Source organism: Elaeis guineensis, chromosome 1, assembly GCF_000442705.2.
Source record: "Elaeis guineensis isolate ETL-2024a chromosome 1, EG11, whole genome shotgun sequence".
NCBI classification, from domain to species: domain Eukaryota; kingdom Viridiplantae; phylum Streptophyta; class Magnoliopsida; order Arecales; family Arecaceae; genus Elaeis; species Elaeis guineensis.
In genome coordinates, this window is record NC_025993.2 from 175,154,710 (window position 1) to 175,207,988 (window position 53,279).

The 53,279-nt window shown below is 35.6% G+C and overlaps 1 protein-coding gene and 1 pseudogene across 1 annotated transcript in view; both read right to left on the reverse strand.

Annotated features, from left to right (window-relative positions):
* Nucleotides 1–23,089: 23,089 nt before the first annotated feature.
* On the reverse strand, nucleotides 23,090–40,360 carry LOC140854036 (uncharacterized; annotated as a pseudogene).
* A 10,373-nt stretch (nucleotides 40,361–50,733) lies between these two features.
* LOC105037700 (probable mannitol dehydrogenase) overlaps nucleotides 50,734–53,279 on the reverse strand; it is a 5,632-nt gene continuing 3,086 nt past the window's right edge. The window contains 7 exon segments of the mRNA XM_073249371.1: nucleotides 50,734–51,160; nucleotides 51,262–51,415; nucleotides 51,547–51,560; nucleotides 51,563–51,799; nucleotides 51,802–51,983; nucleotides 51,985–52,056; nucleotides 53,029–53,142. Coding sequence (XP_073105472.1) covers nucleotides 50,958–51,160; nucleotides 51,262–51,415; nucleotides 51,547–51,560; nucleotides 51,563–51,799; nucleotides 51,802–51,983; nucleotides 51,985–52,056; nucleotides 53,029–53,142 — 976 coding nt within the window. The 3' untranslated portion in view covers nucleotides 50,734–50,957.

The window sequence follows — 53,279 nt, forward strand, 5'->3', positions numbered from 1 at the left end:
AGGAGTAAGTTATTGGAACAATTTTTTGGACATTATGATCAGATCGAAATGCTAACAGATCATTGAAGTAAATTTATTACTAATTTATCTAAATTTATCTAAAAAATTAAATTTAATTAAGTAACAACCCAGCTGCAATTCTTTTTTGTGAATGAAAATAGAGCGTAGACACATTAATCTTTATGAAAACTAGCAATGATACGAAAATGTAACAAAAGCATGCCAAAAGCTTCTTTCTTGAGTTTTGGGCATCATTGAGCGGCAAGCAGAATATTTTGCGTCAAACTTGACAATTAAAATAGAAAATAGAATGAATTTTTTTGAAAAAAAAGAGAAAGTTTAATAACATACTAATCATAATCAATTTTGTCAACAGGAGACATAATGCTCGTACCAATGGTCCTAATGAATAGGAGCCTGATTTAGGTGAGACCGCGTGAGAAAATACTGAGCGAGATCGGGGTAAGAGAAGATTTAGCGGTGGTAAAAGCAGAAGTTAGGGATTTGGGGCCGGGAATGCTTAAAGAACTCGTTTGATCCGCGAGCAGAAATTTTTTTTAAAAAAATAATTTTTTTAAAAAATAATTTTTTAAAAAATAAAATTTTGATATGCTTGATTGATGATGAAAAGATGATTTATTATAAAATAATTTATATTTAGATAAATATTTATTTTTTAAAAAAAATTATATAAAATATCTATTATATCCTTAATAGATATAAAACCATACATTTTTACTTATAAATTTTATATAAAAATAAATATTATATTTATATCAATATAAATATAATATTAATATATTATAATATAACATTAGATCAAAATAATTTATTATATTAATATATTACTAATATATTAATATTATATTAATATAATATTCATATTTTAATATAATAAATTTATTAATATAAATATTATATTATATTAAAATAAATATTAAAATAATATTAAAATATAATAAATATTAATATTATATTTATATTTATATTAATATTATATTATATTACTATTCAATATTTTATTTCAACCGTCTATTAATATTTTACTAAATTTTAACTATAGATTTTAAAATAATATTTTTAAAAAAAATACCATCGCACCTTACAGAAAGTGTCAAAATTTACGTCTCCAAATATTTTTATTTTTCATAAAATATAAAAAATATTTTTTTATAAAAAATATTTTTTTCATTCTTTCTCTTTTTAAAATTTCAACTGAACAAAAAACTTTCTTCGCTTCTAGAAATTGTCTCTTCCCCTCTATTTCCTATCAATCAAACGAATCCTAAAAGTCACGATCATAATATGACGTTGATCGAGCAGCCGTGTCGAGAAGCACGTGGACCACGGCCAACTGACAGACCAATAAAAACTACGAGCAATATAAATAATTAAGTCTGTCTAACAATTGACAGTGTGGTGGCTATTTTATCCAAAAAGAGCATAATGGAAATGGAGATGAGCGCGAGACACAACTTGTCATAACTAGTAGGGAAGCCGCGCTTCGCAGCAAGTTTTAATTTAAATAAAAATAAAAATTTAAAATATTTTATTATTACATAAATTTTTTATATAATATTAAATTTAACACTTTTGTTAACCGGTAAACTCACATACGTACTAATCTTCAACTTCCATAACCTCTTCATTTAAACTAAAAATATAAATATCAAAAAATTTTATTAAAATATTTTTGAATTAAATTTGATAACAAAATATGAATCAAAATAATTAAAAAAATAAATCATAATTTTAAATATTTAATATTTAAATATTACATATTAAATTTTAAAATTAATCAATAAATAAAATCTATAATTATAAATTTATTTTTTTAATTATCAATTTTGTAAATCAATTATATATATATATATTATAATTTCATACAACCAAAATTATCAACTTTATTTATTTATGTTGACCTTTGAATATTTTTTGAACCATATATAATAAATTTAAATATAAAATTCTAAAATTAATCTTAAAAACTCAAACAAAATATTTTTTTGAATTAATATTATCTAATTAATATAATCAACTTTTTTTAATCTTCTAATTTTTTTCATCATTATATGATAAATCTAAACATTTTATATGTTTGGACATAAATACTTAAAATTGATATAAAAAAATCTAAAAAAATTATGTTAAAATACAATGCATTGGCCTAAAAATGCAATGAGCCAATCCCGCATCTAATGTTACATTGAGCTTAGGAACAGTAATTGGATAGACTTTTTCAGATATCTAATCCATCTCGAATTCTAATAGAACTTATTTAGCAATACTCAAAGTGAAAAAAGATGACTTAAAAGATAAAATATAGTTAACAGATATTATATTTTGCCTTCATCCATTTTTTTACTTATAGCAAGTGACAGATACCTTTAGGTTGCATTCCAGGGTTACATCGTAACAAAAGTTTTTTTAACTCATCTATTCCATCTTTTTAGTCAAATAATCATTTGTGAAGCTAGATTAGATCACTTATTCTCAAAGACAAAATAAGTTTTTCGAAAATATGATATATAGCAAAGCTGATCATTTGTATTGCATTGATTGTACTAAAAATTATCATCATAAATTTTTATTGTATCTCTATAATTATAATATGCTTTATACCACCAATCATAGGAGATATCAATTGATTTTAAATTTATCTTGCATATAAATTTCATCCCCTAAAAATAATCAAATAATTTAAAATTTTTTGAAAATGCAAGTTATTGAACATAATGAAATATTATTCCGTATTTAAAATATTATCAATCCAATCCTAAACCAACTCCTAGTTGAACAAACAATATACTCAAATTCAACTCAAAAAAAATAAAAAAACTTTATATTTTAATCTAACCTTGGCTATTGATTTTCAAGTCTAATTTGTAGGATAATGCTTAACCAGTTTGGCCCAACATGTCTCGAGCAAAACCAATCCCATAAATAGATAATTTATTATTAAATTTTAAATTTTAAAATCAATCCACAAATATAATCTACAATTCTTAATTATTTTTTTAATTATTAATATCTTAAATCAAATAATATATATATTAATTTTATATAACTAAAACTATCAACTTTATTTATGATGATTTTTGGATGTTTTACGAACCATATATATAATAAATTTAAATATTTCTACATATTTTAATATAAAATCCTAAAATTAATCTTAAAAACTCAAAAAAAATCTTTTTTAATGAATTAGTATCATCCAATAAATACAATCAACTTTGTTTTTTTAATTTTTTAATTTTTCATCCTTAATTAATAAATCTAAATATTTTATATATTCGAACATAATTTTTCAAATTCATTTATTTTTTTTTAAATCATTATAAAATATGATACACACAGGTCCAAAATTACTATGGACCAATCCCCCATCTAATGTTATAACAATAGTTGAGCATCTTTTTTCAGATACTTGATCTATCCCGAACTTTAATAGGATTCGTTAGCAATATCTTATAGAGTTTAGAATGGATTTAAAATTTAAAATTTAAAATTAAAATTCATTCAAATTTTGAATGAATTTGAGATTTATCCTCAGATACCTATCATCCAAACCAAGTATATGTACATGGTCGCAGGGTACGAAGATTTGATGTCTTAATTTTTGGTTGGCCTAACCACCTTACAGGTAGTAATATCCTAAGTAAGCAATTACAGGTGCAATAGTTTATTGCTGCAAGCAACACAATGAAACCTAATTTTCATATCCTCATCTTTTATATGCTGAAAAGCACTCAGAAAAAGCTTCAACTCCATTAAAGGACTCCAAACACAACCTATTTGGATAGGCATCAAATCTACATACATCAAAGCACCATATTCCTCAAATTAATAAAATAGATGTGTGCTGATAAGAAGTTAAACATCCTGGCAAAAAGGCAAACATCCTCCCACGGTCCCACCCGATTGAGACTCCTTAGACCAGGAAAAACGGGGAAGAACCAGGGGAAAACAGAAAAGAAAAATCAACAAAATTAAAGGAAAGACGGTAAAAATGAAAAGGTAAAACCTTTTCCACATAGATTGATCTTTTTTTTTTTTTTTTTTTCTCTTCTTCTTCTTCTTGCATTTCTTTCTCTTTTTCAGAGATTTGTGGGAAAGAGTGCACCTGAGGGCGATGGGAGGGTTTTCTCAGGTTCCGATTGGGGTCTATTCTCAAGCATAGCGAACATAAGAAAAATCAATGAAACGAAAGGAAAGACGAAAAACTCTTACCCCTTCCCACATGCATTATTATTTTTTTTTTTTGGGCTTCTTTTTCTTTTCATTTCTTTCTCTTTTTCCTTCCATCCTTTGTTTTCATTGATTTTTCCTATGTTTTCCACAGTTTTCCCTCCATTTTTTTTCGTCTTCAGGAGTCCCAACCGGGTGGGAGGCTTCGAGTGGCGAATAGGAAGCTTAGACGCTGGCTGGGGTTTTGTGTTTGGGTAAGTTTTTTTTTTTTTTTTTTCTATGAGAAGGAAAGTATTCATTTCTCTCTTTTTCAGAGATCAATGGGAGGAAAGCATGGGAGATCGGAGGGCAATGCTGACGCCGGGAGAAAGGCGACGACGGAGATCGGTGGGAGATGGTGGCGAGGAGAGCAGAGAGAAGGAAAGCACGATTGGAAGGGGAGCCAGAGAAAAGCTCGGGAAGGTTCGAGAGCGCTCGGGAAGGAATCGAAGGACAAAAACGTGCTGCCGAGTGAAAAGCTCCGAGCTCGATACGTGGCGCGCCCGAGCTCCGGCAGATGGCACATTGGGTAACTGATATCTATAAATTACTTATCAAAAAAAAAACTAATATCTGTAAATTATCTAAAACTTTCTACAATCTCAAAAGAAAATTACTTAAAAACTTTCTTTGTTTTAGTTAGATAGATTTAGAGATCATACTTTCATAATATTTTTTTCTAGGTGAAAGGGGTTTTTTTTATTTGTTTCAATAAACATGGGAGGCTAATGACCACCAGGGGTCTTATTGTAATAGAAAGTTTTAATTCAAGAATACTAATTCTTTCAAGTACAATTTTTGTATCGAAGAATACAGTATCATCATAGACAGCTATTATATCATTTATTTTGAAGATAGATCCCTCTCATTTATTCATGATATATGATAAGATATCATTAATGCAATTCATGATATATCATGATGATGGAGAAGAACCATCCATTTTTGAGATGTATGATGGATGGCTATTTATAATGCTATCCAATTCTACAGTCCAAAAGTTTTTTAAACCAAAAAGAAGAGAGAGAAAAGGAGACAATAGAGAGGGAAAAAATATACATGATATATTTGGTAGATATAATCCAAAGACAACAATAAAAAAATAGTCCTACATTAATATTTGTGCTAGTAACTATCAAAAACTGAAACTAGCCATTGCATTACATTATGTGATCAAAATTCAAAAAGGCTTACGAAAGAAAGGCCAAATTCACCTACCAATTATTTCCAAAAGATGATGTTGATAGAACTCAGTGGTGGGATGCGAATAATGAGATGGTGTTGGCAAGTAAGGAAATGATAGCTGGATGATAGTAATAGTAATGGTAGAGATAAAGATAATGATAACAGTGATAAAAGAGACAATAGTGATAGTGATGGCAATAATGATGAAAATGAGGTTAATGATAATGGAAAAAGAAACGATGTCTTTTTTCTAAAATTAATAAATATAAAATTTTTTATCTATAAATAAATAAATAATTTATAAATAAAAAATAAAAATAGAAGTATAGTGTAGCCTCATAAATCAATGGAAGTACAACATAGCTTAGCAATCAGGTTTGATGGGAGCATAACCTTTTACCAAAAACATTACTCTAGCTCTTAGCTAATATGAGTAGCTCAAAACTCATGATATCCAGCTAAGAAACTTTCCTTATTCAATTGCATGATGTTCGTCATTTATAGCCTTGTCATGGTAAGTTTTAATTTTTATTGTAGTTTTTAATTTAACTAATAAAATAAATTCTATTCCTACACTTGTTTTCCTTCATCTGAGGCAATATGGAAGCAGGGTACCCTGCCCCAACTTTTCTAATTCAAAGGAAAATATTACAGAATAGAGAGAAGAGAAATCAACCAAGAGACTAAATTAAAACACTGGTTGAAGATTTGAAATAGACAGCAAAAGGTTAAGAGACTTCTCTAACGCTTAATGACCTTTTCTCGTTTGAGTTAATAAGCTTTCCCACCGTAGGAAAATTTGAAGGACTTAAGCAAAATGGAAGTGAAGGATGGCTTTCATGAAGGAAGACCTCGAGGGTACATTTGATTGGCAATTGCAATCAGAATCCTACTTGAAATAGATTGGACTGGAAAGCAAAAGAACCACATTTGCTTATGCAGTTAGTTCATGATTGAAATCAAAATCAAAATCACAGTGAGATTTAAATACTTGGAAAGAGTCAGGATTAGGTTTTATTATAGAATTTTCACTTATTTCTAAAATCAGAATCGAAATGAGATTCTCTCTAACCAAATAGTTGGTTATCTTACATCTTTCCCTTCTTTTCTTACCATCTTCAACACAAACCGAAGTAACTCTCCTTACTAGAGCCTCCTCAAATTTTCATGGTAAAATTGCTTGGTTTATAATTTTCTGCAACTCCTATAGCTCCTCTAATATATTTATTTTTATTTTATTGTTTCTACTTTTTAAGTACTTTCTTTATTTCCCAGCACTTTGAACCATGCAACATGGAGACCTTACAATTGTTCTATAAAATATTCCTTACAGCCTCGAAGGCATGTGTTTATCATATAATATTTCAAATGCACCTCTCCACTTCATCCAATTAGATCTAAATCTTACATATGTCTTCATCTATATCCCCATTATTTGTATAATAGATTCTAAATAATGAAAATGACCATTTTAAGGTATGTCTTGGTCATCGATCTTAATAGGCATCATGTCTTTATTTCCATTCCTACTAAATTTATATTTCATATACTCTATCCTTGTTCTACTAATCTTTCAGCTATCTCCCCAGTATTTGTATAATAGATTCTAAATAATGAAAAATGCTGCTTTGAGGTATAACTTTGTCTTCAATCTTAACGGGTATCACATCTTTATTTCCATTCCTACTAAATTTACATTTCACGTACTCTATCTTTGTTGTGCTAATCTCTAGACCTTCTAAAGTTTTCCTCCATAAGTCCAATGTAATATTTAATATAGTTCTATTTTCTTCATCAATTCAAGATTTTAAATCTCATGAGAAAAGGCTGTCCCAATTTTTTCATAGAACGGGACACGTCGCCATCCCACCCCATCTCGACTCTTGGGACAAGGGATGTCCCAAGATAATCCGATTGGGACGCTAGGATGTTAGCGGAACACCCTGTCCCGATACATTGGATAGTATCCCGTCCCGGTGTCTCGCGGGATCTGAATCCTTGCATCAATCAACACTATATCATCTGCAAATAACATACACTGTGGTATATCTTCCAAACATTAGCAATAAGTTATCCATAATTAGTACCAAAAAGATATATAGCGCTGATCCTTGATACAAGCCTATGGTAACTAGAAGTAAACTTGTTATAGCGCATCAACTTCTAGCACTCGCTAATGCCCCAACATACATGTCCTTAATTATTTCAACATATCAATTATCTACACCATTCCTTCTTAAAGCCCACCAAATTACTTTTCTTGGTACCCTATCATAAACTTTTTCTAAATCAATGAGAACCATATATAGACTTTTTTCTTTTTCTCTATATTTTGTACCAATTGCGTAAGTAAAAAGATAGCTCCAATTGTTGATCATTCATGTATAAATCCTAATTAGTTTTCTAAAATAGTTGTTATTTTTCCTAATCTTTGTTCAATTACTCTTTTCAGAATTTCATATAGTGGCTAATAAACTTAATTTTCTGAAAATTAGAATAACTTTGTACATCACCTTTATCCTTATAGATAGGTACTACAATACTTCTCCACTCATCTAGCTTTTTTTTTTATTTTTAAAATTTCATTAAATTAGTAAGCCAATTTAGCCCAGCATGTCCCATAACTTTTCAAACCTCAATGGATATTTCATTTGGTTCTAAGTCCTTAGCCTTTTGCAATTTTTTCAAAGCGATCTCCACTTAACTTTTGTGGATTATCCATATAAAATTATGACACCCTATTTTGGTTCTTCATTTCTTTAGTAAAATCCTTAATTACAATTTTTCAAAAGAAAATCTCTTTCATTAATTTTAGATGCTCCATAAATTTCATTCTCACCCTCTTTTGAACTCAATCTATCATATAAATTATCGTATGCTACATATTTAGCCTTACTAGCATTTTTGCATCTTTTTCGCCTCCTATATCTTATAAAATTATTGCCATCATTATTTTAAAACAAGCCCATTTTATTCTAATTTTACCTCTTGTACTTCATTATTCCGGAACTAAATTTCTTTATTTTTATATCTCTTCCCTTTTGATTTTCATCTTTAGCTATCCCTTGATAGAATTGACCATTTGATCCTGCATTTTATTTGGTTTAGTCCTTAAGTATTTATTTTCTCTCCTTTAATAAGTTATTCGAAAAAGACAACATTTCCCCTTTCAAATTCCACCATCTTTGGACAATCATTAATTTATCTTCTTTTCTACTTACATTTAATATATAAATATAAGACTAATAACCTATATGTTGTAGTTAGCTCTCTCCTGATATCACCTTACAATCCTTACATATTGATCTTTCTCTTCTCTTGATGAAAAAGCAATCTATCCATGAATACTCATCTCTTCTTAAAATATTTTTGTAGGTGCTAGATTATAAGCTAATGAAAACTCAAGAATTGAATCTCCTATTAAATTTCTATCCCCAAAACCAAACCCTCCATGTACTCTTATATCCCATATTGTTCTTGCCTATGCCTATGTAATTCACCACCTACAAGTATCCCTTTCTCTTTCAAGAATAACTTATATCAATCCATCCATTTCTTCTCAAAATGGTTGCTTAATCCTCCTCTAAGCCTACTATTAGTGCATAAATACTAACTACATTCATAATCTTCTCATCCAAAACTAATTTAATAGTTATTAATATATCACTCATTCATTTTATATCTACATTTTTATCTTTTATTTCCTTATCCACTACTACTCCTATACCATTTCTATTATTTCTTTTACCTACGTATAATTTATAGCCATTCCAGATATCCTTGGATTTACTACCTTTTCGTTTTCTCATAAGCAAGCAATATTGATTTTCCTAAGCATCATTATATCCTAGAAAAGTATTGGTCTATTGGGGGCCGGTTTGGCATACCGAAACTTAGCATGCCCCCAGTATTGCATTACCAGTTTGGTAACGATACGGTATGGTACTAAGCATCAACAGATACGTTACCATGATTAGAATACTAATCCTAAATATTAAAATTAAATTCACCATTTCAGTACCAAAACCCATACCAGTACATTCTTATTAAAGTATCAGTATGCCTAGAGGTTGATTTGGTATATCGATATACCGACACTCAATATACCCCCGGTACCATGTACTGGTTTGGTAATGGTATAGTATGGTATATTTAGTACAAACTAGTACAAAATGGTATGAAATACCATGATTAGAATCCTAATCATAAATAACTCTTGCTTGCCACAATCGAGTTACGTTGTAGCAGACAAGGTTTTAAATCACGTAAGACAAGGCTATCTCTATTCGCTTATCGAATAGGACCCATTGTTTGGTCCTATTCCAACGCCTAGGATAGGAGATGTCCCAAGATAAGCCGATCGGGATGCTGGGATAACGATAGGACAATCTTGTCCGGACACTCCAGATGGTACCCCCTCTTGGTGTCTCATGAGAAAACCCATTGGGATTTGAGACCATGATAGCAAGACACTTATAAGCAACGACCTAGCCAACCTTGTTTGTCACTCTAATCAGATCACATTGTAGAGGGCCATTTATAGACAAGGACCTAACCAACCTTCAAGGTCACACAATGGCAAGTTGTTCATGAAAACGATCTTAAACAATTTCCCCATTTCTCACCACAATCGGTTAAGGTTGTGGCACATTGCAAAAAAGAGAGGACATCCTAACATTCATGCATATCAAATTAGAATCCATTTCATAATTATTGACATATTTCTACTATCGATTGTCAACCTGAGGTCAACCTTGCACCTTTTAATTCAATTTGGAACTAGCTACGATGGTTTGACTCAAGAAACAAAAGATTCAGTATGAGGCTCTAACTCACTCATCAAATCCACTCAAATGCCCATCAAATTTCAACTTGACTCAAGTAACTCAAACGACATCTCATATTGCATATGAAGAACTATTATCTTATACCTATATTATATTATAATATTTATAATCAAAACCATAAAACATCCACCAATCTAACGTCTTGAACCGTTGAACTAAATCAAACTGGACTAGAGCACAATCACAGGTCCCCAATTCAACCATGGGTTAGAAAAAGATAAGTTCCCCAAACTCGTGTGTCAGACTCACATCCCTATAACCTCCTTATCATCTCTAGTGTGCACTATCCTCCCCATCTCGAATCCATGTGTTGTCCCTCTCTCACCATTGCCATTGAGCAATCAAAGACCCCCATATCCCACACCCTTCATCTGTTGTCTTCAAGGACACCCAATATCCTAGCCACCTTTATCCATTGTCTTCAAGGATATCCAATGCCCACCCTTCTTTTGTTGCCACCCTCGAGGACTACACCCCCCACTCCCCACACCCCCACCCTTGGGAAAAAAAATAGCACCCCTAGCACTTGCTGTTGAGCTCACAACCATAACCCACCTTAGCTGCCTCTGAGGTCTCACTTCGAGGACCTTGTCCCTTCACTTCTGCCTGCAAGATCTCATTGTACCCATCTTTGTCATCTCTAGCGTTAAATCCCCAACTGCCTTCTTTCCATCCGTTGGACGAGGTACCTAACATTGAAGATGATGATGGTGACTCAAAGAGATCAAGGGTGAAGTATCTAGGTTTATTCTACGAACAACACCAGATTTCACTCTTCTCTTCCCCTTCCTTTCTTCCAGCAGTTGACCGGCAAGTCATTAAGTAGTGTGACTTAGATGGTTCAATAGTTTAACTGTTCGAGTCACCGGTTTGAGCAGGATTCAGTCTCTTAAACTTTGGAATGACTGGACCCATAAAGCCTGGCAGATGATGGGTTGATTGGGTTGAGAGGAGCAGATTGACTAGGTCTCCAAACACTGCTCCAAACTAACTAGGTCCTGCTTTATGCAGACTCATTCACCAAGCATTCCTACTTAAATTAATTAAAAAATAAAGTGATGCATATTAGAATGCCCATGCGTTCTATTGAAATTAATGGCAAAGTGATGGAGCATTAGGTCTTATGAATTAATTAAAACTTTATTTCTTGAGTCCTACATTTCATTATCTTGTAAGATCAAATCAAGGTTTTGACTATTGATCAATTTTGGCCCTTACCAATGAAGAAATGGCACTTGGACTTGGAACACCATACATGCCCGGTTCGAGGAAACATGGCTGAACCAAAGGGTATTGCTCAATTCAATTGGCACTCAAGATATACTGACAGCCAGTTACAAGTATTGAGTCAACAAAGGTATTCCAACTTTCTTTCCTTCCTTCCCATTTCACCCATTCCACTTTTTTAACCCGCTTCATTTAGAGTTGAAGCAAGAGTGAGGGAATTTTGCTCCCATCCGGCGAACTCAAAGCAGTTTTTTTGGTTGAACTAAAACAAAGAAACACATCAATCCAAGATAGTCAACGGTGCACACTATCTCTATTTAATTTTATTTCAATGTAACACGGGCTAAGAAATTATCATATATTGAAAAAACTTGCTAGAATACTCTGCTCAGTTTATTCTCAAATATGTTCTAGTTTTAACACCAACCTATTTTCCAAATTTCTTCTTGTTAATATTAATTTGTGCATAAAATAATTAGTCAAAATAAAAGAAAAGTTATTTCTTAAAAATAAAAAATAAAAATAAAGAGTAGCATCCTTGCAGCATGGATGTCCATACGCCTACTAGAGCATGCTCCCATTGCATTAATTTTGGGCACATAAGGGACTACCTGAATCTATGCCCATAATTATGTAATTTTAGAACCACCCAATCAAAACTAACCCTAAACTAACCTCATTCCCAACAGCATTTGTATAAACAAGAAAATATGCCAGCTGGTATGCTGACACCAACTACCGTACCATGTTTGCACCATACCATATTGGCATCAGTATCAAGATTTTAAATGGTGGACCAAGTACAATCTTAGTTGATTCAATTTATTGGTGGAACAAGATAAAGTCAAGTTGTTGGCTTGTTGAGATCAGAAGTTGAGAAGAAAATAAGCAAAATGTTTTCTTTGTATCAACATTGCAATTTGAGAACTAACATTTTTATGGGAGAGACATACATATGCTGATGCATGTCTGTCGATCCAATAAAAGTGTTAGCTTTTCAAATTGCAATGTCAAGAAATACATATTTGACAAATTAATTAAAGAAATAGAACCAACAAAATGATTTCTTACCTATAATTTTATATGCTTTCTAAAATGAATTCTAAAAATTATGCTACAAAATTTCAAATTAAGAACCATAAAACATACAATCCTGTTTAAAAAGTTTTATAAAAATTACATGTACTTGAATACCATAATCATTCAGCCTTTCCCAAATATCTGATGTTAGCTTTATGGATCCTCATTTGCCAAGTATTCTTAGTTAGGGCCACCTTTGAGGGTGCAAATACTCAAATACACAGACTCAAAAGAAATGCACAATGAATCAAATATGGATCTTAAAATAAGACAACATTCTTGGATCATGCTTACCTGAACCCCTAGAGAATATCCTTTGTCTAAGCTGATTAGCCATGCTAAAGTATTTTGAACTCTTGCAGTTCATAAAATCATAATTGAATCTCACTTTCCTTGATCCAACTCTTAATTATCTAGAGGATTAGATTTGCTACTAAATCCACAACTAGGCATATATTTTTGGTACTTTTCTATGGAGCAGAAGACAACATTATGTCAATGAAGTTTTACATTAACAAATCAAACTCGATGAATACATAGTGTGGATTATACTGGAGAGAAAAGCAAGTAGAGATTAAAATGGATCAATATACAAACCAAATATCATTGGATTAGAGATGCCAACTAAAATAAGATCCACAGAGAAGCATTATTCCCATCAAAACAGCCATATAAGGCAATTATAGTTATACTCTTTGTATTTTATGCTGCAGACCACCAACAAGCAACTAGGCCTTCTTATAATCTACATTGCAGAATATTATTTTATGCTTTAGAAAAAATACCTCCTCTTGAATTAGTTGTTCTGAATTTGTCTCCCAGATTAAGAGAAGAAACTAAGAGAAACAAATTAACCAAAAATGGGATGCCATTCACCATTTCAAGGAGCAAAAGCAATGTGGTGACAGAATCAACCCACTAGTTCCCTCAAAAGTTATGCACATTTACATCCAGTTTCTCTGCAATTTTCAGGCCAACTGCCTCATTTGAAATCCATTCAATAATATATTTCCATACTTAAAAAAAATACTTACTAGTTAGACAGTTGTGTCTAGTACGCACAACTTCCTATGTCAGTCATTGTTCACTCACTTTAACATCCCACAATTCAATGAAAATGGCTTATAAAATTTGATCCACTGAGACCTAAAGGCTCAATGTTTTCCAAAGGAGAATAAATATTCCTGTCCAATACTATTATGGCGAAGAATGCAGCTTGTTGATGGGCTTAAAAACTGTATGGAGAAGTTCGAGTAGAATACGAGGCCAGTTCAATTTGGATGTACAGGTTTGAGGACATTGTGAGTGATTCCAAAGATGGTGATGAACCTCTTACTCTTGTTGAGACTACTCAGATTGGATGGTCCCTAACCTTGAACCTGTTCTCATGGTTATGGTGTTTAGTTCTTACTCTTCAAGATCAACTTGGATTAAGTAAAATGGTATCATGGATCTGCTGTGGGATTTTATGTTGGATGTGCTGGGAGCTATGGAATAGGAAACAACGGATTGACAATAACAAAATGAGAGAGAAAGCTAATGGAAAATAAAGTTAGATTATGAGATTTTTTTTTTTTTTTGGTTAAAAAAATAGGCTGAGTGTGGGATAGGGACACAAGGATTGAAAGAAGCAAAACAAGAGAAAAAACTAAGGGAAAATACAGTTCAATTGGACATGTTGGGGTTATGGAACAAGAAGTCAGAGATTGAGACAAGCAAAACAAGAGGGAAGCCTAATGGAATATAAAGTTAAATTATGGGATTACTGACAAATTATGGGATTCAGTTTCTAATCTTTTACCCTATTTAACCTGTTTAATCCGTTTATCATATGGGTTGGATTGAATTAAATACCCATTTAATTGTTTATAATTTAAACCAAAAAGATAAAAATCTGCTCTCGGTCTCTACCCATTTAAAAATCAAAAATTCAAACACTTCAACCCACCCCTATTCCAATGCACATCATATCGCCCACTGACCCATGTGGTCCACTAACGACCCCCATCTACCCATCTACCACCTATGAGCTGTGAGTCTTTGATTTGATTTTTGAATGGATAACTCCCAAATCCAGAAGAGGAGAGAGAAAAAACGAAGGGTTTTGGGTGTTGTGCGCTTCTCCTCTTTGCTCCATCTGGAGGCTCTCGACTCTCGCTTGGGTCCTTTGTTTCAGATCAGTGCGGTGGTTTGAGGCTCCTTGCCAACTGACTCTGACCTCCCCCTCCCTCTATATATAATCCATTGTACCCCCTATCTTTCTCTCTCTGGCATGCTCGCTTGTTCGGTCTCTCTCCTTATGTACACCCTTTTTTGGTTAGGATTTTGAGAGGCACTAGAGGGATGGCGGCAGCACTGGGACGAAGAGGGCTCGAGATCCAGTCGAAGATGGGGTCGGGCTGCCGGAAAGGAAGCTCTTGCTGAAGACAACAAAGCGGAGGTCAGAGCAAAGGGAGAGGAAGTCCCTGATGGAGTCGATGATGCAGCCAAGGATGAGGGGGAGCTCGATGAGGGGCGGTGAGGCGGCCAAGAGTAAGGTCGAGGCAACCGGATAGGTCAGGGGACCTGGTGTGGAGGTCGTCAAGGGCTAGGGCACCGACAATAGGGTCACTAGAGCAGAAGGACCCTACAAAACCGCAAAGATCGTCGGTGAAGTCCCACCCAATGAAGTCCTCCCCCCTCTGGTAATTTATCTCTGCTTTTCTTTCTTTTTTTTTTCAACTGGATCAGATTTGATTAAATAACCCATTTATCCGTTTAATAAACAAGTTAAACAGGTCAGATCGGATAACCTATTTATTAAATAGGGCAGGTTCGGATTTGAAAACCTGACTTGTTTAATAAACAGGTCGGGTACTGATAAACACATAATTTAAGTCATTTAAAGCAGAAAATTATATTTAATTTATTTTATTTATTAAGAATTTGATGTTTCTTTTTGTATTTTACAGGAAAGATGATCGCCGATACAAAGAGTTCAATTCTTAGATCAAAAAGACTCAAGTTTGAAGAAATTTGGACTTAAAATAAAATTAAAATAAAAGAAGGATGCATATGGTATTATAGAAAATGAAGATACTATGTAAGGAATCCAAAATGATATAGATGTCATTGTGAAGAAACTTTTGTTTCTTTTTGGAATATAAAAAAAAAAGGTTTCACGTGAATTCAAAGGCTCTGGGCGGTTTCACGTGAATTCAAAACAAAAGAAAGGTGACGCGGGACGCAGACGCGGGCAGAACGCGGAACGCGTGAGGAATGGACGCGGCGTGAGCTCGTGGGCGCGCGGGTGAGCGTGAATGCGGGCGGGACGGACGCAAGCAGGCGCGCACCGCAGACACAGTGGCGAGCAAATTAAAGAAAAAAATTTTTTATTTGGAAATACCTCAAGTAAAAAAATTTATATTTTTTTTTTTAGTCCCACATCGAAAAATCATGTAAAACTCCTCCCTCCTAATACCTATAAAAAGGCTTTTGTACTCCCATTAGGGGGGAGCCCAGAAATTCTTCTAGAGCCTTGCATAGAGGGATAGAAAGGGACTACTTCATGAGCAGCTAGGCTAGCAGTCTCGGGAGTGGAGAAGAAATTTTGTAACGACACAGAGATGGTTTATTGTTCTAAACTTTCCTGTATTTCTTTATATGCAACAAAGATTATGCTTTTTATTTAAATCATCATGAGTTCTTTATTTGCTCTCCTTTATATGCTTTTATTTATGCTTTATTGTTAGATTAATATTAGGAATAACTTTTACTTTTCGGAGACGCGCCGTGATCTACGGGTACAGGACGTGCCGAGGAAAGAAGAGTTATTTACCTAATACTTTCCGGAGACGCGCCGTGATCTACGGGTACGGAGCGTGCCGAAAAAAGATAGATATTTTTTCTAAGATTAATCGCATCCATTTAATTAAAAAAAAAGAGATACAACTCTGCTAGTGCAAAGTAATTCAAAACTCCCAAGTTCTTTATTTTCTAATTACCTCAATTTTAAGATAATTTATTTTCTAAATCAAAAACAACGTTTCTTTCTTTTATCTTGCAATCTCAACTTAGCCCAAGGTCCCTGAGGATACGATCTCGACTCATCCTACCTACGTAGTGAGTAGAGTTATTTTTGGTGCTATCAACGACTACGCATCAAATTTTGAGAAGGTACTTGTCCTGTTGACAAGTAATTGACAATATGGGCAAACCATGGAGGACGGCTAGAGGAGATTGCGAAAAGTTGTTCGTCAGAAAATTTTTCTTTGACCTCATCTATGCCTATCGTGTGTTCAACTAAGATCCTGGAGATGTGATCAGCTACCACATTCTCAGAACCCTTCTTATCTCGGATTTCCAGATCAAATTCATGTAAAAGAAGGATCCATCTAATCAAACGTGGTTTAGTATCTTTCTTTGAGAGGAGATGTTTCAGAGCCGCATGTTTCAAGAAAACAGTAGAAACTTTGTCCTGCTAACCGTTCTAGGATTTGGTCGATGAAGGGCAATGGAAAATGATCCTTCCTAGTAACGGCATTCAGTTTTCTATAATCTATGCATACTCGCCATCCAGATGATATGCGAGTTGGAAGTAGTTCACCTTCTTCGTTCTCCACCACAGTAATACCAGATTTCTTAGGTACTACTTGAGTGGGACTGACCCATTTACTATCGGATATGGGGTAGATGATTCCAGCATCTAACCACTTTACCACCTCTTTCTTTACTACTTCACGCATGTTTGGGTTCAATCTCCTCTGCATATCTCGATGGGGTTTGGCATGTTCCTCAAAATGAATATGGTGCATGCAAATGGAGGGGTCAATTCCTTTTAAATCGGCAATGGACCAACCGATAGCCTCTTTGTGTTCCTTCAGAATACCAACCAATTGTGCTTCCTGATTAGGGGTCAAGTCTGATGCAATGATTGCCGGGAGGGTGTCATTGAGTCCTAGAAATACATACTTAAGCGTAGCAGGAAGAGGTTTCAATTCTAACGTAGGTGGTGATTCTAAAGATGAGACTATTGGTGTACTGGCTAATGTGGGCAATGGCTCATACTTGATTGTCCATGGAGGAGTGTTTTTATCATGTGGTGTATCTAACAAGATGTTAACTTCTTTCATATATTCCTCAAAGTCACACACTCCAAAGTGAGCCAAGCAAGTATCTAAGGGGTCTGGTGCTAGAATTATGGGTGTTGCATCTTCTATAATATCTTCTAGTGTATCTACTTCGAAGCAACTATCCATTGATGGTCTTTGGGAAGCACCAAACACATTCAGTCTTAGTTTCTTATTCCCAAACGATACGTCCATGACTCTTGTCCTACAATTAATGCATGCATTTGCCGTAGCTAGGAAGGGTCGTCCTAAGATAATGGGAATTTGTCTGGGGTTGCCACTTAATTCCATATCGAGAACTAGAAAATCAACTGGAAAGTAAAACTCATCTACCTTGACCAAGACATCCTCAAGCATTCCTCGTGGTTCCTTAATTGATCTGTCGGCTAACTGCAGTGTGACTGATGTGGGTTTCAGTTCTCCGAATCCAAAAAGTTCATACACCGAACTAGGTAAAAGATTCACACTTGCCCCTAAATCCAGAAGAGCTTTTTCAATGTGATAATCTCCTATAACACAGGAAATGATAGGGGCTCCTGGGTCCTTAAGCTTTGGAGGAGTGGCATGCTGGAAGACAGAACTAGCCTGTTCAGTGAGACGTACTTTCTTTGGGATTTGTGATCTAGATTTCGCAAATTAAACATTATTTCTGGAAAGAACCTGAACTATTCAAATACTGTCCTGACCAAGTTATTCGCCGTTGTGTCCCCGAGAGTGAATTCCAAAGCATTCTCACTTTTTGCCATTCTTCGGCATGTGGGGGACATTTTAGTGGAAGAAAAACTGCAGCAAAAGTACTGCAGAGTGGGTTTTATTGGCCAACGCTTTTCAAGGATGCACATGAATTTGGCCGAAGTTGTCTGCGATGTCAGCAAACAGGAAATTTATCCAAGAAGGATATGATGCCGCTGACCCCCATTTTAGTAGTAGAAATCTTCGATGTTTGGGGGATTGATTTCATGGGACCTTTTCCAGCCTCATTTGGATTTGAATATATTCTGATGGCAGTTGATTACGTATCAAAATGGGTGGAGGCAATAGCTATGCGAACTAATGATAATAAAATTGTAATTAGTTTTATCCAACGAAACATCATTAGTCGATTTGGCTTCCCAAGGGTGATCATTAGTGATGGGGGGACTCATTTTACGAATAAACATTTTGAAGCACTTATGAAAAAATATAATATTTCACACAAAGTGGCCACACCATATCACCCCCAAACTAATGGTCAGGTAGAGGTGTCAAATAGGGAGATTAAACATATCCTAGAAAAGACGGTTAGGCCCGATAGAAAGGATTGGTCTCTTCGCTTAGACGATGCATTATGGGCTTACCGTACTGCTTTTAAAACACCCATAAGAATGTCTCCCTATCGACTTGTATTCGGAAAAGCTTGTCATTTGCCGGTGGAATTGGAACATCGTGCATTTTGGGCCATACGACAATTTAACTTTGATATGAAAAATGCAGGTTCCAATAGGAGACTCCAATTAAATGAACTTGAAGAGCTACGCAATGAAGCGTATGAGAGTGTCAAAATTTATAAGGCACGAACTAAAGCATACCATGATAAATTTATTACACGAAAAACGTTCGAGCCCAATCAAAAAATTTGGCTCTTCAATTCTAGATTGCGTTTATTTCCTGGAAAACTTCGCTCACGTTGGAACGGACCTTTCATTGTAACTCAGGTATTTCCTCATGGAGCTATAGAACTCAAAAATCCTAAACAGGAGAACACTTTTAAAGTGAATGGTCAGCGATTGAAACCTTACATAGATGAAATTAGTGATGGAGAATTAATTGAATCTGTTGATTTAGTGGATCCAAAACTGCCATAATACTCAATTCAGTCTGGCTGAAGACGTAAAACTTAGCGCTTGTTGGGAGGCAACCCAACGATTTCATATTTTTTTACTTTACCGCAGCTGCAGGAATTTAGAACAAGAGCCTATTAATCAATGAAGCTATCTTCAACTTCCGAAGCAAAATTATCCCAGGTGCACTCTCTCCTTTTATTTTCTTTGCTTTCTTACTCCATTGAGGACAATGTAGATTAAGTTGGAGGGGAAAGAAAATTAATCAAATCCTCGAGTATGGTCAGAAATAATTAGTTTTGTGTATTCAAATTTTATTTTGATTAAGAGTCAATTAGGCATCCTAATAAATGAATGATTAACGGTCAAGATAATTTTAGAGATACTGAGGAATAAATTATTAAGAAAACTCAATGAATGGTAGGGTTTAAACTAGACCAAATTTTAGGAGTGATTCTACAACCCTCTTCTTACTGATCTCAATAAAAAATCTGCTTCATGAGAAATTGGATGGAAAGATCGAGGTATGCAAAAATTCTCCTTAAAAAAAATTAAAAAAAAAAAATATTGGTTTCCTACTGAGTAACCGGGCCCTTTCGCCTAAGTAAGCGTTGTGGTTCGCGTAAAAAGGTAGGCAATGTTATATATATATATATATTAAGAGGACTAAATTGTAAGAAGATAATAAACCTCTTTCTCATTAAGTAGAGGATTTAAAAAGTAAAGTGGGGAGTTGGTGAAAGAAAAGCTCTGAAATTTCTTTAGTTAATACTCAACCACTAATTGGGTCAAATTGATAATCCAATGAAAGATCTCTTTAATGGTCTGACCAAGTATCATCTACCTTTTGGGATGCCTAACCTAATTTTTGATTCAAAACCGAGTCGGTACACAATGCTGATATATCTATTTTACTCGAGAACGAGCAAAATTCAAGTTGGGGGGTGTGATAAACACATAATTTAAGTCATTTAAAGCAGAAAATTATATTTAATTTATTTTATTTATTAAGAATGTGATGTTTCTTTTTGTATTTTACAGGAAAGATGATCGCCGATACAAAGAGTTCAATTCTTAGATCAAAAAGACTCAAGTTTGAAGAAATTTGGACTTAAAATAAAATTAAAATAAAAGAAGGATGCATATGGTATTATAGAAAATGAAGATACTATGTAAGGAATCTAAAAGGGTATAGATGTTATTGTGAAGAAACTTTTGTTTCTTTTTGGAATATAAAAAAAAAAAAGGTTTCACGTGAATTCAAAGGCTCTGGGCGGTTTCACGTGAATTCAAAACAAAAAAAAGGTGACGCGGGACGCAGACGCGGGCAGGACGCGGAACGCGTGAGGAATGGACGCGGCGTGAGCTCGTGGGCGTGCGGGTGAGCGTGAATGCGGGCGGGACGGACGCAAGCAGGCGCGCACCGCAGACACAGTGGCGAGCAAATTAAAGGAAAAAAAAATTTATTTGAAAATACCTCAAGTAAAAAAATTTGTATTTTTTTTTTTAGTCCCACATCGAAAAATCATGTAAAACTCCTCCCTCCTAATACCTATAAAAAGGCTTTTGTACTCCCATTAGGGGGGAGCCCAGAAATTCTTCTAGAGCCTTGCATAGAGGGATAGAAAGGGACTACTTCATGAGCAGCTAGACTAGCAGTCTCGGGAGTGGAGAAGAAATTTTGTAACGACACAGAGATGATTTATTGTTCTAAACTTTTCTGTATTTCTTTATATGCAACAAAAATTATGCTTTTTATTTAAATCATCGTGAGTTCTTTATTTGCTCTCCTTTATATGCTTTTATTTATGCTTTATTGTTAGATTAATATTAGGAATAACTTTTACTTTTCGGAGACGCGCCGTGATCTACGGGTACGGGACGTGCCGAAAAAAGAAGAGTTATTTACCTAATACTTTCCGGAGACGCGCCGTGATCTACGGGTACGGAGCGTGCAGAAGAAAGATAGGTATTTTTTCTAAGATTAATCGCATCCATTTAATTAAAAAAAAAAAATACAACTCTGCTAGTGCAAAGTAATTCAAAACTCCCAAGTTCTTTATTTTCTAATTACCTCAATTTTAAGATAATTTATTTTCTAAATCAAAAACAACGTTTCTTTCTTTTATCTTGCAATCTCAACTTAGCCCAAGGTCCCTGAGGATACGATCTCGACTCATCCTACCTACGTAGTGAGTAGAGTTATTTTTGGTGCTATCAACGACTACGCATCAGGTACAGATTTGAATTTTTCTGGCCCAACCCGCATCAAACCCGACTCATTTATATCCGACCCGACCCGATCCCCCCCCCACTAGTACTACTACTATATCCGAAAAAGATTTTTTCAGTATTACTTAAAATGAACTTCAAAGAAAAAGAAAATAAATGAATGAGGAATATGCAGAATTTGGATTGAAAGGGAAACCAAAATATAAGACATTTAGAATTTATTAATGACTTCAATAATTTCTTATATATTATGTATCTATATAAGATTTTAGCTTCAACTCCACTAAAAAACAAGACTTCACAAGCTCAAAAATAGGCAAAAATTCAACAAAATAATTACTGCTTAAGCTATAACAGCACTATCTATCCAAAATAATGCCCCACAATATATATAGTTGAGATAGGGCTTGTGAGTTATGATAATATTATGGTTTCAAGAATAATTAACCACTCAAGCCCATAAAGCAGTTTATGGAGAAATTGCTTTCTGAAATGTATGGAGTCCCACATTTGGCCACTTTGCATATAGAAAGAGGCATATGCTCCAGCGAAAGTGTTAATGATAATATAGATGTAAGAATATGGACAAGATGATGAAGTGGCATTAAATTGGCTGTTCATGTAGACCTTTCACCGGATGTCTAACAATCTCAAGGAAACAGATTCATTGATTACCATTATACATGTGTAATAAAGTTCAGGCGAGACCATCAACGAAAATTGATTGTACACCTTGAGGGCTTCACTGTAGGAATCTGAAAAGTTTCTGAAAAAAAATGATTTTCTAAAATCAGCATTTGCAATAATTTTAATGTTGGCTGAAAGGAAGTTAGGTGATGGATGCACCTTTTGCCCCTCACCCTTTCTGGCTTTTTCTTCTTGCGGGAGATGCTGTGCCAAACTTTCAACATACCACTTCAAGGTTTCTAGCTTACTTTACATTGTACTTTCCAAATATCTTGTTTCTTATTTTACATAATGTCCTTGATATGTTTATTGTCCTCACTTTGGTAGACCATAAATTCCAGACTATATTGCCAAAGATTTAGAAATTTCTGACATAGATCAGTGAAAACTATCATTTACAAAAAGATCTCTCAAAAATCACTGTTTGCAAATTGACCCTTGTAAGTACTTGGGTGACTGTATTGCTGCAAATTCACCTCTAGATTTGAGAAAGGTCTGCCAGAAGGGACTATGCAATAATTATATTCCATCAAATGGCTATCAATCAAAAGGCAATACTTTATATGATCATATTGTGCTTCAAAGGAATAGAAAATGAGAAGATTCTGGAAGTAGGCATTAAAAGGGGAAGAAAATGCTTACAGAAGGTACATAGAAGGGGGGAACACCCGATGCACCCTTAGCTAAATCTGACCAGAAGGGTAAATACGTCATTTACCCCTTTTGTCTTAACTTCTAAGTATATTAGACTTATATAGCAGAATTGACATAAGGGTTTATATGAATAGCCTAACAATTCTACACTGGTGGATACAATAAAAGATTTTCAAGTGTTTATATGTATGTTGAATACATTTCATGCATGTTAGTACATGCAAAAACCTTGAAGATTCATCCTTAACCAACAATCCATCTAAACTGATCTCCTAGACAAGTATAGAACTATATAGGATAGACAATGAGAAATTGTTTATGCTAGCAAATTTGTTATTGAGTAAGAACTGAATCTAGTTTACACAGACACAACATATACAACATCAAGTTGACCATTAATGTAGAATGAGTTAAATCACCTATATCAAGTTGAATAACTCAATAACGTACTGACCATTTAACACAGATATTTGGAGTGCTTCAAGTAGCCAACTTTTCGCTGATTGCTTCCCAAGAAATATTGTCCCTCAGCTGCCACACAAGAGATACATCATTCAAGAACAAAAATATACTTGGGACAGTATCAAGAAACGAAGATCAGTGATATCAGATGAGCATATGCAGATAAAGGGAAAACATTGCATGGTACAGTAGGGGAGAAGCGGTGTTGGGAAGAGGAACAACACATGGCATGGAAAAGAAAATACTAACCATGCCATGCTTCGATTTTTTTTCTTGAAAGGCTTTCATCCGCAAATCCACATTCACTAAATTAAATAAAGTCTGATACTCATCCTGAGACCAAAAACCTGTGACATAATCCAAAAAAAGAAAAAAGTGAATCTTAGTTACAAAAAAAAAAGAACCACACATGCTACTATGTTCTGTTTTTCCTTAATTGTATCAGTGTAACCAATAGTAAATATTCATTAGACTTGACCCATATATCATCTAAATGGTCTAACCTTAACCAGCTTTGCTTTCAAGAACTTCAAGCTTGAAAAACTTAAAGAACTTGATGCTTATATTGAAAATTTAAATGTACGTCCAGTCACCAAAAAATGGCTAGAGTCATCACCAGGAGAGACACACATCTCATTACGTAGTAGGAATTATTGCTCTTAAGGCTTGCTATTCATGGTTCAAAACATTGTTATTATGATCAATCGCCAAGGCAGTTGGATGTTGAATGGGCCTCAAAATACTTGGGAAACCCTCGCCTTGACCACCATATATTATTGTATACATAGAAATATGATATGTAATATAAAGTACCATATGCTTATTTTATGTCAGTATGTGTGTGTAGTTAGACTTTCAATTTCTCATAAAATCCCTGCTTACAAAATTAACTTTTTAGCCAAGGACATGCATCTTACTTTAGCTTCTAGGTTGCCTCATGTTTGTTGCTTTATCACTCTAAAACATATCATCTCACAGGCTTTGAAGTTTGATCAATGATTCAAATACCACGGGCCATTCCAGTTTTTCTATGGGATGGGATGGGATGTGCCGTGTTCTGACAATCGAGATGGTGGAAAATTCCATCCTGTCCAGGTGCCCACCCATCTTGTCTCATCTTGTCACTTTGATCAGTGCCCCATCCTTACACTTGGGATGGTGGGACTCCGCACCATCAAATTGAGACTTATCATTGGATTTTTTGCACATTAACGGCCATCAAGGTTGTTAACTCCACTGACAAAATAAGAAACACGGCATCCAACTCATTACTCATGTATTTTTAGTATATATGTTGTATCTATCTCTGAGCACATATCTGCATTAGACAATGAATATAGAAATACAACAGACTACATATACATATGTATATATGTCCATGTATGCAGAATATAGTTATATTGTAGCAATCTAAATATAACTGTCTTGATATATACACATGTACATATGTAGATGTTGTATACATATATATGCATGTAGTATGTATTTACATACACATGTATATGCACAAACTTACATAAATGCATGTGTCTATGTGTCTATGTGCACACATGGCATCTGCTTGGACAATTAGCTGGGTCCATTGCTTCAGGACTTGGGGTCACTTGTGCGATTTCACAACCACAGCCAAAGTAATTTGTCTACTTATTTGAACATTTCCTATTTAAGCAACCATAGACCTCTTAACCATAACCAGCAAGTCTTACCTAGCTGCATGGCCAGGCTTTATAGTACAAACTATGGTATGGACATAATTTATATGACACCAACCCTCAATGACTTGGCACTGAGTTCCAGACTGAGGTAACTAACATTTTTAAAGGGACCACCAAAATGACTAGGTGGCCAATTGGCATTAAGAAAATTTACCTTATTGATCATGTTGTTTACTTTAAACAATGTAACCAAGGAAAAATCCAACAAAATTCCCAGAAAGTAGGACATAGTCCATGCAAGAAGGAAGAAAGCATGGTTTGATATAGAGCATTTCATTTATCTCTAAGAAGAAAATCACGCTTACTTAAAATATTTCAAAAATGCTTCAGGTAATTTAGCCAAATCAATTATTCTCAAATCTACATAACAAAAAATATGTGCACCCATATTATCTATCTTCGCATTTATGTATGTGTACATTAAAATTTACATGCTGGCCAACTGAGATATGATAAGCAGTAAAAACGAATTAAGGAAATGTAAAACTGGAATCTACACGTGTAAGATTTTAAATTGGCTCTCATTACGAAACTATTAAATGACTTTGTACTTCACTAGAAAAGCCAGCCACTACATCAAGACAAACACAAGGAAAAAAAAAACATCCATGGTCAGTATCTCAGCACAAAAAATCTTGAAAGGTCAACAAACTCAATCAAACAATTAAGTACCTTTTCTTAGATTTGGCGGTTTTATCCTTCGCCAAGCATCTTTTACATGGACCCTGTGTTTGCCAAGTTGTTCTGCCAGTTCTTTCCATTTTGATCCATGTTTCTGTTGGAAACTATATGTGGAAATTGACAAATTCAGGGTTACGTCAATTATTCAGAGGGAAAACCTGAATCTCCCATTAAAACAGCAGAGTAAAACAACCAAATGAATAAATGATCTTGTGCACAACTAGTTTAAGATAGAATCAGAATCTATAATTGCTAAAGCCTGTGGTTCTGTATTTTATGATGCATCCAGATTTAACCCTGACCAGCATGTCGTAGATCCCACTATCTTGTCGATACAACATTTGCCCTAGCCTTTTATTCTTACAAAATCCTCATCGGCCTGACAAACTGCACTATAGCCTGCCAAGTGCTTGACCTGGATAATTCTTGGATCATTCTTTGAAATGATTGGTGATACCCACCTTTATTCATTTCTTTGACAAAAGAATCCCTGTGGCTTGGACTTTAAAAATTTGATTCCAGTCATGCTGGAGTGACTTATTTTATGAATAGCAGTTATGACTTATGATGGTGCAAAGCATCTTTTATTAGAAACAAGATTTATAAAGCAAAAAAAGCATAATCCATTCCAAACTGGTGAAGAAAAAATGGACCATAAAAGCTTTTAAGCCAAGCAGGTACTCATTTATTTAACAAGAATGTTTCTCTTTTCCTTTTTTCCCCTCTGGAATACATTAAGTAACACTTCAACGAAGTTTATGCTTCCAGTTAATTATTAAGTTTCATGATTTAAATCTCAGATTCCGATAAAACCTGGGGTCTTTTATTTCATATTTAAACCTCAAAAAACTCCAACACCAAGAAAACTGCACATCTTAAATTGTGAATTTCCATATTTTGCCCCCCTTTCACTCAATTGGAATGGCCAAGGAAATCCATTTGCCCCCATTAACCCACAAGCTTAAGAATCCATCCTTTTTACCAACTGTTTTCTTATACTATTACTCTTGTCCCAGATGACTTAAAAACCACTTTTAAAAAAAAAAAAAAAAATCAAGCTTAGTGTTAACTAAAAATTAAGATCTGGCATTTCAGCTCCCAAAAGTTGTTAAGTTTGGAACAACTATCTGAACTGAATTATCAATCTAAAATTAATATTCTTGCTATGTTGTTATATATGAAGAAGAAACAAATTTAGACATCAACTATGGGGTTTAATTTTTGTGGAGGTATTTCTGAGTTCTTTGGAGGAAATAGTAATTTGTTTCCTGAATGTGTAAAATCATGCACACTACCAATTTGAGCTAACATGATTAACAAATAATTTAATCTATGCTACATTCTTCAGCAATAGATGATTTCACATTATATCACAAGCCGGAATATGTACTAAATATTAAATCATCGAGTTAAAAGGTTTAATGATCCAAAAATCAATAATGGGCTCCCCAAATTGGAGATCCACCTGGTCAAGAGATCCATCACAATGCCCAGAAACCAAAAATCATGATTCTTCGAAGTCTCTAACCATGCATCAAGCGAGTGCAAAAATAAAGGGCTTTAAGGGCATGATGCAGTGTTTTGCTATTATCTAAAAAAAATCAAAACACAATGAATTCACACACCCACACAAACACGCACATGCGCGCGCGCACACACAAACATATACATGTACACACTTCAAGAGCCATGTTGTGATCAACAGTGCAGGTTTTGAATTCATGTGCCTTATCATGCATTTCTCACACTAGCAAGTTGGCTGCAACCTTTTTCTTTTCCCTTGTTTGTACCCACTAGATGTACAGGTAGAAGACCATTAAACATATCATCTTTTTGTCCTTGGTTATTTCAGGTAGCGAATATCACAATTGACAAAGTGGAATTTGGATGAGCCATCATTTATTTTGAATCATCAAGTCTATATCAAAAACTCAACATTTACTGTGCAGTCCAACCCTTATATCACAGCTCAAAAACTAGTATTTTCTTAACATACTATTCAACCCATCTTTTGTGATCTACAAGACTATTCTCATACATTAGGACCGGCTGCCCGGTACTATTAATGGAATCTCGCTAAACCATTTTGCAGAAAATACTTATGTTCAAGAATAATTTTTATTAATTTTATTCGTTTATGTAAATATAACTGATGCATCAATATAATTTCCATACAAATAATAATTATTTATAATTTATGTGCCAAGATGATTTCATTAACTAGTACATGTGATTTCAGGGATGGCTAAATTTATAAAATGTCAGATTTTTCACTCTTAGATATAATATAAATGCAATCTACCTGTATGAAAAAAGAAGGGTGTGTGCTAGCTTTTGCAGGTATTTGTTGCAGTATGTTAGACAATTTTTGGGACCTGATAAAGTAGGACCTAAGCATGATACTAAGAGCATGTCCATATAAACTACAAGAATAGTGAAATTAGATAATAATCCCCAAACAAGATCATGAAAAATACCTGCGGATTCTCTCATAATCTTCTGGATCCCACTTACGCTCTTCACTTTGCTCAAATAAAACATGTGCTCGATAACATATAGATTTGCGAGGCCTGTAAGGTATGCAAGTTGCTGCAAATTACAACAAAGAATTATTAAAAAGAAAAGATTATATGACATGGGCAAACATCATCCTGATTTTTATCAGTTAGCCCAATACAAGCACTTGTACTTGCACATACCTCCTGGCCATATATATACATACACGTGTGCATTCCCAAACACAAATGCACACATCCATGCAAACACATATCTACAATATGTCACTAGGCATTTGCATAGTTCCACTAACACTAGTCACTCAATAGGAGATAGAGAAGTCTGGCTCTCTAAACAATACATGCTCTCTCTCTCTCTATCTCTCCACACACACACACAGAGAGAGGGGGGGGACTACTCTCCTCTTAGGGCATTTTTTGTAAAAATCCCCTCAATGAGGTGGGATCCAGCAAGACAGATTGGAGAGAGTGAAGGGAGAGAGCAGAAAAGTAGGAGGTAGAGCTCTGGGAGGTCATAGGACCCAATCCCCATGGGATTTTTGAGGAAAAAAAAAGGGACCATGAGCTGGTGCTTCCCCCTTCCCACTTTCTGATGTAGCTGCAAGTGCTGTTGCAGTGCTGCAGCCACCTTTCAATGTAGTGGGAAGAGGGTTTAGAAGGACAAAATGCAATCCTAGATCTTAAATCTAAATTTGATAAGATCTTTAAGTTGAACTTTAAAGTTCAGTGCAGGAAGCAAAGCAAATCTCAGCAACAATTTAATCCAGAATTAGATTAACAGCAACCATAAGAGCTAAAAATGAAAGACCAACAACTGAAATCAATACATCAATATCAAGTGCATCTAATAGTCCCAAAAAAATACATCCAGAAAATGAATCTTTCCAAATTTAATTATTTAAAAGAAAGTGGATAAGTTTTGAAGGAAGGTGAAGAAAGTAATAGGTTATGATGGTTACGAGATAATGATGATTATCTTGGATGAGAAGGAGAAGATCGACGAGGTTCAAGGTTACAACAGATTCACCGAATGTGGGTTTACCAACGACCACCAAGGCTAGCAACACCACAGTGGACAAACTCCAGCACGAAAAGAATGAAAGGCAAGGAAGATCCGGAAGAAATGGAGGGAAGGAGAGATTGATCCAAGCGCGAGAAAGAAGCAACTACGAATCAGAAGATAGAGGGAAGCCGTATGTAAAGAGAAAAGGATTTAGGGTTTCTACGAAGTCTTTCTTCTATCCTTCTCAAGCTCCAAGAGCCCATATTTATAACCTTTTTCTTCTTTCTTCCTTTTCTAATCTTCTTTTTTTGATTGATCCAAAAATGCCATTTTCTCTCCTTCCTCTTTTTTTCTCTCTTTTCTTTTCTTTCCCCTCTTTCTTTTCCTCTCTTTTTTCTCTTTCTCCTTTTTCTCTTTGCCCTTTTTCTTGTCCTCTCTTTTTTCTCTCTTTTCCCTTTTTCTTTTCTTTCCCTCTTCTCTAATAAGAGATAAATCTGTTGGAGGATCATGTGGTCCCCACAAATCTAGATTTGGCATCCCCGTTTGGCTAAAAAATAAACAAAAGAATTTAGTTCGGGTTTCGGTCAATCTATATAATCTTTCTCAAAAAATTTAAGCCGGATTGACTGAACACAACAAATAAGATAAAGAAAATAACGACTCAACTAATAAGATAAGAAAACGGCTTGAGGCACTGCATCACTTTCTCTTTGTTCTCTAGTCCATCCTACTAGATCAAGCGGAATCTGGCAAGATTTTTCCAAAAAGGCCCTTAAGAAGAGAAAATATCTGGTCCCCCCATTGTTTTAGCCATGAGATTTTAATTAAGGTATACCATCTTAGTGTCGGATCCTGTACCGGGCCACCCTATTACTATGTCAGGACGAAGCTGGTTCGGCATACCAAGTGTCAATACGCCCTCCATAGAGATGGCAATCAGATGGATTTTTTCAAGTACCCAACCTATCGCGAATCCTAATAGGACCCAATTAGCAATGCCGTATATGATTTGGAAAGGATTTGGAATTTAAAATTAAAATCTATTCGGATTTGGGATTGGACCCTTAGGTACTCGCTACCCAAACCTAATTATATATATATATATTATACACAATAAAGGGGTGAGAGGATTTGAACTTTATACTTTTAGAAGGCCGATCACTATTTGGATTCATTTATTTCTATTTGAAGCATTCCTTTCTTGGATTCATTCTATTGATAATCCACAATAAGCCTTGCTGAATTGTTCTCGAATAACTGGTGATGTGGTGTACCATATTGCTTCTAAATTTTAGTTTATATGATATTTCAATTGATCAGACAGGTTTGGGTATTTGAATAACCTAATCCGAATAAAGGTTAATCGGACAGGTTCAGGTACCCAATAGGTTTACCATTTTTTTAATGGGATAAGTTTGAGATTTTTGGATAATCTTGTAATCAAGTTTGGGACAGGTTTAGGTAGTCAGATTTAAACGGATTCGAATGTGGATGGGGCAAATTTTGCGGGTACCCAACTTGTTGCCATTCCTAGGCCCTCATATTGCATACCAGTACTAAACCAGTACAGTATGGTACATGCTATACCATTCAATTCGGTACAAAATGGCATACCTTGATTTTAATGGTCTAGATCGCATAGCAACTTTTGTTTTCTTGTCCCAAAAATACCCCTTTACAATCTCACACTATGATCATATCTTCCTCTCTTTATGTCCTGACCTCACTTCCCTCATTGTCCATTTCTACACCCCTACTCCATCGCCACACCATCCTACACCGCTGCCTCCCACATCAAATATTGCCTTCCCCTTCTTCCTTCACTGCCATTGTCCTCTATGCCCCTCCATTGTTGTGCCTTCCCTGCCACATGTCTTCCCCACCAAGCCCCAACTTTCTCTTCATCCTCCTATGCCTTTGTTTCCCATCTCTCAAATAAATAAAGTCCAAAACAATAGCAAGAGGAAGATCGATCACGGAGTTGGGAAGAATTTTTGAGATTCTATCCTTAGAAGACTCGAAATACTTCTTGGAATTAATGGAGATGGTGGCCTTCCTAATATTCCATGCCATCTTCACCCTCCTCCCCACCCTCTTTGCTCTGTGTCTCCACTGTTCTACTTGTGACATCCTCTAATCATTTCTTAAACCTTTCCTGAAAGAGATGGGTCAGAAGATGGTGGAAATGGTCCTAAACAGGTCAACAACAACGCTGTAGAACATTGTTAAGCATGGCAGTGATGTGGAAGGCGGGGCATGCGAGGGAGGGGTGGACCATTGGAGGGCAGTGGTGGCAGCATTCCTGTGGATGGGCATGGAGGGGGGGACCTTGTCCCAGCTATCTTCTGTGAAACCTCAACATGGCTGATGGTGTTGGAGGTGCACTGGAATAGACTCGGGTTGGCAATAGGGTGTTTGGTGACAGCGGTGTCAAAAAGAGAGGTCTATTTTTTTTTAAGGGGGGTGTTAGGGGTTGTGGGTGGGGTGGGGTGGGGGGGCGGTGTTGTTTGCGCTAAAGCTCGAGTGGTATTTTTAGGGGGGAAGGGCTAAATTGCTACATGATCAAAACCACTAAAATTTAGATCTCATAGCCAAGGTTTTAAATCATGTGGGATGAAGATGTCCCAGCATCTCCATGAACCAGGACGCCCTGCTGTCCCATCCCGTCCCAACAGCCATCTTGATCATGCATCCTGATAGATATCCTCCATCTCTCTCTCTCTTTTTCTTTTTTTTCTTCTTTTCTTTCTTTTTCTTCTACCTTCCTTTCTTTTCGTCATCCCTTTCTTTTTTTCCTTTTTCTTCTTCCTTCTCTTTCCTTTCTTCCTTCTTTCCTTCTTTTCTTTTATTTTTTCTTCTTCATTCCTTTCACTTTTTTTTTTTCCATCTTCTATTATTTTTTTCCTCTTTCTTCTTCCTTTCCTCCATAGATGGGTTTCGGAGTCCCGATCCCGTCTCAGTCCCATTTTCTCATAGGAACAGGATGGGACCATCGGGATGCCACTTATCCCGCTGAGACATAAAACCTTGCTTATAGCTAAAATGATAAGAGGATTGAATACCCTCTTATAAGAGAAAAGTAGTTGACTTATCTACAAAACAACAATCAAGTGTAAGTATAACTTATTGATATGACAAATAAAAGATAAATTTGACATTTCTAAATTCTTATAAGAAGCAAGAAACATGCAAATTCCTGCAATAAAAGAGTGAAGCTTATAAGGATTGGGCATCGGGGCAATGGTCGTATGATTCAAAAATAAGCATCTAGGGTAGACAATATACACAACAATGTCCTACCAACAAAAATATATGTATATATGGGGATTGACTCTAAAAAAAGTACAAAAAAACAACCCATTATATTATAAAATAATAATAACATCTCTATTGCTCGAGGAACTATTGTTGATTAATTGATTAGCGCTACGAATATGCACAACTATAAATGTTCCTTAAATCTCACTAGTCACGACACTCTGCTCATGCGAAATGCCTATATTATAAATAATTGTATGATAAATTGTCAAGGCTCGTGCAGGTGGAAGAAGTATCGATAATTTGCAGAATTAGAGCAGCAATCAAGAAATAATTAATTGGGCTAATTTGTAGATTCTTAGTCTACCATTGCTCTAGCTAACTATGTCTTCAAAGTTACTAGGTCGATACTCTACCTAATTATAGCTTTCCCAACATAGACTACAAGACGTAATTAACTAAAGGATTAAGATTTATAATTTAAAATATATGTGAAGATTTAAGAGGGCAACAAGGTCGATATGGAAGAGGGAAAAAAGGAACAGAAATGGGACAAAATTCACATGGCTTGATGAGTAAAAAGGCAAACTGAAGTAACCACTTAATATGTAGGCTTACCAATTTCTTGCCAACAATTTCTGACTTGTCAATAACTTCTATAATGGAGAATCATATGGACACCATCCTTTCCCAGATGATATCTCTAAAAAAAAAATAAGAAAAAAGAAAACCTATGAAGCCTGGGCATAGATACAATATATGAATACAACATGACAGGTAATTAAATCTTGAAAGTATGACATTATACAGCAAGGATACAAAAACGAAATTATATGTATTTTTTATGTATGTATGTAACAAAACATCCGTGAAACAAGATAGGCTAACAAAAGAACATAATCCATACATTATACATTCTTTATGTGATACCACTAACGCCTGCAAACTCGCCATTAAAATCCAAGATCACCTTCCATACTCTCTACTCAAAAATCAGCATCACAAACTCCAAAATTAACCACCAACCATGAAAAGCTAAACATTTGTTGAAAAGAAAAAAAGAAAAGGGAAGGGGGCGCCCGGGGTGGGGTATCGAGGAAGTATCTTGAGTATATTCGAGAAGTATACAGAGTTTTTTTTTTTTTTAATAACAAATAGGATACTTGACATAAATGTCAAAAACAAATCCTCGAAGTATTCAAGAAGTATCGGCATAGATACAATATTCTCTGAATGATTCTCTTAATTATTCTCCATAAATGGATCAATCTACAAACAGTCAAATTTTTCTCAAATTATGCACAGATTTTAAATTTATTCATGAGTCATTCATGAGTAATTAAGATATTTTTATGTGTTATTAACTAATGATTCCATATCTTGCTGCTACCAGAAATATTTTTACTATCATTTGTTATTCTTGACTCTCCTATGCTTGTATTCAGGTAAGTAGACTACAGATATTTTAAAAAGCTTAAAGTTTTTGTTTTGCTATGCTAATTTAGCTCATCCAAGCTCTTTCCAAGCTTTTGACAAATTTGCCAGATTCTTTCCCAACTCCTAATCTCTACTAACTGAATTGTTCCTGAGGATTGAACTTATGATTTTGATATCAATACTTGATATGTATCAAATGCATATCCGATACATGCATGGCATGTAACTTGAAGCATCTATTCCTTCTAGAAAAATCTTAAATAAACTCAGGTGGTCTTAGTCATTAGTTATATAAGAAAGAAAAAGAATATGATGATAAAAAGGAGATAGGACACTACTTCGATACCATGCTAACAAATTACAATAATGATTCTAACTTAGTTCGAATGTGTATCCCAAAAAAAAAAAAAAAATGTTATACACAACAACTTAACAACGAAGGCAACATGTTTCCCAAAATTGAGTAACTTCTATCTGTATTTTATCGCATACACACATGAAAAAAGTTATTATTATGTAAACCTTCTTATATACGGTCAAGATTACATTTCAGTTTTGATTTCACTGTTATCATATATTTGGTGCCGCCCCCAATCTAGAATCTCACACATGCAGCTGCTTGAACATATCATCCTTTTCACTTTTCTCTAGAACACATTACCACTAAAAGTAACATGTGCAGGCATGCGTTTAGTCCCACATTGGCTATGCACTAGGTAGATCTTGTTTATTTAAATACAGCCAAACAATCCAAACAATACCTTCCAGCTAAGCCTTTGAAATCCTAGGTTGCTACAAATTAGGCAATGCGACAAATACAAAGTTAATATAGAAGTTAAGATCTAACACTAATGGGATTTTAGGATAACATGATTATTTTGACTAGCCACAACTATTTATGGAAAGCTGTAACCTCTTTTACTTAGAAGAGAACGCGATCCATATTTAGGGGACCTAGACCTCACTAATAAAAGATTGTGATCAGTTTTATTATCTGATTAATGAAAGGAAAGAGGACTTAGAACCCTACTTTTGTAATTTTCTTATTTTCTAATATTTCTCTTTTAAGAGGTCAAAGTTGAGCGGATTGAAGAAATTGCTTCCTTCTCTCCAAATAAATCAATTGAAATTGTTAATTTCGATAATTACTTAAATGCATGATATAACTACCTTCTAAAACAGCTATAGATCATCTCTCTATTCCAATTTTTTTATATATAATATATTTTTATCTTTAATTAATTCTATACCAAAATTTTAATTCAAAAATTACATTGCAAATATCAGCTTGGAAAGATGTCTGCTACACATCAGTCCAGGCCAATTTTAGTGCCCCGCACCCTGTAACAGCATTTGGATGCTGTCAGAACAATATGGTAGTATCAGTGGTACCATATCCTAGCAATGATATTCAAATCCTTGATCAAAATAAATATTAACTGTCGTAGTCCAAAAGTCACCAAAGTTCTCGCATAGGCTAGTCAATGAGTCTCCATATATCAATGCAAGTGTTATTTAAAATTATGCAGTTTTATTGGTTATTTTGTAATGAATTTCATTACAATTTCTCTTGTATTTCAAGTTAAACCTCCCTCAGAACTGCAAAGTTATCCTCCCATTTCTTCTTTTCTTGTTCTACTTTTGTAGTTCATCACCTTAATTTTTCCAAACCCCTACTGTTAGTTGCATTGAATTGGTAAGAGAGCGGCACTTTATATTCTTTCCATGATGATGTTGCCACTGGGAATATCCTAGAAGAACATCATATGTATCCCGTATTCTTGCATCTTCCATTAGATAACCATAAAAATCAGGACCTAACCTACAAAATTACAATAAAATTATGAGATGACAAAAATGTCAAATGAAGATCCCATATATGAATATAGTCAAATTATTGAAGATATGAATAAGATCCCACTCTTCTATATTTCATCTTTGAAAATTTAAAATATAAAGTCCCTCAAGATTTTAAAAATTAAATCTTCGCATCTAAAAGCTAAAAAGTTGAAATACCAAGCACAAGATCTGGACATTAATGAGAGGATCCAGATTTCCTCGACAATAATGAATATGCCCAAGGAATACGAAGTTTGGTTGCCTGAACTAGGAGCACGGGCAAGAGTGAGACTCTAGAAGAGAGAATCAACTTAGTCGATGACTTTGGCTAATAAGCTATGGAAATCCATCCATCTTGATTTTTTTCCTCCACTACCACTATAGTTCATCTAGATTAGCAGTGACCAGGCCAATAGACTAAAAGGAGCTTTCTCTATGATTTGATGAATTTCTGGTGACACATGGTGTATTTCATGTATGCACAATATATTGATGATAAACACTACACAATCAGACTTCACAAGTCTAGTGGACTGGATGGATCTGAAAATAATCACCCATTAAATCAGATAATGCAAATCATGCTAGCTGGAAGAGCAGTAAAAATAACATATTTAATAGATGATATACCTAGTTCTAAACTAAAATTGGGTTGAAATAAGACCTTGCACATCCAATAAATGGGTTATAGACTGGGTTAGTTGGTCCACCTACCAATACCAACTAGTTTGGGATTAAGACTTAGTTGAGTTGAGTATTGATGTAATTGTATAATAATGTTAGTTGTTAAGCTACAAAGCTATGATTTATATAAGGTTTATCTTAAGAGCCCTAGTTTTGTTATAGGTTGGTTCTAGAAAGCCCTAAAGTCATGAAACTTGTATTGAGGCTAGTTTAGTTCTTTCTTATTACAAATTATAAATATATAATGCACTTCATGGAATCTATATCTTTTTCTTTTCTTTTTGATTTTGCCAGGGAGTGCTGATATTTGAAACTTGATGCTCTCTTCTATGGATTCCAAGGTTCCCTTCATCTCGCTTTTTTCCTTCCTTTTCTTATTACTGCAGAGACTTGTCCCAAGCTGCACCAGGACAATAACATAGGCCAAACACAGCCTGTCAAGGTGGGGCTTCAATACAATTTGTGAAGGGGTAAATATGTGCCAATGAAAGAAGACTTGAATGGAAGCTATGGTAAACAACCCCTTGATACATCCATTTTAGAAGACTGAGACTTGAAGCAAAATTGAAACAAAAAGTAGTATTTATTCGTTACATGCTGACCCCGAAATAATGAAATAAACAATAATATTTAAGTCTATTAATGTGTATACAGTCTGTATATTGCATGATTTGCAAGTAAGGTACCAGTGAATTATATGTGTAATCACTAAAAAGACCCTAATCCACCTATTCAGCAGCATCCTACAGAGCTGTATAACGAGCCATTCTAGTAAATGGTAATATCCTTCATAAAAATAAGATTTTTCAACTTGTTTACATGCCCTCTCACAATCATGCATCATACAATTTCTTCAATCAAAAAGATCAAAGCTTAGGACTGGTGATGAGATGTTTGAGGCTTACAATTTTTAAGAAAAGGATTAGACAATTGACAAAACAAGAATTTTGCATTTTGAGTTAGTCTCTTCACATTAAATCTTAGAGAAAGTGGATCAAAACTCACAGGGCCTTCATTCTTTAAAGTACAATTAACATCGTGTCAGCAAGTTTCTCACTAGGAGGTGATGTGACTTTGTATCACATAAAAAAACAAATTGATTTTCCAGAAAACAGAATAATTAAAAGGGAAACAAAACAAGTACTTGGTAAAAAATATTGACTGTTAGATACTTGAATTCTAATTGCAATAACATGAAAAGAAGATTAGCTAAAGTTGTAGTTAAAACATAACAGAACAAACCTCTACATATTTTTCAATGGCAGCTTTGATTAGTTTATCTTCCTCTGGAGTGAAGCGCTTGCCTTGCACTAATTGCATTTTGCCATCTTCTTCATGTTCAGTGTCATCGGCAGGAGGAAACACCTCCACTTTACCTGAAAACCTAACCTTTCGGTTTTTTTCCTTTGATCGAGAGGCCTTAGAATCACCAGAATGTCTCCACCCATCATGTTAGATGTCCCGTCATTTTCTTTATCTTCTGCAAATCCAGCATTCATTTCACTCCTGGGGACTCCTTCAGACAAGAAATTTATGCTTCTGTCCTCTCCATCCCTCTTTTCCTTCTTCCTCTTTATTTTCTTATCACCTCTCAGTGTAGTAGATGGCCTCCCATCAACACCAGCATCTGCAGTCTCCGTATCCTCTGTGCTGAATGCTTGCTTGACCCTCTTCCTTTTGTCATGCTCAGCAATTTCGAACCCAGCACCATCCTTTGTCCTTTTCCTCTTCTCTCTTTTATCTCCATTTGAACCTTTACATGCTTCATCGCAACCTGGCTCTTTATCATCTGCAATGACATGTTTTCCATTACCTGATCCATTTATACCAGCTGCCAATGAAGATGTAGAAACCTCCTTATACTTGTCCTCTTTCCTAATTCCCTTCTTCACATCCTCCACTATTGTTGTACCCACCTCATGGTTAGCATTCCTTGCTGATTCCATCTTTTTAACATTTCCAGCCCTTTTCCGTCTGTCATCAGTTACTTCATCAGTGGCATCTGTTTCAAAAGATTCTGCACAGTTACCAACTTTCACACTCCTATCCTTTTTTCGCTTCTTTTTCCTGTCTACTTGCAGATCAGTGCACATTCATCCATTTCATTATTCTTGTTTTCCCCTCTTTTCTTCCCCTTATCTCTTCCCTTGTCACCAATCTTCTCACCATTGTCGTTCATACCATCAAGTCCTTTATGAAGCAAATCTGAAGAAAAGAAATGCCATCCTCTTTTTCATTATTTCTCTTGTTCTTTTTCTTCTTTTCCTTCTTATTATCCTTCCTTAAATCCAATTGAGCCTCTTCCTCATCCTTCTCCACATCAGTCCTGCTCTCCTGCCCATCAGAACCCCTTCCATCGATAACAGTCTGATCATCCTCAATCTTGAAACATCCATTCTTCTTCTTCTCATGCTTCATTGAAGCTACTTTAACTTCCTCCAAGGCATTATCCTTATTGACATCCCTAGCATCTGCTTCAATGTCTTTATTTTGTTCGACGGCATTGCTCTTGTCTGCCTTCTTATCCTTTTTCTTTTTCTCTTTATGCTTCTCCATCTTTCGAAGCTGGTCCCTTTCCTCTTCTTGCAACCCTAGAAACAACAAATTTCACCAAAATTTTCTCTCTCTCAGGTTGTTACACCCATCACATCGACAACTACCTGAAAACAAAGGAAAATTTCGAATTAAGAAACAATCTTTCAATTCAACCAACAGATCGCTTGGATTTGGATGCTCCCACAGAGAAAGAACCTCAGTACCGTGTACGCAGGTCTCCTCGCAATCGTTACGGTTTTCAACTAAACCAGTGAGGATTCTTGCAAATTTTATCGTTTTTATCCAAAAAGAGAGAGTTCTTTTAAACTACAACAACAACAAGAGAGATAGATAGAGTTGTCGGGGGGAATTGGGTGGGGGAGAAGAAGAGGGAGAAGGAAATGTGTGGGGAAGGACGGAGCGGAGGGAGGAGAGGTGGCCTGGAGAGGGGCGTGGTGCGGATGATTAGAGCGGGTTCGCGAAGGGACACGGTGGTCGGAGGGGGCGGCTGGACGAGAGCTTGTCGGAGATGGCGGCGGCGACGGGGCCGAAGCGGGATAGGTAGCTAGGGTTTCGAAGGAGGCGTAGAGCAGGGAGAGACAAATATTTTCAAGAAAATAAAATTTCGAGAAACTTCTTGGAAAGGATGGGAATGGCCCAAATCCTATAGGATATCTCTTCGCCCGCGCCATCTCCTCCTCCCCCTCCCCCGCCGCCACCCTCCCCTCCTCCGCCTCTCCAACTGCCCTACTGGGCCCTCTCCTTCCTCGGAATTAAAATAACAAGGGGACGAACCACCCTCCCCTCTTCCACCTCCTCCGCCTCTCCAACTGCCCTACTGGCCCCTCTCTTTCCTCGGAATTAAAACAACAAGGGGAAGAAGGGGAAAAGGCCTTACCTTTTTTTTTTTTTTTTCCGTCTTTCCCTTGTTTTTGTTGATTTTTCCTTTGCTTTCCCCTGTTTTTTCACATGAGTTCCGATCGGGTGGGCGGCTTGGAGGGCCGAACAGGAGAGCTCGCCTTTGTGTGGGGTATTTATTTATCAAAATATAAATGGTATATCTATTTTATCAATCAATATGAAAAACAGTGCAAATTCTGACTTGTGGGTTAAGGTAGTGGTCAGGCCATCATGCAATTTGGTGCTTGAATCTTATATATTTCTGTATAAAAATGTATAAAATACATATATAATTGGATAAATTGCAAATCTATTTCAAATCTAAATAAATTTTTATTTTTAATTTTAAGAATACATAAAAATTTGTATAAAATATATTTATAAATAGCTTCGGAGTGGTTTTTGTGAAGTATATTTCAAATTTATTTCAAATTTGGATAAATTTTAATAATTTTAAAGATATTTAAATATATATTAATTTTTAAATATTTTATAATTAATAATAATTTATAAAATATGTATCTAATTGGATTTAAATAGCGAACATCTAAGATGCAAATTCTAAATTCATCTTAAATCCAAATAAATTTTTATTTTAAATTTCAATAATTTTTTATTGATATAAATAATTTATAATTATAATGATTAATATAATATTTTGATAATAAAAATTTTATTATTTTGATGAAAAAAATATGAACTCATAAAGTAAGGATAGAAAAAATAGGAGTACAAATGAATTTGATCAAATTGGATCATGAATGATCCCAATCTGATCTGATTTCTTAATCAATTCTAATGCTAGATTCAGATCTAATCCAATAAAAAATTGAATTGTGTCGGATCTATCAACAAAAATTTTTCCTCAAAAGATCATTTAGGTCAAGATGGATCCATATATAACCTAACTCCAATCCGAAAAATTCAAATCTAAATCAAATCTAATTTCAATTTAAATCTATAATTATAAAATAATATTGTACTCATCTTTTAACTATGTTCATGATCTATAATCCTGTCTACTTCTCTTCACTGAAAATTTTGAGATCTTTCTAACCTTTGGCCAACAAACAATCACCACCATCATAACCTTGTCATTGCAACAATTATGTTCAAGATTTCCATGGTATCTTGCGGGTGAAATGGAAGTGGTCTTGCCCGCTTTCCGCAGTATCAATATCTCAAAAACTACAAAAAAACACGATGAAGAATATATAAAACATGCTTAAAATTTTTATACCATCAAATTGTGCACATCATGGCTTTCAAGTAAAGCCAACAAAATACGATCCAATCTGTGTTGGATCTGTCATAAGTAGATTTCGATCATAAATAAGTTAATTCATTTAATCTATTTAATATTAGATCATATTTAAATTTTAAATATCTAACATATTTAATTTATTTAATATTCAGATTGAATTAAGTTAGATAATCAATTTAACCCATCTAAGATCTGTTTAGTATGTTTAAATCCTGCTTAGCTTGATTCTGACCCATTTAACCTGAATTGTTCAACTTGTTTAACCTATTAAAAATTTATTTAACTTGTTTGACTTAATTTGACTGTTTAATAAATGGGTTAGGTTGGGTCATCTATTTAATAAATAGATTGGATTCAAGTCTAAATTTTTAACCTATTTAATAAATATGTTGGATTTGGGTTGATGATTTTTTGATCTAACTAGCATCGATCCGATCTGATTCGACCCAATTATTACTCTCTACTTTCAAGTCACTTTCTAAAACTTCTCTAATTAGATTCATAGAATGCACAAAATCAAAACATGTGCACAATAATGCCTAGACCACAGATATAATGCCATAAGGTGCATTCATTGGACATGGAGCTACAACCAATGGTAATAGTGTTCGATTCACATTATAGAGAGCTCGGGTCGGATTGTTGAACATAAGATCTAAATTAACCCATAAAATTAAACATATTGGATCAAGTCATGTTTGGTCCGAATTCAATAAATCTAGATTCATTTTAAAAAATAAAATATGTTTCATTTTAGAATCCAACTCCACCCTATGAATTTTTTAAAATGGATCGAATCGAGTCTAAGTGGGTCGGGTCATGAGTTAACCCGATCAATTTATAGCCCTAGAGAAGAGAAAGAATGGAGAGGAAGAAAACTTTAGTTTATCATTGATATAATTAATTATATAAAAAAAATTTTCTAATAAAAGTTTATATATAAAATCAAAATTTATATTACATCATAAATTTTATTTTAAGGTTATAAATTCGGGACACTGAACGAAGAACTATCTCATGCTACCGGCAGACGTTATGGTGTCCGCTATGCCTCCTCCGTACAAGCTGACTTGCCAAAATATCTCGTAAACCCACGGACTCTTCTTCCCCCGAGACGAAGCGTTAAAAATTCAAATCTTAAGAAGAAAAGGCCAGGAATAATAAGTCCATTCCCAGCACCCTAACAACCACACCCAAAAAACGCCCCCCCCGCGCACTCGCGCAGACACATAATTATTGGATTAACAAAAGCTCCTGAGACGTGGATGGAGAGTTACTTGATGGAAAATGAAACAAAGGTCGAATCACATAGAAAAGATTAACAAAAAAAAAAAAAGAAAAGGTTAATAAGAGAGAGACAAATAGTTTTTTTCTGGTAGAAAGAGAGAGAGGAATAGTTTGCTACAAGCCCAGGCAAGGCACAGGTGTCCAACAATAGATTATGATAATAGCCAAATTCGCCCGAAAAGACAATGGCTAAAAACATATGGGGTACATAAATCTGTACCTGTGATACTTCCAAAAAGCGCATGGTAGGAGTCCCTAGTTGGGTAGTTATTCTCATGCAACTAATTTTGTTGTCCCCCATGAATCCAAACAAGACTTTTAAAACTAATTAATTTATGATATAAGTAAAATTAATTAATCCATCTAATTAATTTTTTATTATGCATATTTATTTATTGCAATCAAAAGTAAGCAATTTAGGTTATGAACATGCAATCAATTTCTCAAAGTACAACAAATGCGGTAGATAGATGTTAACGTACAGTAGTGAGAGAAGTTAGTCTCTCTAATCCAATTATTTATGAACTTTTATTTAAAATAATTAAATATTTAAAAATGAAGATATAGAGGAAGAGAGATGATATATATATATATATATATATATATATATATATATATATATATATATATATATATATATATATATATATATATATATATATAATCAGACTAAGAGTAACGCTAATCACTATGGTTGGAAATGGGCTCGAGCCGGCCCGTCTACGGGTCAGGCTTCGGGTTAGGTCCGAACAAAATCAGATCACATTTGAATTCAGATATAGAGTCCATTTCATTTTTGGATGGGGCTCGGGTCTAACATTGGTTTGGCCTAAGTCTAACTGCAAGTTCAAAATTCAAATCCAAGCTGACGGTATAAATATAATCTTTTATTATTATAAAAGATGGTTAAGCTTACCTACCTAACTTAAGTTAGGCTTGGGGCTCCGAACTCCTTAAGAAATAAGGGTATTTGATTGACAAAATACCATTGTTTTTCAATCACTGCTCATTTTCCAACTGCAGCACTGTTGGTCTTCTTTATTTCCTCAAATTGGAGCAGAGGGAGAGGGTTTGGGCTGGATTTTGGGCCCGGACTCGGACCTACCTAATTGGATTCAAACTGAGCTCGGGTCTTAGATTTTAAAATATTTTCGGGCCTAAGTTCGATCTAAAGTCCGAAAAATATTTCAGATCGAATTTGGATAGGGGTGTGGTTCGACCCAGTCCGACTCCTTTCCAGCCCTACTTATCACGCTTAATTGGGTTAATCCATGATATTTTAGCCAAGACACCCTTATTTAGATGTCCCAGAGAGCGTAACCAATGCTTAAAAGAAGCAAATATGTTTTGGTCGATCCCAATTTAGATGGCATTAAAATCCTATATATATATATATCTATTTCCTACTTAGCAGACCATTAGGTTGGCTAGTCAAAAGAAATTTATGCTAAATTCCATATCGGTAGACATCACCAAGTCTAAGATCTACTTGAAAATAAATTACCGCAGAGCTAATGGTGAAACTATATACACCTTGATATTTGTTTTCTCCATTTTATGGAGCAGCATTTTAGTTAGCCAGACTAATTGTCTAAATCTTGTATGTCTCGGCATATATTGTAAGACTACGGTCTAATTGGCTGTAAGAAAAGAAATTCCAAATTAAACACTGTGTATCATAAAATTTCAAATAAAGCCTCCATCATCTTCGGAGAAGAAAAAAGAAAAAAAGTAGAAAAGTTAGAATATTTTTAAAAATACTTCCAACTCACGCCGGTAATCTTCCATTCAGACTTTCAAAATGTAGCCTTGGTTGCCTACTCAACGTGACAAGAAGAAGGATAGGAAATTTAGATTTTTTTTAAAAAAACATAGCTTAGTAATCTCTAGATTACCCCACATTAAAAATATAGTTTATGTAGCCCTAAGTAGTCTAGCGGTGTTTGGTAGGCATACCCCACGTCTGATGTTCAGATAGGAAAAGCAATTTTAGTTGACCCGCAAGATACCCGACTTAACCTGATCCGATCTCAATGGGATGGATTTTATTCGATTCGATTAGAACTGGAGTAGATATGGATTCTAGAAAAATTATTTGAAGGAGGTTCGGATTGAATATGGATAATGATATGTCCTATCCTAAATCCCATCTGATATAATCTTAATATTTATCTCTCTTTCAAAATTATAATTATTTTATAATATTTATATATATCTGATCCGATCCAATCCCTCTAATCTATCCGATCTGTTTCGATCTTTATCTCTACTTAATCAGAATAGAACCGATCTGATCTGAGATGGATATGGAATGGACATGAGGTTGGGATTTTTCATTATAAGATGGATATAGATATTGGCCAATCTAATCCATTTCTGATCCATTGCCATTTGCTCAGATATAACCGCACACCAAGACTCTCTTAGAGAGAAGTGTGATGCTATTTTATGCTTGTGTTTTTAATTTCCACGAGGGATGGTGGTGGTGGGTTGGTGGTGGTTGCAATCTATTAGGTTATTTGGGTTGGTGCTACGTCCCATCTCATCAACTTTATACTTAAAAAGCCCGTGATAACTAGAGCTGTCAAAATAGGTTTGACCCATAGGGCCGGCCCGACCCAATCCTGTAAATGGGTGCGCTGGGCTACCATATGAATAGTCCAAATAACAATCGGACCTATTTGGCTCACCCCACATCAGCCCAAAGGCTAATATGGGTTAAACCGGACTAGCCCGGATGGGCTATGAAAACTTTAAAAAAAAAGCTTAAAACAAATTATTTTTTAATTTCTGACTCCTGAGCCTCGCTGCCTCACATCGTCGGTCGCTGCTACAGACCAACAGGATGACCGTCTCTGCCGGTTTCTCTTCCTTTCGCCTTACAACTCTACAGATCTCCCTCCTCCTCCTCATCGTCGGTGCCGCTGCCTCCGGCCTCCGAGTCTGATCACAAATCAAGATATGCTGCCCCCCTTCTCTCTTTAGCCGATGAACGCCCCTCCATCCAACCTCCAGGTGATCCTCCTCCGACCTCTCTTCCCTTCCGCCTCTGGATGCCCCTCCATCCAACCTCTGGATGAACCGTCTCCTTCTCCCTCTCCTTGTCGTCGGCACCACCACCTCTGAGTCAAATCCAGCTACAGCTCCTACTCCTCCTTGAGCTCTCTCGGTCTCTTCACTCTCCAAGTTAGATCCGTGCTGCCTCCCTTCGGACTCTCTCGATCTCTCTCCACTCTCCAGGCTTGACCGCTCGAGGCACCACCACCTCTGAGTCAAATCCGACCGCGGCTCTTCCTCCTCAGGCTCTCTCGGTCTCTCCACTTTTCGAGTCAGATCCATGCCACCTCCAGCCTCCCCTTAGGCTCTCTCGATCTCTCTCTACTCTTCAGGTTCGATCGCTCGAGGCTCTCCCTCTCTCGGACTCTCTGCCTCTCTTTTTTTTACTCTTCACTCTTCAATCATTTGAAGTTCAAAGACTATGAGTTGGTCCGGCCCGGCCCACGGCCCTAAAAGAATAGGGTTGGGCCAGCTATATTGTGTCTCATTTTTTGGCTGGATCTAGTCCGGTCTGACCCATCAAATTTAAGGCCCTTGTGAGTTGGATCAGGCCGGGCCAGCCTATTTTGACAGTACTAGTGATAACATGGTCAAAAAAATGATTATGGTGGGTGCCGTGAGATCTGATGCACCATTGTGTTGTGTGCAACTTAGCTTCAACGAATCAGATTTATAATAGGAATTCTCATATGCAGCCATGATATGTGGCATAGAAAGTTTCGGTTCGGTGGCTCTTTTTTTTTTTTTTTGGTTACATTTTTCTTCAAAGTAATTTTTTATGCACCGTATGCAATACAACAACAGTGCACCGCTCATTCTCATCGGACCATATAGCCATGCTTTCCAACGTTCATTAAATACGCCAGTTCTGTTTTTTGGTTTGAAATTTTGAATGACGAAAATATCTTTCTGTTTTAAAAAAATTATGAAAATTATAAAATTTTCAATGACGAAAATATTTTTCTCTCCTTATGACTTTCTATTTTTAAGAAGTCATAATATATCTTTAGGATATCATAACAGGTCATGGAATGCCATAATAAGCCACGAGATGTCATAATTTTTTCAGAACAGAGAGATATTTTCATCGTGCAAAATTTTAAACCAAAAAGTAAAACTGTAAATATTTAATAAGTATTGGAAAGCGAAAGCTACGCAATCCAATAGGATGGCACAGTGTACTCCACATCAATTTTATTGCATCGCATGTGGTGCACAAAAAGTATTTGTTCAGGCTAAACAATCAACCATATAGAATATAGGATCAAGTTTGGTGCTTGTGAATGGAGTCTTGGTGGCAGGAAGTTGACACACAAATAATCCTACCAGACTCATTAAATCTGTTAACTTGTGTAGGCCAAGTATATGTCACCGAGATGTCCAACCAACTTGGAGCATGGAAGGAAGTGGGCTCATTTGAATATCACGTTGGGTACGTGGAATATTTTTCTTAAGGATGAATTCAAGGCAAGCCACAGCCAATCGGAGGGTGGCAAATTTGAGGGTTTATAATTGAAATTCTATTTGGACTTCATTTAATCTGTTTGTTCTTGGTGATTAATTTACTTCAATTGTATAGGCAGTTGCCTTTTTTTTTTTTTTTTTTGAGATAAAGCAAGCTAATCATACACTTCAATTGCATAGGCAGTTATCCATTTTTTTTTGGATAAAGCAAGGTAATCATATAACTCTAATGTGAATGTAACTACAAAGGCAGAAAACAAAACATCACAAGAAGATAAAAGGAGCGCTTTGAGCATCAGTCCACAAACCTCATTCCTGCACTCCACAACAACAGAGGCGATCCAAGCAACACCACTGTTTGTCTCCTGATCAACATATCAAATGTCTAAGAAAAAGTACTCTCTCATCCCCTCATCGCTCTCCAAACATCACATAACAATAAATGCACATGAGCAATCCATTTGTTTTATTGTATGATACAAATGTCTCCACCTAGAAAGCACATTATGACAACTTCCTTGAGAAACATGTGAGATTACTTGTTAGAAGAGTCTTATTGGACTCTAAAGCCACAAACATGGCAAAGTTTCACTTGGACAAGTCACCACCGAAAATGTGTTGTGTTTATTTTTCACAAATGTCATCAAGTTTGCCTCGAGTAACATGTGAGATTACTTGTTAGAAGATGCTTGTTGGACTCTAAAGCCGCAAATGTAACATATAACATTATTTTCTTTAGGAGCTGAAGAACTCCTCTTTGCGAAGCTAGATCATTACCACACATCATATCCTATCAGTGGCAATATGGAACATTTGCAATTTGGTGGCCCAAAGAATGGTGGTGGTTTCATGACCATCATTAGAAAGAACATGGAAGAAGTTGTTTATGCTTGTTCATATTAGGGACTTTTGCATGCATGTACCAATAAGCCGTGTACCCCCCGTAAGCCATATTTGGTGGAAAGTCTCCTCTAAAAGAAATGCTGGATCCATGGGACCAGCTGAGTTGAGAAATCATTGCAGCTGATCCTACAAAGCAAGTAAAATCTCCACCGAGCAATGAATCCTAAGCTCTTGCAGTTCTTGTTGCGGTCTCCACCACCCGGGCTTCAATCTCTTTCGGCCTTTCTTATGAGATCACTTGCACTCACAGGAACTGCAATGAGTGGAAATCTCTCCATTTTTAGCAGAGGATCGATTCGAAGTAGTTGGTTGGGCCATATCCCATTTGATCTTGGCGCAGCTTTGACCTAAACTTGCTCAAGATACAAAGCAAACTTTCCACAAACTGAATCAGCTTGTTCCCTCAGAGATCACATGAGTCGACCCCTGACCGGATTCATCTACTCTTCCATTGATTTAATTAAGAGCAACTTTTGGAAGGTCGCAGAGAGATCTTTTGGAAGGAAAAAAACTCCTCTTCTTTCATGGATTAGATCAACAGGTTACCCACCAAGATCAGTAAATCTCACCTGGTGATTTTGGACATATGTAATATTTCCCTAATTGTTGAATTGGATGCAAGCCACTCCTGACAGAGGAGTGGCAAACAGACTGAAGGATCTGCAGCAAACTTCATCACTGCAGTTCTGAAAGTTTTAGTTGGAATGCTTTTACCCATCATTTTCATGTTTTACTTCACCTATATGGACTGTTTGCATTATTGTTTAACATAAATAGACAACTCTACCGAAAGGAAGATTAACCTAAACTTCTTTTGTTTTTCCCCATCGACTGCTTCCTTTCTTCGTCAAGAACACACAAAAATGCTATATATAGCAAAGTAAGAATAACCAAGTTGTGAAGAAAATTCCGTTACATCATGCGCATGAAAATTTCTCTGACCGACATAAGTTGTTGGCTTGGCAATTCAAATATTAATTCAGCCACCCCCTTTCGTCGACTAATCTCGATGGGTTATACTAATTCACTCGTTACGCATGGGCAGACCCTAGCATTTTTTTTCTCGCAAGAATACCTTACAAAGTCTCCTTGTCTGCAAAGAAATATTTTTCTTTGACGAGTAACTCTCTAAGACCAGTCACTGAAAGAAGCTTTTTTTTTTTTCAATTGCAATTGAAAGATGCTTATTGGATAATGGCACATTTTTATTGGTCAGGATTTGGAGGCTATTGTTTGTCAAGCCATAAAGTCATCACTGAAGTGCTAGGTGAAAAGGCTACCTCTTTTAGTCAATGAAAATTCAAAAAAATCACTATCAAAATCATAAGTTGACAGCGGTGGTATGCAGGGTCTGGTTGCAAAGTTGTGGCTGGAGAAAATTATGGTTGTTATCATAGTCGACATTTATGAAAAAAAATTTGTTGCAACGGTGATTCCACATCAAATTTATCACAACCTAATGAGAACGCTTGCATTTCATTGATTACCATGTATTTCACCGATTCCCGTGATGATATCTTATACTATCCCATCGATTTTCGATTTTTGATTAGGTTGTTATAAGTTTGATATGGTATCACCGTTGCAACGAATATTTACTCGTCATTCAGAATTGAAAGTATTAAAATGATGTCACAACGAGCCTGTTAGAAGTCTGCAAATTAATTAGAACAGTGAGAGTGCCCATCAAGCTCACGGAACAATAACAGAGATTCCAGCAGCGAAATTTGACTTGTACACAACCATGACAAGGAACAATTATAGAGAAAAGAGCATAAGATTTAGGGACTATATCAAAACTGACACTGATCTTAAAGAGAAAAAAGAGGTACTTCTCCAAAATCAACAATAATAACGGAGCCACCATAGTTTTTATGAAGATTCATGTAGGCGTGTGTTTAATCCCACATGGATTATTCATTGGAGAAATCTAGAATATTTATATAAATTAAGAAATTTAAATAATAACTTCCGATTAGTTTTTTGAGTGAAATTCTAGATTGTGATAAATAGTATCAGAACGAATGCAGCTCATGACCTATATGAACTAAAAAAAATTACAGCATAAGTTCATTTGAATTGATTGTAAGTTGATCGTGATATTTATGATTGAATTTAAATAGATTCAGCCTCTTTGCTTGCTGAGAATATCAGACTTAAAACGAAGGAGGATGCGTGTGGACATGTGTTTAACCCTACATCGATTATTCTCCAGAGAGACCTTAGATACTTATACAATATCAGAAAAACTCAAATAATACTTTCTAACCAACCTTCTTCAGTGTGGTCTTGGACTGTGACGGTTTTAGCAGCCAATAGACATTACATGAAAAGAGTTGCAAGCAGCAAATTAAGTTTTAAAGAAGATTAGAGTATCAACTCTGGCTCAGATCAAATTCCTTTCACAACCTCAAGAGACCAACTCCACACTTAAAATCTAAGCTGATCTCTAATTTTCTTTTCTTTTTTTTAAAAAGATGTAATAAGATTCTTATCCTGGGCAGACCATACTTTTTCTCACCCTGAATATACGCATTACCATAGCTATCAGGATTTTTCTTGCAAACAATGTAGAATGCACCCCATTCAAGCAATTATATGACAATCTACTGCCTTGACTTCTAATAATAGGTCAAAACAAGCGGAGCCCATCAAGTCTATGTTGAATGACACACCATATATTATTTAATTCTCAATGCATTAAGAACAGAACTTCATATTAAACAGCAGCTTCTCCCACAATCTCGGATAACAAAGATACGATGCGGTAAGACAAACTTAGGATAAAATAACCAACAACAATCCAACTACATGGAAAGAAATTATAAAAGCAACCAGAAAGTCCTAAATAATGGTATATAGCTATCTTTGCAACCCCAAATCTACGCAGTGGTCAAGGTGTTGGCGATATCAATGACAAATCGATATCTGACATCTGCCTTGGCAAGTCGCTCCATTGCCTTGTTCACGTAATCCATACCGATGAGCTCGATCTCTGCTGTTACGTTGTGCTTTGCAGCGAAGTCCAACATCTCCTGGGTATCCTTCATTCCTCCAATGCAACTCCCAGCTATAATTTTCCCTCCTATAGGCAGATCCATGCAATTCATTTCATCGAAAGGCCAACAAGTAAAACAAACAAACCAGCAATCTTACAACACATTGGAGAATCAGCACTTTACTTACCCATGATCAAAGAGAAAGCTGGTAGCTCCAGTGGCTTCTCTGGAGCACCCACCATGATCATCTTGCCCTGGGCCTTCAGCAGAGAGAGCAATGGCGTGAGGGGATGGACAGCAGACACTGTATCGATAATGCCATCCATTGTCCCCATGGCAGCCTAACAGGACAACAAAACATTCAAGAGTAAGATACGAGTGTTGGTGGCCGCGGACTTCGGACATAGAATTGCTACTTTACTGATACAAGTGTTGGTGGCTGCGGCCATTGTATTTAGAATTGCTATTTTACCTGCATTTGCTTGGGTTACTGCTAACAATGAAGGCATCAGCTCCCAAATTTTCAATTGCTTCCTTCTCCTTCTTAGGGGATGAACTAACCACTGTGACCTTCGCTCCAAAGGCTTTGGCAAACTTCACAGCTACATGGCCGAGCCCTCCAAGGCCGACCACCCCAACATGCTTCCCTGCTTCATTGAGTCCAAAATACTTCAATGGGCTGTATACAGTGATGCCAGCACAAAGCAGTGGGGCACACTTGTCTAGGGCATGGTGTCAGGGATCCGCACAACGAAATGCTCGTCGACGACTAGCGTATCAGAGTACCCTCCATAGGTCATCGTTCCATCGGTATCGATGGCATTGTATGTAAGTATGAATCTGGCACAGTAGTTCTCGAAACCGTGTTTGCAGCTGTCACAAGAACGGCAAGAATTAACCAAGCGCCCACCCCACCTTGTCTCCAACCTTGAACTTCTGTACATTGCTCCCCACTTCGGTAACGACACCAACAATCTCATGTCTGCACAGTTAGTTCTTTTGTAAATCTTCATGTGTTTTCAGGTGTATGGGTGATGTCTATCAAATGGTTGCACTGTGCATGGTGAATATCTTTTTGTACTTATGTGAATGTTGTTGAAAGGAAGCAATATGGAAAATTTATGCTTCCCTAATTAAGGATGAGTGCAATGATACTCCATGCAGGCCAGACTGCAATAGCAATAGTAAGATGAAGACCACGACATCATTACTAATGAGCGCTTGCCACAGAATAGGCCAGATCTCCACACTTTACATCTACATGTGTAATCAACCAGATTCTTGCGATAATTATTAGCCAGTACATGCATCAACTATTGAAACAAAAGATTTTATCATGTTAACAAAATTTTGCATGAGCTAAGACGACTTTATGATGCTTGTTTAGTATAACACCAACATACTGGTACTACTGTTCGGTGCTCCAAGTCCTGTTTTCTGCTGCAAGCATTCAAAAGTGTTTGGCGTCCTTCGATATGCAGTGGTTATGGCAAGGCTCCAATGCTGACAAGTCACCTGTCTCTCATCCTAAATAAGGTCGACTCTGATCATATCATATTGAATAGAATAAAGCAGTTCACAGCCAGCATAGTTACCAGCAAGTGGGTTGGTTGCAGGAGCAGATTTAGCTGCAGATGCGGGTGCGCAAAAGCAGGTCTCTCAAACAAAAATAAGAATTGGAAGTGCTTAGGAAGCAGGTACAGAAGCAAATTTCTAAGATTCCGAAGCGGGTGCAGCACCATGGGTAGAAGCTTCCTGCTAGTATGGAGTAAAGAACAACCACAAGCTTCAAACAATTGCAACTGTATCATTGAAAGACAATCCTGTCTTTCAGCAAAAAATAATCAAAATGTGCATTTTTCATTCTCTCTAAATTCATCTAAATGAGTATCAGAGAAAGGTTGTATTATGGTTTATGGATAAAAAAAGTTTGTTGGTGTTCAGAGGTACAAACCCTGGGACAATTGGATAGATGGCATTTGTCCATTCATTCTTAATGCAATGAAGGTCTGAGTGGCAGATCCCACAGTACAGTATCTTTATGGTGACATCGCCATCTCTATTGTTCCTGTAAGCCAGTAAATTGTTCTGCTATTAGTCATTTATTCACACACAAGAATGTTTAAAGATTTCAATCAACTACTGCAGGAATCATGGACCATAAGAAAAACAATATATAAGATTATAATCATTAGATTCCAACAG